This window comes from Chiloscyllium plagiosum, chromosome 16 (genome assembly GCF_004010195.1).
Source record: "Chiloscyllium plagiosum isolate BGI_BamShark_2017 chromosome 16, ASM401019v2, whole genome shotgun sequence".
Taxonomy (NCBI): Eukaryota; Metazoa; Chordata; class Chondrichthyes; order Orectolobiformes; family Hemiscylliidae; genus Chiloscyllium; species Chiloscyllium plagiosum.
In genome coordinates this window covers 35,392,466-35,464,554 of record NC_057725.1, presented here as the reverse complement: position 1 = coordinate 35,464,554, position 72,089 = coordinate 35,392,466, and the positions used below count along the sequence as shown (strand labels likewise).

Below are 72,089 nucleotides of genomic sequence, written 5' to 3'. Positions count from 1 at the left end.
CAAACAGTGCACTTCTGTGTTGGCAAAAAATGTCAAAATGTTTCATAAGGAACAAATGGAGAATTGAAGTTGATTACGAATAAGAATGGTTGAACAAAGGTAAAACAAAAAGCCATGTAAATGGGTTGGGTAGGAGAATGTCAAAACTGAGGAGATCTTCAGTTAAAAGTAGAGCTGCAGGTTAGCACCACAAAATAGAATGTCTTTTTGTTAGTGTGGACACAGTTCTAAAGCAGCTGTATACAAATTATTTAATGCTGTTGGCTTTTTTAAAAATAAAATCATTTTTGGCGAAAGCATGAAGCCATAGAAAGAAATCCCATTTAGGAATAAAAATCTCATTCATGATTAAATGCTCCTTGTTTCTGGCAATTGTTTGAATTTAAGCTGTTTAATTTGGTGATGCTGCATAAGCAAGCAATACAAGCAGTTATTCCAACATTCCGTAATTGATTGAGAAGACTGATTTGAGGGTCAAGTTTTTGTGCAGAACAAAAGGCAAAACACAGACAAGGCACAATAGTGGATAAATGACAGCAAATGACATTTTTGCACAAAAATCTAAATTGGACTAGATAGAATATATAGAATCAAAACTGACTTCCTACTGTTTTTCATCAGAACTCCTTTCATTGCGCAGCTCTTCCTGTAGGTAGCCTGTAGTTGTCTTCACCTTGTCTAAGAATCTCTCAAGTGCTTTCTTTTCTCTATCCATGTTGCAGCAGGTAGCAACAGCAGTTCTTCGGGTAATTCTCAGTAACTGGGCATTTCGTTTTTCCTCTCCTCGATTTACAACTCTGGCCCAGTGAAGATTGTTGGTGTCCTCTACCTTTCTTATGCTGATATTTTTCCATTTGTTTGGGTTCATTCTCATCAAGAATCTCAAGGCAATAATTTAAAATGCACTATAATTTTATCTGATGAGGAAACTTTTTTTTCCTCCCCTGGTATGTGTAGATACTTCATATGATCTCCCACTGCATCACTGCACTGTTCACAGTTAATAATTAACAAGTGCTCTCTCAAGGCTGAACACTCACATTGTTCCCCTACTGTGCCATCCTTTTAGGAAGTTAATGTTAAGTATAGCTTATCATTAACATAAAACCACTGACTTGAATTTTAATCATGCTTGATTCAGATTGTATTTGTGTGGAAGTTAGTTTAATGAGTTGTGCTTGTTTGAGTGGTGGAAGAGTCAACTTATGTAGACAAAGTAGGCACTCCAATAAGCTTCATTAACCTTTCAGCAGTAAACCAGTTTATTGTAGTGATTAGAAGTTATTGTGATGTGAATTTTAAACATTACTCTGCCAACTGGTCTTTCATTAAAGTTCTTGTTATAGTCCAAGGTTTGCGAAAAAGGTACATGTTTGAATGTTTTTGCAAGTTATTAAGAATCCTATAACCTTACAGCACAGGCAGAGGCTATTTGGTCCATTCTATCTGTACTCTCTTTTTGAAAAAGCAGTTGTGCTTAGTCTCACATTCCCGCTTTTTGTTCTTAACCCTGTAAATTTCCAATTTCAGACACTTATCCAATTCCCTTTTAACATTGTTTATATCAAACTTTCAGACAGAATTATCGATATCCTGACAACTCTCTGTATAAAAAAGAAAATCTTTATCTCCCCACTAGATTATTTGCTAAAAATTTAAAATCTTACATTTTTGGCTAGCGATCTACTCATGAGAGAGAATAATTTGGCTTTATTTACTCAATCAAATCTTTTCATCACCTTGAAAACCTCTAAAATCTCTTAACTTTCCCTGTGATAAGTTACACCTTTTCCAACTTCTAATAACTGGTGTCCCTGATTTCTATGGTAAATTTCCTCAGCATCCCTTTCTAAAACCTTTACATCTTTCTTGAATTGTGATCCAGAGATTATCCAATAAAGGCTTAAGCAATGACTTTTAAAGTTCCAAGATGATCTGTGTGTTTTCATGTTCTATTTATCTATTTACAAACCCATATGCTTTTTTTAATCACCTCATCAGTTTGCCCAACACTGTTAAGACTTTCTGTAAGGTCGTTTTACTCATTTACAGTTTCCAAAATTGTGCCATTTATGGAACACTGCCTTTTCATGTTGGTGCTTCCAAACTGCATCAAGTTGCACTTCTCCATATTGGATTCCATCTGTTATACTTCAGCCCATTCTGTCAATGTCATCTGAAGCTTGTAAATATCCATCATGATCACTATTTTCCCAAATTTGAAATCATCATCAATCTTTATCTTGCTGCTTCTACACCCAAGGCTAGGTCTTTTTGCAGTGTTCATTTTATTTCCTTTTCTGTAGTTTTCCTGTTTTGACTAGAGTAGAAGACCACCAGAATTTATTACATTCTGGTACCTCACCTACATACACAATGTAACATGGGTGAGGTAAAGGAATGATATTTTCGTGATGAATTGTAAAAGTGAATTCTAAGGGGACCAGTACTTCATTAACAGCAGTTTGCTACTCTGTTCCTCCTGGAGAATGTGGTGGTTGATCCCCTTCATAAAAGACTATTGGGGAATGTAGGAATGTAGAGTTAAGTTTATAATCAGATCAGCCACAATCTCATTGAGTGGCAGAGAAGGCTCAAAGGGTTGAATGGTCTACTCTTGTTCCAAATGTATGTGTGTTGCTGAACTGTTGCAATTCCTGTGATCTGGAGATTCTGCTGAGTGAGGTGTTCAAGTCCAAAGACATTCTCCTCCTGGTAGGTTGTAAAGCTGCCATCAGTCATTAATGGAATGCCTGGATCCTGACTGCTGAGGAAGTCAGCTCAGCTCAGCTGACTATCAGCAAACATGGGTGCAGTGCAGAAAGTGTTCTAGTGGCTTCTGCACTTGGCCAAGGTGAGTAAGATATCATTATTTGGAGTTTGGTATTGCTGCATGCAACATGCCAGGCTTTGGGTGGACATAAGGTTCATGATGTTGAGAAATGCTGTGGGAGAATGTGCCAGGTCAACATCACAGGGAATACTGTGACTGATAAAATATGCCAATGATGGGATCTTTCTGGATACTTCTTGAAGGATTCTCTCCTCCCCATGCCTTCCTTAGTCACCACATTAGTTTTCCTTCTTGTTCTTTTGGGCGAAGAGGGTAAAAAACACCCAAGAGCTCAAGACGCCTATGGGTGGGATCTCTCATTAGAGCTGTGAAGGATGAGGGAAAATACATTAAAAGTTGTCAGAATATATAGGAATAGCCAGTTTCCCTTTCCTATGTTCACAAGACTATGGTTTTGATATTGGGATGAATATGCTTCTAGGAGTCCATTCATAGATTGCTCAGGAGGAAAAAGATTGGGGAAGTCAAGGTTGGGGTAAGAGGAAAAGCAGATGTATTTGTAAAGATTGGGACAAAGATGCTGAAGGGAGACACACAAGGTATATATGGGGTATGTGCAACAGTGTAAATGGGCTGCAAATAGACTGTTGGTGTAGTGCGCAGCAAAGAGGAACATAAGACTCTGAGGAGAAACTCAGTAATCAAGTGGGACCCAGTGCTGGCGGTACCCCTTGTGAGCTGCTGTCCCTGTCTTCACTTTCTGTTCTCTAGATGTGAAATGCAACTAGAAAGTGCCAAGGATAACACCCTGGGTGGGCAGAGGCAGTGTCATGTTGATGGGCAAAAGCAGCTGGTGGGAAGTTGGTCATTGTTGCTGCCTTCCGAAGAAGGCAAAGGTGGACCAGAGCTGACAGCAAATCCAGGAACAGCGGCAGCAACAGCAGAGCAGCTGGCTTGGAGAATGAAGAACACCCAGCTCAGAGAGAGACTGCTGTTGCAGAGCCCTTCAGGATTCATTGGACCTGGAGGATACCCAGCATTTTCAGTCCAATACCATTTTCTGGGGATGAACCAAGCACAGAGCTGATCTCCTCTGTCCCAGGACATGGTCACAGAAATTTGTCAGATGTTAGAGTGGGACCTGAGGGCTGCAGGAGTGGGAGGCCAGTGGCTGTGAAGGTGAAAGCCACCTTGAACAGCTATGTGACTGGCTCCTTTCGGAGAATGACGAGAGATATGTGTGGGATCTCTCAGCCATACACCCAAGATACATCAGGACAGTGACTAATGTAATCTGTACAAGATCACACTGGTTCATTTTGTTTCCCCATGATGATGTCAGTGCTGTAGCCCAGGCAGTGGGATTTCAAAATGATGCTGGCTTCTCCTGGTGTAGGATGCTATCAAATGTACACACATGGCACTGAGAGGGCTCTATCACATGCTGTGGGATTCATCAACAGGAAGGAGTTCCATTTGCTCAATCTGTGATCACCGTCACCACTTCCTGAAGGTATGTATCTGCTTCTATGACAGCTGCTGTGATGCAACAGCCTGGAGCAGTCTCATGTACCTGGTTTATTTGAGGGTCCAGGTGCCCCAAGGCTGGTTACTGGTGGGAGCAAGGGCTACCTCCTACAATCATGGCTCATGACACTATTGCACAACCTCTGATTGATCAGGGATACAAACAGAATGCTGCCCATACTGTGACCAGGGCTGGGTTGGAGCAGGCAGTTTGGACTGGTCTTGTGGTGCTCTCCAACATTGCTCGGACACAATGTGCTGCATCATCTTGGATGCTGTGTTCTGCCCTATCGGAGCAGGCAATAAATCAATGTGCTGGCTGCTGAGGAACAGGGTCATGGGAGCAGAGGAGATAAGGACATTGAGAAAAGGAAACTGTCTTTGTCCATGTCAGAGCTTAATATGTCAGGGAATACAAGCTAGGCCAGAGCTGATTGATGCCCAATTCCAGTGGATAAGAATGGGTGTCGCAGACAATAGCGGAATATAAAATAATTATCTATTATCAGGCCAACATTTTCTTTGCATTGTAGACTTCAGCTTCTGCTGGTTTTGTTTCTATTCCCTGTAAATAAAAGATCATGTTTGTCCAATTACTTGCCTGGATGTGATGTTCCGAGACCGGAAAATGACAAACCGCGAGCCTGTATTGGGCACTGGGAACAGGCTAGTGCTGACTTAGAGAGTTGTTCACATGGGCTACAGTAAGCACAGGTCAAGTTTGAGATGCAGTCCTTAAATGGCAAGGAGAGTGAGAGAATGAAGATATATATGTTACAGAGAGTCAGCCTTGTTGACTGTATCATGAACAGTTTGGTTTTGTGTCTGCCATACCATTATGTTGCTAGTGAGGGGTAATTCCAGATTGCCAACACTTGTCTGGGTGCACAGTGGCCTTTCAAAGATGGCTGGAGTGCAAGGGCTGCTGGTCTTTCAATGACTATCCACTGAGTGGTGTGTTATTTCCCAGAGCAGTGTGTGTTCAGGCATGACGGATGGCAAAGAGCAGGATAGATAGTTAATGAGATGTGTTTGATAAGATACAGTGAGAAATCTTGCTCAGCTTTGTGGCAAAAAGCCCTTCAAAAAACTCAAAATAACTCAGACTTAGCCAAAAGACAACATTTCCACTCTGGTATTGCTTATGCACATCAAGCAAAATGTTGTACTACTAGCAAATGGTATAAAGCTTGTAAAAAAAAAAATCAACCGCTTCTTTCATGTTTGTCACTTGACTAGAAACCTCCAAAGATTCACAAACCTCTGAGTGGATAAATTTCTCTTCATCTCAGACCTGTAATCTTAAGAATATGATCCCTAGTCCTAGACTCTCCACCCAGGGGTAACAGCTCTTAGCATCTAAACATTCAAGCTCCCTGAGAAATATATATATTTCAATGAAATCAGCATTCATTTTTCTGAACTCCAGGGAATATAAGCCCTTTCCACATAACCTTTCCTGATAGAATAACACTTTCATCCCAAGAATCAATCTAGTGAGCCATCATTGCACCCCTGCTAAGTCAAGTATACACTTCTTTAGGTAGAGAAGCCAAATCAGGAGCAGTACTTCAGGTGTAGTCTCACCAGAGCTCTGTATAATTACAGCAAGGCTGCCTCACTGTTTCACTCTAACCTTGTTGCAATAAAAGCTAACCCATGTCTGCCAGAATTTTCAGCACTTGCCCTTTTTAAGAATTGCTAATATACATTCATTTTAATGAAATGGATCAATTCATGTTGAGTAAGTAAATCTCTTTAATATAAAGTCACCCTTTTGATCAGCTATCTGTTCAGATTGGTGTTCCTATTGCTGGCAATTAGAACAAGTGGAAAATTTTGCATTTGCATTCAGAAGATGCAGGTTATCCTGAGGGTTGTTAATTAGAAGTGCATAAAGTATCATATTTAGCATTAATGTAGATAGGATTAAACTTGACTTGAATTTCACCAAAGTCTGATAGTTGTTATGCAGCATCTCTATTAGTTTAGCTATCATATTTATGTTCTATCCATCTCTAGGAATCAAAAAGAAACTTTACAAATATTATTTCTACATATTATATTTTGGTATAAATGGAGGTCTTGTTTTAGATGCTGTTGTTTCAGATAAATGCTAAGTTAAGACTGTTTAACATACACTCAACATCTTATTACACATTATTAAAATGTTATTGGTAGATCCAAGGATGAATTCTGCTGCAAATCACTGACAGGTGTATCAGGTAGAGGTACAGAATTAAGCAATTAAAAATGTACATAGTTGAATTATTTACAAATGTCATTAACCTTTTGGGCACTGACTGATTCTTAAACATGGAAATTATGCTGTATAATATAATCACATGAGAACAAATGAATTAAATTTTCAATTAGAATAGTAGTTGGAAGAATTTAATATGAACAGGCTAAGAATTAATACAATAATATTTAAGAATATAATTCCTTTTCTTTAGTTTTATTGTCCCTTTTACCATTGTATTTATCTTTGTTGAAAATGCTGATATTGGCCAATATTATGTTGTTCCAAGGTAGCTAAAGTATACTGATGCTATATATTATAACTCAAACTTTGATAAAATTTAGGACAGATTTACTCCTATCTATAGTAATGTTAAACACGACGCTCAATGCATATCTATTTAATAACCATTAAGTTAACCTGCAGCTTCTGAAGGTAAATGCAAAATCGAGTAATTTTACATGTGTAAGTTCAACATAGAAGCCAACAAATTCAACTCAGTTGACATGACAGAAGTTGAAGGACCTCTGAGCAGTGACTGCTACATTTCTGGCTGCTTCCACTGTAGCCTGCGTGGCTGCCAAAGCTGGGACTGGCTCTCGTACAGGCACATCATTCACATATTCACACTGGCATGTGAGTAAATGCTGACACAAGCATGTTGTCCATATGCTCCTCAACTGACCAGATCATGTCATCACACAACCACTCTGACTGATCAGATGGTTGATTTATATATTGAACCATTTTGTAACAACTTCATTTGACAATATTTGCAATGATACAGTATTCAAATATTCACTTTTGTACTTTCCCTCAGAACATGTCTTTCTGATGTCATTGCCCAGCCTCATGCTCCTCTTCAGTGTTACCTAAGTTAACATCAGGTGGAGAAGCTGATGGCCTTCAGGAAAACCAAAGATAGCTCTAGATTTTGCAGTCTCATCCTTGGACTGCACCACTTTGGTTTGATATGCAGCAGTTAAGGCTGGCTGGCTGAGAGACAACAGCAAGAGCATTGAAAAGAGAGCATAAGTGCAGCTATCCCGAGAAAGGACAGCAGGTTTATGCTCCACAGAGCTACTGCCAATCCCCATCAGCAATCCTATTGAAATGCTGGAGTGCTGTGACACACTGCAGGCTGCTTTGAGCACTTGTACTTGCAGCTGGTCTGCGAGTGCATAGGACCAAGCTGTTGCCATTTTGAATGGCAACAATCACAACTCAACCTGAACGTCTCCTGCAGCACTCAGATGTTGGATGACTTGTGCCTGTGTTGCAATGAAAGCTGAAACTTGAATTTCCTGCATAATAATTGGCCCTGCAAGTGCTGTCATGCAGTTTCTCCACATTTCCAGGCTATAAAGAATGGGCTCCAAATTCTGTGTTAAACTATATGCCAAGTTGGAGCTGGATTCTTCCATGCTCTGTGGAGGTTCTGCCATGCACCATACATCAGAACATAAGAACTAGGAGCAGGAGTAGGCCACCTGGCTCCTCAAGCCTGCTCCACCCTTCAATGAGATCATGGCTGGTCTTTTTGTGGACTCAGGTCCACTTACCACCTGCTCACCATTGCCCTTAATTCCTTTACTGTTGAAAAATCTATCCATCTTGGCCTTAAAAACATCCAACGAGGTAGCTTGAATGCTTCAATTCTAGGGCATTCCATACATTCACAGCCTTTTGGGAGAACAAGTTTTTCCTCAACTTAGTCCGAAATCTATTTCTCTTATTTTGAGGATATGCCCCTCGTTCTAGTTTCAACTGCCAGTGGAAACAATCTCCCTATTTCTATTTTATTTATTTCCTAGTATAGATAAACATTTTGTTGGCATTATCAATAGCTTTTTCTTGTCAGTCTCATTATTAAAGTTCTGCTCTGCGTCCTTTAGAACAGAACCTATTAATGATATTTCCATCTGGGCATCTGCGAGTGTTATTCCTTCCACCACTCCATGCCTTGCTGCCGCCCACTGATATTAGTGACTCTGCACATGATGATTCCACCTCTTATACTACTGTCTAAAGAATAGGCAATACAAGTGTGTGAGCTATGAGTGCCATATCAAAAGATTCGACAAATACATAAAGGGCAAAAGAGTAATTAGGGAACAAATAGGTCCCCTTAAAAGTCAACTAGGAGAAAGTGAGGACTGCAGATGCTGGAGGTCAGAGTTGAGACTGTGGTGCTGGAAAAGCACAGCAGGTCAGGCAGCATCTGAGGAGCAGGAGAAATGACATTTTGGGCAAGAGCCCTTCATCAGAAATCAGCCCTTCCTGATGAAGGGCTCTTGCTCAAAACGTTGACTCTATTGCTCCTTGGATGCTGCCTGACCTGCTGGGTTTTTCCAGCACCATGCTCTCACGCCTTAAAAAATCAACAAAGCCACCTTTATGTGGAACTGCAGGAGATGGGCATTTTTAAAAGATCATTCACAAGACGAGGACATCACTGGCCAAGCCAGCATTTATTGCCTTTGCTTAATTGCCCAGAGAGCAGCTAAGAGTCAACCACATTGCTGTGGGTCAAGAAACACATGTAAGTAGAATGGGTAAGGATGGCAGATTCCTTCTCTAAAGTATATTAGTGAACCAGATTTTTTTTTCTAACAATTGACAATGGGTTCACGGTCATCATTAGACTTTTACTTCCAGATTTTACTGAGTTTAAATTATACCATCTGCCATGCTGGGATTCAAACCCAGGTCCCCAGAACATTACCTGGGTCTCTGAATTAACAGTCTAGCAATAATACCACTAGGCCATTGCTTCACCTTAATATGCAATGCGATACTAAATGAGTATTTCAAGTTAGTATTTACTGTGGAGAAGGATATGGCAGCTAGAAAATGTGGGGAAATAAACATTGATATCTTGAAAAATGTCCATATTACAGAAGAAGGTGTTGGACAACTTAAAACAGTGTAACGGTGGATAAATCCACAGGAACTGATCAGGTGTGTCTTAGAACTTTGTGGGAAGCTAGGTAAGTGATTGCTGGGCCCCCAGCTGAGATACTTGCATCATTATTAGCTACAAGTGAGTTGGTGGAAGACTGGAGGGTGGTTAATATGGTGGCATTATTTAAGAAAGGTGGAGAGAAAAAGCAGGGAACTATAGACTGCTGAGCCTGACATCAATGTTGGGTAAGTTGTTGGATGGGATTTTGAGGACAGGATTTGCATGTATTTGCTAAGGCAAGGTCTGATTAGAGATAGTCAACATGGCTTTGTGTATGGGAGATCATGTCTCACTAACTTGATTGAGTTTTTTTGAAGAAGTGACAATGAAAATTGATGAAGGCAAAATGGTGGATGTTGTCTATGTGGACTTCAGCAAGGCTTTCGACAAAGTTCTGCATCAACTGTTTAGATACGTTAGATCACGTTGAGGCAAGTACAATTATAACATTTAAAAGGCCTCTGGAGGGGTACATGAATAGCAAAAGTTTAGAAGGATATGGGCCAAATGCTGTGAAATAGGACTAAATTAATTTAAGATATCTGGTTGGCATGGACAAGTTTGACCAAAGGGTCTGTTTCTGTGTTTTACAACTTTATGACTCAATGACGTTGTGATTCGAAGTTCCAATATTTATTCATGAGATGCTTGGTCTGTCTTTTTCTCAGCATCATCAGTCTGCATTCGCTCACCAGTTGGCAGTTCTTCAGAATCTAAAAGCATAAAGCAAGAGGAGAGTCTGGGTGAGGAAAATGAGTTCTCCATGGTCACAGCATCTTCAGTTGTACATCACACCGCACGACAAACTGAGGGATTTGAAAAGCTTCATTATGCAAAGAATGTACAATCATCCAGGATGAATTCATCAATGAGGGTTGGAGATAGTCAAAACAAATGTTATAATTGTACTTGCCTCCACAACTTCTTCTAGCAGTTCATCTGTACATGCACTCTTTGTGAAAAGGTTGCCCCGTTAGATCCCTTTTGAATCTTTCTCCCCTCAACTTAAGCTTATGCGCTCTTGTTTTGGATTCCCCTAGCCTGGGGTAAAGACTATGGCTATTTACCCAATCCATGATCCTCACATTGCATACTTCAAAAGTATTAGAAGATAAACTGCTAGTTCATTGCTGTGCTTTTATGTTAGCTGCAAGAAAGTGAAAAGAATGCCTGTGAGTGTGCCTCAAAATACCTGGGTGATGTGCCTGTCAGCTGAAAAAGGACTGAAAGTACAAGGAAGTTATGATTAGATTACTCAGTGTGGAAACAGGCCCTTTGGCCCAACAAGTCCACACTGACCCTCCGAAGAGCAACCTACCCAGACCCATTCCCCTATGTTTACCCCTTCACCTAACACTACAGACAATTTAGCATGGCCAATTCATCTAATCTGCACTCTTTTGGACTGTGGGAGGAAAACAGAGCACCCTGAGGAAACCCACGCAGACAAGGGAGAACGTGCAAACTCCACACAGACAGTTGCCTGAGCTGGGAATTGAACCCAGGTCTCTGTGAATGTGAGGTGAAGCATATGTAAGCTAAACATCAGTTCTGAAGAGCTTTTGCTCAAAACATCAATTTTCCTGCTCATTGGATGCTGCCTGACTAACTGTGCTTTTCCAGCACACACTCTCGACTCTAATCTCCAGCATCTGCAGTCCTCACTTTCGCCGTCAGTTCTGATTTACAGGGATTGAAGATGGGAGAATGGAAGAAAGATGATAAGTTAAACATTGCATGAGGTTGAAAGTACGAAGGGTAGGAAGGGACATTTTAAATTGCTTCCACTAACCACGACCACTTTTGTGAGGTAATTGAACATTTATGGCATTGCTGCTGGATTTTAAGGCATCAGTCCTTGAACTAGTCTCTGTTGCTATCTGCTCCCATGTCCTTCAATATTCATTTATGAATATGAAGGGTTCACTTCACCCCTGAGGAAATATGATCCTTTTAATACCATTATTCAGGCCCTCGACACTGCCTTGATGAACCTGAGGATCATTTCTCTCGTTTGATCCTTATTCTTCTGCATAAGAAACACAAGCAGAAACCCTTCCTGTCTGCTGTAACCGAACTACGCTTCCACTTTAAGAGGTGCAGGCTGGCTTTAAGAAATGTAAGGTTGGCCTTGCATTAACCTGGGTTCCCTGCTGAAATGGTAACCAGCCAGCAACACATTTAGTGCTGGCCTTCATGGCACAGGGTCCACATTGAGAAAGCAGACAGCACAGCATGTGTGGCACACTAGTTTGGATGCAGGGTGATTTCATTTTATATTCCCACACCCACAAATGAGCGTCATTCAGTGTTCAATGCCCTCCACCTTCAACTCACCATCTTGGATTTTCATTCTGAGTCACAGAGATGATCAAACCTCTGACACAAAGGTGGGTGAGACTGAGTGCTCAATTGCCGATAATATACTAAGTATTTGAGAAATCTTGTCAGAACTGAATCTAGGTGGGGAGTGGTGGGCTACTGAGTTCCTTTAGAGGAATTCTGAACATAATGAGCCAATGTCTAGTCATGCAAACAATAGGTAGCTGCCTGGGTTAATAGGATCACGAAGAAACATCTAAAGAGGGAAAGAAAATGTTTCATAATTAAGGCAGATTCACTGCTGAAAGGCAACCTCAGAATGTAAAAAAACCCAGTGAATCAGAATAAGAAAGAGTTTTGAATTTAATAGGACAGGAGAAGTAAAGTTTAATCATAGAAGGATGTTTGGTCAAAATCAGCAAGATGAGCAATGGTGGACTCAGATGGGGGTAGAACAACTGAAAAATGAACTTGTTATCATGGAGGAGACAGTGACTTATTTGAATTTGATAGAGAACTAGGTGGTTTACAGGAATAAGTTGTAAGACTATTTACAGTGCTGCCAGCATGGTTGCCAAACAGCTGTGCAAACAGAAGGTGAGTAAATCTCAAGGGCTGGATAAAATGCATCTGATGATTCTTAAGGAATAAGGGGAGAAAATTGCAGGAACTCTAGCACAAATTTCTGAGATATCACTGAATACTGGAGAGATGCCTGGGGATTTGGGAAAGGCAGATGTTCTTTCTATTTTTAAATAAGGTAGCGACTGTGATCCAAGGAAGAACAGTTCAGTGAGCTTGATGTCCCGGACAAATTTATGGGGAATCTTGTTAAAAGTAAGATCATGGTTTGAAATTTGTGTAGAAATAACAGGTAATGAATACATGTTCATGAAGGGATGGCCTTGCCAACTTAACCTTCTAATTTCCTTTCAGGTGTGAAAAGTAGCATGGTAGAGGTCAAAGAGATCGTAGGAAGAGACACATCACTGAAGAAAACTCTGGAAATTAGATGCTGTTGAGCCAGAAAGTCAGTGGAAAAGGTGTCAGCCTTATTTTATGTTGAAAGAAAAATGTAATTGAATTTTGAAAAACCATAATACCAAAATGGTCTTGAACTTCCATGGCCTATGACCCTAATAATGCACAAATCTGAATCTGTTTATCCCTTTGATTACTGAATTAGACTTTGTTAAAGAAAATAGCCACTTGCTTTCTAAATTTACAGAAAATATTTTCTGATCACTTCCACTCTGAAACATTGTTAAACGGGAACAGGCAGAAATTCACAATGTTTTAAAATTTGCAGAATATGTATAGAATGCATTTTCCCCATGCAAATGCTTAAAGCTGAAAGATAAGTGAAAGTCTAATGACAAGTGCGGAAGTTGACATAGAAATCATCTCGATGTTTGTGTAGAATTTGTATAGACATCGGAGTATATTTTGTAGAAAAGTGTGCATAGATTACTGTTGAAGTCTTTCAAGAACTTGTATAAAATCTGTGTGCAGGGCAACCACAGTTTTCCGCATGACATGGATGGGGAGCATTTTGTTCGGATAATCAAATGTTTGGATAACCAAGTTCGGATAACACAATTTAACTAAGCATCGATAACTTGAGATCTTGTTCGGAATATCTGAAATTTGGATAATCGATGTTTGGATAACCGAGGTTGTTCTGCATGTGCAAATATACGAATTAGAAGCACCAGAAGTAGCCATGTGGCCCTTCAGGTCCACTCCTCCAGTCCATAAGATGGTTGCTGATCTGATTAAAACATATTCCGGCCCTTTTTCAATAACTTTTCATTCCCTTACATATCAAGAATCTAGCTGCCGCTGCCTTAAAAATATTCAAGGACTCTGCTTACATCACTTTTGAGGAAATAGGTTCCAAAGACTTGCAACGTATTGTGGCAAAAAAAATCCTTCCTCATGTCCGTCTCAAATGGGCATCACTTGTTTTGAAATAATAATTCCAAGTGCTAGCTTTTCCCACTAGAGGAGAACCTTTCCACATGTATCTTATCAAGACCTTTCTTGTTCTTGCTTTTCTTAGAGTCAACAGAAAAGTTAAAGATTTTTCAATGTTTGCAGAATTTCCAATTAACCTGTATTTTAGACACAGGCTTCTGTGTTTAACAAGAATCACTACTTATTACAAATAAGTGGACTCTAGCTACAGGTAAATAGTCATGAACCATCAATGTGTAACTCCACCAGTTAAGAAAATAATGGCGTTGGATGCAGGTTTGCTCGCTGAGCTGGAAGGATTGTTTCCAGATGTTTCGTCACCCTACTAGGTAACATCTTTAGTGGGCCTCAGGCAAAGCGCTGCTGATAATTCCTGCTTTCTATTTATATGTTTGTGTTTCTTTGGGTTGGTGATGTCATTTCCTGTGGTGAAGTCACTTCCTGTTCCTTTTCCCAGGGAATGGTAGGTGGGGTCTAACTCTATGTTTGTTGATAGAGTTCCGGTTGGAATGCCATGCTTCTAGGAATTCTCATGTGTGTCTTTGTTTGGCTTGTCCTAGGATGGATGTGTTGTACCAGGTGAAGTGGTGTCCTTCCTCATCCGTATGGAAGGAAAGTAGTGAGAGAGGGTCATGTCTTTTTGTGGCTAGTTGGTGTTCATATATCCTGGTGGCTAGTTTTCTGCCTGTTGTCCAATGTAGCGTTTGTTACAGTGCTTGCATGGTATTTTGTAAATGACATTAGTTTTGCTTGTTGCCTGGCAGTCATTACTCAGACCCCTTGGCATCATGGTAGCCCACAAACCCACCAACACAGTAAAACAGCAGCTAATGAACTTGAAAGACCCTAAAATAGACGCTATCACTGCATCAGTTGGGGTTTCAAATAGGTGTTAATCTAAATCTGTTTTTTTTTTGCTCATGTTTCATTCAGTGGTGTGTAAATACATTGTGCTGTACTTGAAGCCAAGTAATTCAACCAGCTGCATCACTCCTGGGATATCCATCTTAGCGCTGCCTCAAACAATGAGAAAAGTTGCGGGCTAGGCTACCTTCTTAAAACATTTGAGGGGGCCTGGCCTAGTCCACAACATTAACTGGTCACTAGTCTACAGACCAAGCAGTTACTTGTTGACAGCCCTTGGCTCCAGTCTATCTGCAACCAGGCTTCTATTGCTAGAATAAGCAGCTGTGTAACCAGTGCTTACAATGACAATCAAATTGATTGCTTCTAAACAGTGCAATAGTCCTTCAGCAATTCTTTGTTTTTAAAAGTAGAAATTTTCAAGTTTGAGTCTACAATACAGAAAATAAAGGGATATCACCTTTAAAAATGTTTCTGAGTAATACACAGAGAGATCTGGGCATGCTTTGTTTTCAACTTCGATAGAAATCTGTTTTAATTTATCAGTTGTTCAGAGAAATCTAAAAATCAAAGTAGAGGCAATATTTATTTACTTTCAATCACTGCAAGTAAGCATATAGGTGCGGCACATGCTGAAGAAGGCAAATGGAACATTGGCCTTCATATGAGAGGATTCAAGTACAGAATCCTTTTCATGGCTTTAGCCAGACACTCCTGGAGAATTGGGTGCAGTTTTGGTCTCCTTATCCAAGAAAGGATGTTGATCATATTCATTCTTGGCAAGGATATTCTCAATGAAAGGGGAGTCCAAACCAGGGGTTACAATCTAAGGATACTGGGGTAAGCCTTTTAAGAAATTTTTTCCTCCAGACAGTGGGACCCGAAGAAATTTTCTGCCACAGAAAGTGCTTGAGGCTAAAACATTAAATATTTTCAAGAAGGAGTTAGATGTTGTTCCAAAGAGATCTATGGAAATGAGGAGAAAGTGAGAATGGGATATTGAAGTGGATCTTCAGTCATGATCATACTGAGTGGTGGGGAAGGATCAAATGGGCTGAATTGTCTATTATGTCTTCTATTTTCTACATGTCCATGTTTCTATCTTTGCAGCTACCTGTGTGGAATTTGTTTTGAATGTACATTGTGCACCTCATCAGGTAAAGCAAAGCTATCTGAACACTTTGCTCCAGGATATGGTCCCGCCCCTCAGATTCAGCCAATCGAATTTGGTCTGTGATCAGGCACATAAAGGTTTGGCAGTGAGTGAAGCAACTTGGGGAACCCAGTGGTAGTGTTTAATGTGCCTTGACTCCTGCAACTGTCCAACAGTTGCAAGATACTGTAGGGAGGATGAGCGAACTGACCATAGCCCTGTCGGACAGGGAGTGATTTAAGTGGATGGAGGAAATTGGCACATAATAGGGGACTATAAATAGGGGGAGATACTGCTCTCTGGAAGCACCAGTCGCAAAGGCCATGGTTTTTGCCCAGGGTCAGTGTTAAGATCACCTCCTCAGGATTGCAGAGGAACTTGGAGTGAGAGGAGAGGGATCCAACATAGGGCCCTTCAAGGATGAGACTGGGAAAATAATATTGGGGAATCAGGAAATGCTAGGGGAGTTGAATAAATATTTTGCTCTAGTCTTCTGGATGGAAGACATCAACAGCATTTAAAAATTGCTAAATATTCAAGGGACTAAAGGGGGACAGGAAATGAAAATAACAACTGTCCCGAGAGAAAACGTACTGGGAAAACCAATGTGATTAAAAGCCACCTAACCTGATGGGTTGAATCCTAGATTATTAATGGAAATATTTACAGAAATAATAGATGTTTGGTAGTAACCTTCCAAGAATCTTTACATTCTGAAAAAGTCCCAGAGAGATGGAAAACTGAATAACACCCTGATTCAAAAAGGGAAGGAGATGAAAAACAGTATGCCAGTTATCTAAAAAGGAGTATTGGGAAGAAGTTAGTTTATTAAATCTAATATCTGTAGTTATGGCACAGCATTTAGAAATGCACAATATAATTAGTGTCAGGCATGACTTCATGAAGGCGAATTCATGCCTGACGCATTTATTATAATCATTTGAGGAAATAATAAGCAGGATAAATAATGGGGAATAAGCAACTGTAATATGTTTGGATTTCCTTCAGGTACTCCAGTTCTTTATAAGACAAGGTCTCATGGTATATTAGCGAGGATTGAGTTGGTTAACTAATAGAAGACAAACAGGACATTTTCAGGATATCTACCTATATCTAGTGGTATGCCACAGGGATCAATTCTAAGGTCACGTACAATCTACATCAGTGATTTACATGAGTGACAAGAATGTACTATTGATAAGTTTGTTGACAAAAAGATAAATAGGAAGCCAAGTGATGAGGATTACACAGAGTCTACAGTGAGTTACAGAGAGATTAACCAAATGGGAAAAGTCTTGGCAGGTGGAATATAATGTGCGAAAATTTGAGGGTATATGTATGCACATTGTTAGGAAGAATAGAGAAGTTCAATATTGTTTAGATGGAGAAAGGTGCAGCACAGAGGGATCTGGGGTTCTCATGTGTAAATCACAAAAAGCTGGTTTTACAAGTTCAACTGTTAATAGGGAAAACAAATGAATGTTGGCCTTTATTTCAAAGGAAATAATGTAAAGAAGTAGGGACATCCTGCTAAAAGTGTACAAGGTATTAATAAGACCGTACCTAGAATACAACAGCTAGCTTAACGACTTGCTAAAAAAAATCCAGCACTTTGATGGAATTCTGTAATAATCTTGAAACGTGATTTGGTTATTGAATTCACGTAACTACATTTCAAGGGTGGAAACGAATCTCTCCCTCATTAAACTTGTAACAGGCTGAGTCAATGTAATTGAATTCTATCCACAATTTGTGTTGAAATTTGTGTTCTTTTTGTGCAGAATTCTGTGAAAAACTTGGACAGGATCTGCGTAAGGTTTGTGAATTGCCTCCGTATAATTTGAATAATTTGAGTCTCTGTAGAAGTTGAATATTTGCTTTTTGTAAATTTGTAAAGTCATTTCTGTTTAAATTATATTAAAGTCTGGCAGAGTTTGTATATGCTTCTGTGTGAAACAGCATTCAATATAATTTTTAAGTAAACCTATGTATAATTTGTATTGGAGTCTACTTGGAGCACTTCTTTACTAACTAGCTCTTTCCCTTTTCTGGCTTTCAGAGATGGGTTAAATGATATATTCTGTGCAATTGATGTAACAATATTCCAATCAAATTATAAGTTTAGACATGTTGTTCATGTAGCCTTCATAGAATTGATTACAGTGGAAAAATCATCATAGAGTTATGGAGTTTTACATATGGAGACAGACTAACTCTTCTGCACCGACCAGATATCCTAAATTAATCTATTCCCATTTTGTTACATTTGGCTCAATCTCTCTCAACCCTTCCTATTCATCTACCCATCAGATGCCTTTTAAATGTTGTAATTGTACCCTCTAGCAGCTCATTCCGTACACACACCACCCTCTGCATGAAAAAGTTGCCCCTCAGATCCCTTTTAAATCTTTCTTCTCCCACCCCAAACCTAGGCCTTCTAGTTCTGGACTTTGTTGAAATAACCCTTAAATGAGTGCAATAGAGATCTATCTCAAATGCAATAATATTCATTTCGCAGTATTGCATTTAAAGACAGATGCCAAAATGATTTCTGGTCCATTGGTAGTAGTGACTTGGGAATGTGTGTATATTGGAGAATTATTGGTTTAGCCTTTAGGTTATGCCGCAGGGTGTGCAGTGACATCTGCTGGATTTTTCCATTAGTGGAGGAATTAATGGTGAATGGAACATAACTAGTTGCCATTCACTCTCTAAAACATCTGCACTTGTCAAACCTTTTGATAATTTTAAAATCCACCCAGGACATTTTCTTAAGCAAGTTACACTGCACTGTTGAAGAATTGCATGAAATCTTTATTCATTTAGTGAAATTGAATTTAACTAAAAATATACATGAGCTGCCTATCCAACCCAAATTTAAAGTCATAATTTACGTAGGGAATAACCAGATTTTCCAGTGCATCATGCTGCATTGTTTGCTAATTATATCATAAAAGATAATAATGGCCTTTGCTCTTTCTACTACATAACACAAGCTGAAATTATGTCCATCCATAACTGCTCTTTCAAGGCTGTTAGTACACGTTAAGTTGAATTATGTTCTGGCAATTTTCAGTGTAACCTTTTGAGCTTGAAGTTTTATCAATGTTCTGTCATAAATCTGTGATCAATGCATTCATGAAACTCCAATCCAATATTTAACGTGGTAAACCTCTATCCTGGCATTCTGATCAATTGAGTTCATTTTGTATTTTTCCTTTAATTGCCATTATTTTCAAGAAATTCAACAAGGATTTAAAATTGATTTTTTTTATATAAGGGTAAGATCAGTGTCAAGATTGAAGTTTCTCTCAATAACATTCTCTTTTGCTAAGAATGAAGCTAAGTTGAAAGACCAATAACTTGTATTTTTAAATACCTTATCTTCTCTTCAGATATCCCAAAGCAAGCAGTGATTGAAGCATTGCATATCATTCCGAATTATCACTTATTCCCTGATTTGTCAAGATTTTCACAAAAATCTCTTCATAAAAAATGGCAGAAAAATACTTTGGAGCCAGTTGGTGCAAACTTCAAACTGATTACACAGTTTACATTGGAGTCAGCAATTATAACATATGGCACAGCCATTATTTTGTTGGTAATTACTGTCATGCTATAGTCTTAAACATTTTAGTTGCTTCTGTCTTATATTTGAGATCAGAGTAAATGCTAAACAATTTAATTTCATATTTAGTTTCGTAAATAAAATGTAGATTCACATAGATTCTTTCTCTTTCACTTTCTGCTAAACTGAATTGTTCACGAATAAGGTTACCTCAGAGTACAACAGGACCTTGATCAGATGGGCCAATGGGCCGAGGAGTGACAAATGGAGCTTAATTTAGATAAATGTAAGGTACTGCATTTTGGAAAGGCAAATCAGGGCAGGACTTACACACTTAATGGTAATGCCCTGGGAGTGGTGTGAACAAAGAGAACTTGAAGTACAAGTTCATAGTTCCTTGAAGCTGGGGGTCACACATAGATAGGATAGTGAAGAAGGTGTTTGGTGTGCTTGCCTTTATTGGTCAGAGCATTGCATATTGGAGTTGGGAGGTCATGTTGTGGCTATACAGGACATTGGTTAGGCCATTTTCGGAATACTGTGTGCGGTTCTAGTCTCCCTCCTATTGGAAGGATGTTGTGAAATTTGAAAGGGTTCAGAAAAGATTTATAAGGATATTGCCAAGGTTGGAGGATTTGAGCTATAGGGAGAGGCTGAATAGGCTAGGGCTGTTTTGCTTGGCGTCTCAAAGGCTGAGGGGTGACCTTATAGACGTTTGTAAAATCGTAAGGGGCATGGATAGGATAAATAGACAAGGCATTTTCCCTGGGGTGGGCGAGCCCAGAACTAGAGGGCATAGGTTTATGGTGAGAGGGGAAAGATTTAAAAGGGGGTGGTATGTGTATGGCATAAGCTGCCAGAGGAAGTGGTGGAGGCTGGTACAATTACAGCATTTGAATAGCATTTAGATGGGTATATGAATAGGAAGGGTTTAGAGGGATATAGATCAAGTGCTGGCAAATGGGACTAGTTTAGGTTAGGATATCTGGTGTCAGCATGGACAGGTTGGAGTAAAGGGTCTGTTTCCATGCTGTACATCTGTGACTCTATGACATGTCTGATGTTCAGATCAATACCTGTACTTCACTCACTCCAGATCCAGTATATTCACAAGTTTGATGAGATATTCTTGTCTGAATGAGTGCCATCTAAACAACACTCAAGAACTCAACACCATCCTGTAGCAGCGAACTTGATTGTTACCGATCTACCATTTTAAATATCCACTCCCTCCACCATTACACACCAAGGCTACAATATGTCTGGTCATCAAGATGTAATGCGAGAATTTGTCATGCCTTCTTCATGGCATGTTCCCATCTGCAGCTCTCCACCTTCTTGAAGAACAAGGATAGCAAACATATGGGAACACTAGAACTTGTGAGTCATATACCACCCTGACTCAGAAATATACCACTGTACTTTTCATTGTCACTGGAGAAAAATCCTGGAAACCGGTTACCTTAGAATATGGAAGTAACTTCACCATAGACTGCAGAGATTCAAGAAGATGACTCACACTATCTTCTCAAGGACAATTAGGAGTGAATAGTAGCATGGCTCATGAAAACTCACATTCTGTGAACACATTTAAAATAATCATTGGTTTGAGTGGTTCCATTCATATTTCTCATTGTGGCAGGATTATACAGAGTGAGACTCGAACTGCTTTGTTGTCTTAACCATTTACAGGGCACCTCTGTTCCAATTCCCACTCTCCCCCCTAGAGAGGATGGTTAAGGACTTTAAACTATAACATCTAGGTCATGGATCACGTAGCACTTCTTCACTACTATTCTTAAATGTCCACTGCTATGTATGTCCATGCCCTGAAGTAGGACATACATTCACCATCTGGTGATTCAGTGGCAAGGATATGATCAATTAATCATGGATGAAGTGCCACATCAAAAGATCAGTCTGTTTCCTCGCTAAAGGTTATCTGGAGAGTGAAACAGGCAGACATTTAGTTTAGCCTATAGCTGCCTGTTCAGGTAGCTGTAAAAGATTCCAAGACTTTATTTAAAAGGAGTATGATGCTCCAAGTATCATGATACCTCTGAACAAAAACATAATAAATAGTAATTCACTGAGATTTAATCAGAAATGTTCATGATTCCATTATCTCCCATTGTAGTCAGCTACAGGAGAAGCCTCATCTGATAATATGCATAGAACAACAAAATGCAGTTGTGGCTTTTCAGCATTGATCTAATTCGCTGCTTGTGAAACATTGCTGTGTGCAAATTAGCTACTTTGCTGCATGAAAATATTATTTTAACTTCTTAAAGACCACATCAAGATTCTGCATGAATGTGCTATTTTGTTCTCTGTCCAAACAGATCATGCACTGTGTTTTCTGTGCTGCAATGTGGTTGCTAAGTTAGTCCACTAGATGGAGTTCACTCTGTTCTAATTTCCTGTTTTGAAGGAAGTTTTAAAGTGCAATTTCAGTCCAAAAATCACTAAGAAATATCTAACAGACAAGGTGACTATGGAATTTTAAAAAGGTTTATCTTTTTCTTGTACTGAATTCTGTTGTGTAGTGTATAACATTGAATTATAGGAAAGAGTGTCTCAGAGAATTGTATATGGTTGCAATGAAGGAAGTATGTTAAAGTACTCATGTTGTAAATTATATTGTTAGTTTTTTTCTATAGTTTTACTGTTTGCTAGTAGCTCTGAAGTAATTTCAGATTTGCAATTGGCTTTAACTAATACATTAGTATTTGAATGAAATGGCTATCGTTTAGATTGCAGTTGATTCTGACAGAGAAATGTCTTTTCTCTTCTTTAATTCAACTGAATAGTTTTAAATTAAAAAAAACTCACCCTCTTATTAGACTGACCTTCAGTTGTTTACCAATAATACACAGCTACCTGTTGGCAATGTGTTTGTTCAGCTATAACTATTTTGTGGAAATATTCATATTTATACCCACAAACGCAAAATAGAATAATTGTACCAAATACAACAGAAATTTGGATGTGAGTTATTGTTCTCTTGCCAGTTATTTAATGGAATATTACAACTTTATTATTAATCTGTGATGTCTTGACGTTACTTCTAAAAGAAGTGCTGTTACTTGTGGAAAGTTTGTAAATGCATTGACAGTAATTGAATATTGCAGTTCAGTTGGCAATTAGGTGAAATCATCCAATTTCAATGCATAGAACACTAATCATCATCAGAGAGATGTTCAATTCTCAATGTTACAGAGCTGGATGAGAATCAAGTTTCCAGTGTTGAAAGGTCACTGATTTATTATGACACTCTAGTATTGTACAACCTCTGTCAAATTGAACAATTTGTTAGTATTGAAATTTATTCAACTTTTGTTTCCTGTAATATTGTAGAAACAGAAGTATTTCAACAAGGCAGAGTGACAGCTTGTGACTAAACATCTAACAAGTCCATTACAGGTAGTTCTTCCATAACTCGATGGTCGTGTTCTTGTGCAACCCTGTGTTAGAGAAAAATTATGCTTTAGAAACAGCACGTAAAGTGTTGGCCATGTAATTGCGTTACAGCCATCACATGTTTTAAAAGCTCGCATTTTAGAAAGAGCGCCTCCAATTCGTCAATCGCATTACAGCAAATTTGTGTTAACGAAACATGCGTTAGCGCAGAACGACCTGTATTCGATTTTGCATTGGAGTATTGCATGCATGAAACTGACTTCCTATTTACCAGACATGAGTACATCAGTTCAGAATCTTGTTAAATTGCCAATTAGTAATTGTTCTTCTAATGACATTGACAGATTTCTTTTCAGCCCTCACCATAACTTTGTGAGTAAATGATATGAGTTCCCCATTTTCAACCACTCTGCAACTTACCTGTCATGACTTGAGATAGTCTCCTCTCTCTGAGCCTTCTCCAGTTTGCAGTAAATCCAAAATGGTCACCTGACCCAACTTGACATATTCATACAATATGGAGTTATATATTTGTCATGGAGGCCTAGATTCTTTCCATCTGGTTCCAAATAATCTTGCAAGTTGCTGCTCAAATGCGTAGCATGTTCATTCCACGATACACAGGATAGAAATTTACCAGTATTCTGTTTATTTTCGCTGGTGAAACACTAGTAGTATTTCTATGAAAACGTAATATTCCCAAAAATGTGACATCTGCCAACATGCACTGAAATCTTTAGGCTTAGGTAAGTTGAGTGTATAGCTATTAAATGTACATATCATACAAGTTGGAATTTTTTACATGAATTACATAGTATTTTTAAACTAGCTGCAAGTGTATATAGGTTTCTGCACATTATCAGACACTTCAATTACCCCCAAAAAGCTATTTTTACATTCTGTGTTTAAATTCAAGTTCTAAATTGAAAGTTTTAAGTTCAAACTCAAGTTCAGAAACAGAACTTGCCTGCTCATATTTATGAGGTGCTCATTCTTGTAATCAAATCATCTTAATCAATGCCAGTAATGCCATGAAAAAATATGCACGGATTTCTGCACCTTACTATGCTATAAGCCTGTAACATTTTGACTGGTTTTCCATAAATCATGAAGAAATTGTGCAAAGATGTCAGCTGAGATCAATGAACACCAGCAACAGGAATTATTCTCTGAATTATCTTTAGCAAATCTCTTGTGCTATTCAAATGGAATGATTTAATTGTTGTTCTTCATGGGTTGGCATGTTCATTGAAAAAGAAAGACAGGAATTTCATCCCAATACATAATCAAATGCAATGATAGGAGATCTTTGAGTTCTTTATTGCAAGCTTTTTAATTATAGTTGATATAGCATGTTTGTTTTTATTTATGATAATTTTGGTTGAAGATCTCCAACAAGCTCTTGAGTGGGGGAGCAAAAACTGTCCCCACCCCCATATTCATCTAACTACACATTAACTGTCACTGTACTGTGACCTCATTACTGAAGTGATTAATATATCCTGTGATTTGTATTAGAGTGGTAAATCTTTATATTATAGTTTGGCAGTGTTGTTCTTTGCTTAGTATGTATTACAAATTATACTAATGGCCTGAGAGAGCTATCTACACAAGTTTTTTAAACTCTCATCTTCATTTATTGGATGTGGGGAGAAATATTACTCTTAATAACTTAATTTGTGATTTTCTTTAATTTGCTGCAGAAATTTCTTTTCAGACAAAAATAGATTACATTTAGTTAATTATGCTGATGTAAACATGCACTCTAGATGAACATAACCAATGTAGTGGAAGTATTAAATGAATATAATTTGCTTTTAATTTTCTGTATTTAAAATGATAGTACAGTAATGTTTATAATATGAGTAATTCCAACAATCTCCTGAGAGATTAAAATCATTGATTAGCATTGGGCAGTCATGAATGAATCTTACCTGTAGTTACATATCTTCAGAAATGAAAGCTGTTTCACATGATAGTCTTATCTGCTATGACAGCAATTTCTTTGAAATATATTTGCATTCAAATAAAATGTGGAATTATTATGCATATTGATTTCTGTCTTGTTAATAGGCTCCCACATTCCCATAACTCAGTTGTTAAGTGCTCTGCCTAGTATACTGAACTGAACTAGGAATATCAGGGAATCTGTGGTCTTTGGTAATTTAGTTGATCTTGCAGTCATTCACCTAAATGGTGTACTGATCAATATGTATGAATGTCAGATGAGGACCATAGCAATAGGATAAAAGGGGCAATGACTGCATAGATGCAGTATTTTCTCAGTTTAAACAACAATGACAAAGGGACAAATCACATATTTGTTTTGATCTTTTTTCTCAAACTGGGATGAGGTATATAGTTTCCCAGGATTCGTAGGATTTGGTACAAAACCACTGCTGTTCTTGAAATAAATCTTAGACTTGAGTCATTTTTGAAGTTTGCATATGAGAGAACATTTGGAAGTTTGATAAACAGTGCTATGACTATTCCTTAAATAGTCTCAATCATAGAATGGAATATTCAATAGTCCATTAAAATTCAATAGCCCATATTTATCACTATTGTAACAGTGCTATGGAAGGTTTTTCTCTGTGAGTTCTAACAAATTATCTCACACAGTTCTCTGCAGCTCACCTCACTGTGTGTGCACCAAAATGCTATGGTCCTATGTTCCTGTGTCTTGCCTTCAGCAGTCAAGGAAGGATTTGCCGATGCTGGGATCTAACAGGTTCATTCTGCCAGCACCGTAGTTACATCCCAGCCATGCACCAAGTCAGTCACTGAAAGCTTGGCACTGCCATTCACAACGTGTTATTGAATAATTCTAAAGGACATGACTAAAAATCAGAAGTTACATCCCACTTCTTGCTGACCTGCTGGATGGGATGGTGGGCGGGAGAATTGCCCTCTTTGCTCAGGAATACCGGAGGAGTCCTCTAGATACGATCTGCCAGGTCTATATTTGCCACCAGATTGATGTCTTGTCAATGATCTGAGGAATGCCCAGAAGTGTAGCAAGAAAGTTAATGACCTTATGCACTCTGCAAGGATAAGTACCACCATCTTCTGTTTATTACCTCACATTCTGACCCTACCACCACACCCACCTCCTACCAAGTCTCATGGTCTACTGCTTTCACAGTTACATGCAGAATTTTTCTTTAATCATACTCATCTACCCCATCACCCCAAGATTACTAATGCTGCATGCAACCTGTACTTCTTACTCACTCATTCAGGACAGTTCACCACCTTTCCCTGCCTGCACTAGCACTAACAGCTGTGCCAGCTGAGCCCTTTTTGCCTCTTTCCATGAGAAGAAAAATGCCTATATTAGGGGATAGAAAGGCAAGATGGGTAGTAAGATGCCTTTGCCTTAGCAGGAGAGGACAGTGATCACTTGTGATGCCAAGACTTCCATGTCTCAATCCATGATCCATGTCCACCTATACTTTTCGCTGCCTCGGAAAGGCAGCCAACTTAATCAAATATCTCTCCCACCCTGATTATAATCTCTTCCAACTTCTTCCATCAGGCAGAAAATACAAAAGCTTAAACATCCGTACCAATGGATTCAACAGATTCTGCTAGCGGAAGTGGTTGAGGCAGGTACATTAGCGACATTTAAAAGGCATTTGGACAAATACCTGGATAGGAAAGGTTGACAAGGATATTGGCCAAGTGCAGGGAAATTGGGTTAGAATGGATGGACATTTTGGTTGGCATCGACCATTTTGGGCTGAAGTGCCTATCTCCATGTTGGAGGACTCTATGACACTAAGAACAGCAGCTTCTTCCCCAATGTTATCAGACTTCTGAATGGACCTCTCAAATTTTAAAATTAATATTGATCTCACTTTTCATGCACCTTCTCTGCAACTGTAATATTACATTCTTCGCTCTGTTCTTTTACCCTAATGCACTTTGTATGATATGATCTGCCTGTACTGCGCACAAAGCAAAACTTTTCACTGTACTTAGGTACATGTGACAATAATGAATCAAATCAAATCAAATCAGTAACCAAAGGTTCATTGTGAAGAGTTATGCTGCTCCCCCATTACCAGCACGGTGAGCATATTCTTAACATGTCTGAACTTCTACCCTTATTGTGCAATTCATTCTCTGTTGTCTCCTATCAGCATGGGCAGGATCTATGCGTCTCATGCCTGAAGAGACCAGCCCCGCAGATTGAGCTTCCTCAATCTCTGAAGAAGAAGGCGCAGACCCCTCGGAAGAAGCAATGGCAAGGCAGTCTCCTGCACCTTGCACCAGCTCAAGTACTCATACCTCCATGGGTACTTTATCCACATTTTGATTTGAGAGCACATTCTGGTGCACACATAACTTTCATAACTCTGCATGTATAGATGCTTGATGTTGCACCTTTGTGAAATTTACTCATGGTTTCCGGGTAATAAAATTGCTCTTTCTTTCACTCGCGAAAACCCTGTACTTATAACCTTACTGGAACAATAAATATTGGGTAACATTTTTATTAAAGAGAGGGGTATAGCTTTGAACTATGAAGGACATAAGATCTTTGATGTGGCAATCTGGGGAAATTGAAAAGAAGGGAGTCAATTCACCCCTCCTCACCTAGTCACAGCATTATGAATTTCAATGCTAATTGTTGGCCATGGTTGTTTAATTGACATCTTATATCTTCAGGACTAGTGAATATTTCCATTGTCTTTTAAGTTGTCGGTGCTCTGATGTTTCATTTTAGTTTGCTGTCACTGGACACTTTTGTTTTTGGTCTTGAGGGATTGTACAATTGAACAAAATGTTTGTTATAAGGCTTTATTTAGTTGAAGGAATGTAAATGTAGTAAATGTGTCTTATGATTCAGTGTTTTTCTTCAATATGTCAAAATCTCCAATAGGCATTTCAAACATTATTTATTAAAACTTCAGTTTATCTCGTGTCTTTTTGGTCCTTACATCTGTCCATGTTGGATACCAGGCAAGTTGGTCTGGAAGGAGTAAGGACAAAGAATGGGGGCATAGCTTCTCAAACATTGGCATGGACAGAGCATGGGGGATGTTGCAGAGTGTGAGAAGGATGAGGGTTGGAAGGTTGTTTCATGTTTTATTCTTTATGTTTAAACATTGGCAGCATGCTGGGTCCCTGAGGCAGGTCTGGCATTCAGCCATTTCCATGACAGGCAGCCTCCTCAGTTCTTCCGGAGTTCCCTCTCTTGGCTGCTAACACAGCCCATCCCAGACAGAAAATCTGATGTCCAGACAGTCAATTTTATAGGTTGGATTCGTGGAGCCAGGAATTATCCCAGCTTTGCAAACTTGATCCAGAAGCAAAAAATGGTTCAGATCTTTGTTTTAGTCCTCTTCTTATGCACTTCATGAATATTTATTAAACCTATAACTGACATTTTCTGTCATGTTAGCAAACCAATGGGATATTAGGACTGACTAACCTTTCACACCAGATTCCAGAATTGTATGATTTTGCCACACAGGAGCACGTTAGAAATTCCTCTCCCTGGCACACAATGAGAAGCATCTGTTCAAACACTGAGCCTTTGTGCTGATGTGCAATGAACAAGACTAAGCCTTGGCATTAAGTCTTCACATCCTGTAATTAACTGTTTAAAATATCTGCTTTTAATCCCTCTGTTATAGCAAGACATCAGTGCAGATTAATGGATATCTTGAATACCCATCTTAATGTTCCTCTCTATAAATTTTGAAAAAAATCAAATTATCCTTAAGTTCATTTCTTTCCATGCCTCATGTTACTTATTCCCCTTTCTCTTTTATTTAGCCTGTCTGTGATCTGCACAGGCAAACTTTGACTGTGAAAGTCAACAAAATATTATACTGTATGGGATATTCCAGCCATGTCCATTCATATCCTTCTGATCTTTGCACATGCATGTTTTCAGCAGGGGTTGCAAGATAATGAAGAGAGGTGGAAGCCATAGATCATTGTTATTTCAGAAGTGTTGTTCCCTATTGTCACACTACTATTTTTAATCCGGCTGAAACTAGGTAAACAAAGTAGATTGTGGATAAAATGTAGGAGTTGCTTGACCTGCATGGACCATACATGCACTGGATAGGGTCAGCCCAGGGGATTTCAGGTTATGTTTGACACACAAACTTGATTGGTGGGGAGCTGAGTAATTTGAGGAAGATAAGGTAAGTAGTTTGTTACAGAAATGATCACATTAAGCTGACCAGATCATATGAACAGTTGGTGAATTGAGCCTGAAGTTGTTTCGGTAGGTGATGCTTAATCTTTACACTTTATAATTAGTTAAATTAATTAAACAAATAATCAACAGATTATTCATTTTTTTCTGGCATGAAAATAAAAATATTATACTTAAATTATAAACAAAATGTTTAGAGATGTTAACTTGACTGTTTTAACAGTTTGACTTTCTCGCACTGACTTTGGCTAGTATTGCCTGAGTTAATGTTAAATCTTGGTACTGAAATCTGCTGGAATGAAGAGACTGGGGGTTGGTATGGTGGTAGCTGGTGATCAATTGATTCTAATACATTTTCAGTTATGAGAATGTTCTATAATTTCAGGATCAAGCATTTGCTTTACTGAAGGAACTTATGATTTTAAATTAAAGTAATCGAGTTACCTGATTGCATTAAGTAACATTAGATTCACTATAACATGTTTTTATTGAAGGAACTTTGAATGATTTCTTTCAAAACATACATTCATGTATTTTTCAGTGATAGAACAGTTAATGATTACCAGAATGTGAAGTCTAGCAATAATTGATGTTGCCAGAAAAAAACAAGACATACTTTAATGCAATGTGAATGGCTGCTAGGTCTTTTTGGAGTGGTTACCAGAGCATGTGATTTTTGGGAAGAAGGATTTTGTTCCTCGTTTCTACTTTTCTTCTACATTCTGCAACAAATTCTTCCCAAAACAAAATGAATCAACAATTGTGCTGTTGAATGAGCCACTTAAAAGTGTAGGATTGGTTGTCCTTTCTGCAGGCTGGTCTTTATCAGTTCTATTCTTGACTTGATATGAAGGAATAGTTAAGAAGCAATGATTTGTGGTTCACTGAGACTATTTAATTAAATTTTTTGATAAGATAACTATGCGTGTAAATGATAGTGCAGTTGATGCAGTCTGCACTGACTTCAGTAAGGTTTTTGACAAGGTGTTGTATGATAAGCTAGTTAAGAAACAAAGAACTGCTAGAATCCAGCACAATTTGGCAAGTTGAATCCAAAATTGCCTTAGAGGCAGGAATCAGAGGGTGATAGTCAAGCAGTGTTTTTGTGACTGGAAATATTTGTCCACTGGTGTACCACAGGGTTTGGTGTTGGGTCCCTTACTGAAAGTAGGAGGTGTGATCAGTAAGTTCGCAAATGACACAAAATTTGGTGGCATGGTAAATAGCAAGAAAGAAAGCACTAGACTACAAGATGACATTCACAAACTGGTCAATGGGCTGAACAGTAACAAATAGGATTTAATCCTGAAAAGTATGAGGTGTTACATTTTCGAATAGAGTACATGTTGAGTGGTAGGACCCCAGTAGGTACACAGGACCAGAGGGACCTTGGTGTGCATGTCCATAGACCCTTGAAGGCAGCAGGCCAGGTGGATAAGGTAATTAATAAGGTACATGGGATATTTGCCTTTATTGGTAAAGGCATTGAATACAAGAGCAAAAAGGTTATGATGGACCTGTATGAAATGTTAGTTAGGCCACAGCTAGACTACTGTGTGCATTTCTGGTCACCACACTATACAAAGATAGGTACAGAAGAGATTCACCAGGATATTTTGTGATCTAGAGCAATTCAACTGTGAAGAGAGATGAGAGTTTTGTGGTGTTTTCCTTAGAGCAGCGAAGACTGAGGGGTGATCTGATCGAGGTGTACAAAGTTCTGAAGGGTGTAGGTAGGTTGAATGGAGAAATATTTTTTCCTTTTTGTCGGGGGTCAATAACTATAGGCTCAGTTTTAAGGTAAGGAAGTGGGAGTTTTAGAGGGGGTTTGATGAAAAGAAAATTCATCAAAATGGTTGAGGGCATCTGGAACCCACTGCCTAAAAGGGTCATGAGGCAGAAACCCTCAAGGTTTTTAAGAACTATTTAGATAAACATTTAAACCATCATTGCATAAAAGGCTATGGGCCAAGTGCTAGAAATAGGATTAGACTAGATGGATGTTTGTGACTGGTGTGAACATATTGGGCTGAAGGACCTCATTCCATGCTGTAAATACTTTATGACCACTCAGTTCCAGACCTCATGACATCCCTGATCCAAGCATAAAACATGGACAAATGAGTTCAGTTACAGATGTGAGGTAATAGTGACTTTAAGGAGCCTTAGCAAAATTGATGTTAGTTGGAATTAGTGGGTAATTGTTTCCATTATTTGGAATCATGCTTAGCACAAAGGAAAATAATTGTGGTTGTTGGTGGCAATCATATCAGCTAAAAGACATTGTTAGAGGAGCTTTTTAGCATAGTGTCTGGGCCAGTTATCTTCAGCTGCTTCATCAATGATTTTCCTTTCAAAATAAGCTCAAAAGTTAGAATGTGCAATCATCAGCAAACTATGTTCAGTATCCTTCGAAACTGAAGCTGTCCGTGCCTGTACACAACAAGATCTTGGCAACATTCAGATATTGCTTAATAAATGCTAACGCTGGAATCTATTACTAAGGGAATAGGAGGAGAACATTTAGAAAATCATAATATAATTAGAAATCACACACACCAGGTTATAGTCCAACAGGTTTATTTGGAAGCACTAGCTTTCTGAGTGCTGCTCCTTCAGGTGGTTATGAAGGAGCTACCCGATGAACGAGCAGAGCTCCGAAAGCTAGTGCTTCCAAATAAACCTGTTCGACTATAACCTGATGTTGTGTGATTTCTAATTATATTATGATTTTATGAAATTATGATAAACTGATTGGACTATAACTTGGTATTGTGTGATTTTTAACTCCAGTCCAACACCGGCACCTACAAATTATAATACAATTAGTCAGGGTTCAAAATGGATTTGTTTTTTTTTAAGAGTTCTCTGAAGATGTAAAACATTGGGTGGTTAGAAGACAACCAACATAATCAGTGTATCTAGATTTCAAAAGGCATGAAACTAGGTGCCTCAGAAAAAGTTATTGTACAAGGCATGAGTTCATGCTACTGTGAGTACTATTCCATAAATAGATGGAATGTTGGCTAACTAACAAGAAACAAAGAGTCAGTAAAATTAGGTTATTTTCAAATTGGCAAACTGTAACAAGTGGGGTATCACTGGAACCACTGCTGGCATCTCAATTATTTACAATGCTAATGACCTGGATGGTGGGAGACAGTATATTTACTGATGATAAAAAAAAGGGAGGAAAGCAAGTTGAAAGGTATACTTAAAGAGCCAGATTTCATGGCAGAAGCAGGAAATAGGGTTACCCAGCCATCACAATTCCTTGTCTATCTCAACCACTGCCCACAAATGAGACCTTCCATGAAAGATGGCCATAATTTGTCTGGAGGCAGAACTGTTATCAAAAGCAGCGGTAACATGGTGGCTCAGTGGTTAACACTGCTGCCTCACAGCACCAGGTACCCAGGTTCAATTCCAGCCTCTGGCAACTGTGGAGTTTGCACATTCTCCCCTGGTTTGTGTTTCCTCCGGGTGCTCCAGTTTCCTCCCACAATCTGAAGATGTGGAAGTTAGGTGATTTGGCCATGCTAAATTACCCATAGTGTTCAGGGATATGTAGGTTAGGTGCAATAGTCAGGTGTAAATGTAGGGTAATAGGGTGGGGGGAATGGGTCTGGGTGGGTTACTGTTCAGAGGGTCGGTATGGACTTGTTGGGCCAGATGACCCGTTTCCACACTAGGGATTCTATGAGAAAAGAGGCAGCTGATTTCAGAGTGAACTAGTTAAACGATCTACCTCCATTCCAATAAGGCCTCATCCGTCTGCTTCCAGTGCAACTAACAGCTCATTGGCAGGCATATCTACATCTCATTCCTAACTATTTAAAACCCCAATCCCCTCATGTTTCTCATTTCTACCCTCCTCAGCTACCTCACCACGTCAAACACTGTCAAATGTTTTGTCAGGTTGATTACGGGTAAGAGACCATAAAACTCTGAGTTTGTTTTGCAACCAAATAGAATTTACAACCAAATCTCAACAGAAATGTAGATAGAACATGTAAAAGTAATGGAAAAAGATTAAATATTTCCATGCGGATATTATACAAGGCTACCCATTCAATGGTGTAGAATGTGTGGTACTTTACTATCTACTTCAGTTGTAGTTACCTTAACAATAACAGAAACATAATGATGGGATTGGAAACAGTGTTAAAGGCCCCAATCTTTTCTTCTGAAGCACCTTCTGGGTGTGGAAATGAAGTTAGGAATGAGAAACAAGGAAATATTGGTTTTCAAGAAACTGCAGGATATATTTTCTTTCCTGGAGGATTCCAATCCAAAGCTACCATGATAAATAGGCTGACTGATTGATAAATGGGAAAATATGTAAAACAAATTTAGCTTGAGAGTGAGCACTTTATGATGGCCAGGTAGGTGTATGTTTAGAGTTTTGATAAGTTTTGTGGGGGGGACTGCACACAGGTGTGTGGGTGGGGTGGGAGTGGATGGGAAGTGGGAAATGGGAAGGAATCAGGGGATGATCAGAGGACACCAGCCATGGATATACTGGTAATTTCTTGAGCTTGAAACATATACTCCTACTTATCCATACCATCATTATTGCCCCTTCCGCAGATGTGTTTTCTGAGATCAGAAAAACTCAGATGAGGGGAATGAAAAATTGAGTCACTGTTAAAATGAAGGGCCACAGTCTCATTTTAATATCTAAATTACCAAACTATCTCTTGAGAGCAAATAGGTCACACCACAAAATCCTGCTTGCAATGAAACTAGACATAGGATCTTGGGAAATGGTCCTTTTTCCAGATTTTTATTATTCCTCATGTTACAAAGCCCAATCTTTTAGAGAAGTTACTATTATCCATAATGATGGAAGTAGATATCCTTTCGCCAGAATGTGTGAAAGCCAGAGCTGAATGTAACAGACTTTAAGCAAATGCAGAAGCAATGAATGGGGGAACAATGAACTAAAACAAAGGGGGGGGGGCTGTAATAAAATTAAAAAAGGGATGATGGTGCAAGGCAATAACTGCTAGAAACCTTAAATTCACCAACTCAATACCGGCTTGATCTTTCCTGATTTATATGGTCAATATGATGTTCAATGGTGCATTTGTTCATTATGTCTCAGTACAGCTAATTGGTACTTCAGCCTTTTATTTTCATGGATTCTAAGGTCAAATTGATTGTATCGTACCTCAATTTTGAAACATTCCAGTACATTTTCCTGGTAAGTCTCACAGAATCTAATTTCAACCTTTAATCTGGCACTGATGTGCAAATAGCCAGGTTCATTTGTAAGTTATAATGTCAAGGCCCTCATTACTGTTTAATTTGTGATCTTAAATTGCAAATGTTGAACATTAAACCTCTGTTAACACTTAAATGAAGACCTGTATCATTGCTATTTAAATATTTACATCAACAGAAAATACACGAGATAATAGATTAGTGGCAGAGAACTACAAAATAATGGATTTAGTAAGATCACAAATTCATTTTCATCAAATTTCCAAACAAGTTCATGCTCTCACACAATCATAGAGATGTACAGCAAGGAAGAGTGAGCCATTCAGCCAAATTTCAATTTATTCTGCTGTTGCAATAGAAGCTGCAATATTGACCAGCAGAGTCTGCATCGTGGCGAAAGTGGGTACTGCAGATGCTGGAGATTAGAGTCAATATTAGAGTGGTGCTGAAAAAGCACAGCAGGTCAGGCAGCCCTTCCTGATGAAGGGCTTTTGCCCAAAATGTCAACTTTCCTGTTTCTCGGATGCTGCCTTACCTGCTGTGCTTTTCCAGCCCCACTCTAATCTAGAGTCTGAATCATGGTTAGGTTCATAAATGTGCTTATGGAATTGTTCATCTTTCATGCTGCAGAGGATGGACTTCCCAATTTGCAGCAAGTTTTGTGAAGTAGGAGCCAGATCCCTTGCTGAACTTTTGCATTGAATGTGGACTTTGCTTCAGATTTTCCAATGCAGCAAGAGTTTTGTTTCTATGCCTGTTAACATTCTGGTTGCTGCAGCAGAATTCATGCATGATCTATACCTCCATTAAGATACACTTTAACTTCCTTAACATGTTCTCTGGCTGCAGAGTGTGTGTGTGAATTCAAGAGATGTTATGTCTTCATTAGCACCAATGTCCTTCTGGTCTTCATCAATGGCTAAGCAGGTTTGTACTTGTTGAGTATCTCAAAGGCACAAGGAGGTACATTCATGTTGATAGAGAAGTGAGGCATCATCTGCACCCTGTATGTTAGAGCAGATCATGAAGTCAGGAAGAAATTAGATTCAAGACAACATGAAGTTACTTTCATCTTCACTGAATTCAGACTTGCGATTTAATTGCTACAAGTCTTCCTTTTCCTGGCTCCACAAGAAAATGAAGAAAAGAAATGGCAATAATTTCCCTTTTAAAGTTAAAAATCACTCAAAACCAGGTTATAGTCCAACAGATTTAATTGGAAGCACTAGCTTTCGGAGTTCTGCTCCTTCATCAGATTGTAAGACACAGAATCTGTAAATCTGTATCTTACAATCGTGTACTCCACAACCACCTGATGAAGGAACTGCGCTCTGAAAGCTAGTGCTTCCAATTAAACCTGTTTGACTATAACCTGGTGTTGTATGATTTTTAACTTTGTACACCTCAGTCCAACACCAGCATCTCCAAATCATATTTCCCTTTAAGAGATTCTTTGGCACCGATCCAGTTCAGCATTGTGCTGGCCTGACAGGAAACTGGCTATTTGCTTCCTTCTCAGGCCTCCAAGTAAATATTGCAATGAGGTCTGATTTACATCACCAGGACTGATTCGCTGACAAGGACCCTGCCAGTTTTGAGCAATTGGGTTCCCTACTGAAGTGAGTAAGTTAAATTTTAACCTATCACATCCTGGCAACTTCAGGGCATGTCAGTAACTTTATGGATTTTAAGCTCCCACATTCAGCCAGGCAGCTAGAGTTAATTTGTGTTTATTTCAACATTAACTGTGCCTGTGTGCATTATGCTGTGGATTTTTATATGGTTTATTGCTATTTCTGTTTGGGTGGTGTTATTCATGTTATTCCTTTCCATTATGGTGACAAATCAGAACCAAAGTACAATCAAAATGTTTAACTTATAACTCCAAAATGTATTCTTTTAAATGTGAACAGCAACAGACAAGAAAACATACGCTTATTGTATGTAAGCATAGAATCTCACAGCTGTAGAATATCAGGAAAACAGCAAACAAAGAGAGCGAGAGAGATTGAAGAGGAAGAGATAACAGGGAAGCTGATTATCTTCCTCCCGTTCAGCAGCAAGCCATCTCTTGCAAATGTATTTGTGTGTTTTTTTTCCCTAATAGGAATATAAACAAAAAAAAGGTTTAAAACCAACTGCAGCCCTAGTCATTGTGTGCTTGTGAAGGAAAATGTGCCAGCAAACTTAAGTTTGTGTGTACTAGCCTTGGTTCAAGCTGTGTGTGTACTGTGAAGATCACAAACAAAGAGCCACCATCACCTTTGTATTGCAGGTAAAATTATTTACTTGCTCTGAATGTGAGAAGCCAGCTAAGTCAGTCAAAAGGAAACAAGACTTGCTCTAAGTACTGCCAACCAATCACCAACCAAAGGAAGCAGGACAAAAGGATTTCAGCAGACTTCTGTAAGCCACTGGAATTCTGGAATCAACTGTTCAATTATCAATGTTCCACGATGTACTCTTCATAAATTGTCCAAAGAGACTGATCCATATTTTGTTTAATTGTATCTGTTTTTTGAAGAAGTTAAAAAAAAAGACTGGAGGATAGAAAATGTTGTTCCCTTGTTCAAGAAGTGAAGTGGAGACAATCCTAGAAATTATAGACCTGTGAGCCTTACTTCGGTTGTGGGAAGTTAAAAATCACACAACACCAGGTTATAGTCCAACACGTTTACTTGGAAGCACTAGCTATCGGTGTGCCGCTCCTTCATCAGATGGTTGTCTCTTCTTGGAGATCCTCTCCACTTTGAGCCAGCTGTTAGTGGTGTCGATGGTAGTCATGATTTGGTGATGCTGGTGTTGGACTGAGGTGTACAAAGTTGAAAAACACACACCAGGTTATAGTCCAACAGGTTTATTTGGAAGCACTAGCTTCATCAGGACAACCACTTGCTGAAGGAGCAGCGCTCCGGAAGCTAGTGCTTCCAAATAACACCAGGTTATAGTCCAACAGGTTTGTGTGATTTTTGGTTATGGGAAAAGCATGGAAAGAGTTATAAGAGATAGGATTTATAATCATCTAGAGAGGAATACATTGATTAGGGATAGTCAGCATGGTTTTGTGAAGGCTAGGATGTGCCTTACAAATCTTATTGAGTTCTTTGAGAAGGTGATCAAACAGGTGCTTGAGGGGAAAGTAGTTGATGTGGTGCATATGAATTTCAGTAAGGCAATTGATAAGGTTCCCCACCGTAGGCTATTGCGGAGGCATGGGATTGAGGGTGATTTGGCTGTTTGTATCAGAAATTGACTACCTGAAAGAAGACAGAGGGTAGAGGGAAATATTCATCCTGGAATTCAATTACTAGTGGGGTGCTGCAAGGATCTGTTTTGGGTCCACTGTTATTTGTTATTTATATAAATGACCTGAATGAGGGCAAAGAAGGATTGGTTAGTAAATTTGCAGATGACACTAAGGTCGGTTGGGTTGTGGATAGTGACAAAGAATGTTGTAGATTACAGAGAGACATAGATAAGCTGCAGAGCTGGGCTGAGATGTGACAAATGGAGTTTAATGTGAAAAAGTGTGAGGTGATTCACTTTGAAAGGAGTAATAGGAATGCAGAGTACTGGGCTAATGGTAAGATTCTTGTTAGTGTAGATGAGCAAAGACATTTCGGTGTCCAGGTACATAGATCCTTGAAAGTTGCCACCCAAGTTCAGAGGGTTGTTTAGAAGGCATACTGTGTGCTAGCTTCTATTGGTAGAGGAATTGAGTTTCAGAACCATGAGATTACGCTACAGCTGAACCAAACTCTGGTGCAGCCACATTTGGAGTATTGCATACAGTCTGGACACCACATTATAGGAAGGATGTGGAAGCTTTGAAAAGGGTTCAGAGGAGATTTATGATGATGTTGCCTGGTATGGAAGGAAGGTCTTACAAGAAAAAGCTGAGGGACTTGAGGCTATTTTTGTTAGAGAGAAGAAAGTTGAGAGGCGACTTAATTGAGACATGTAAGATAATCAATGGGTTAGATAGGTTGGATAGCGAGAGCCTTTTTCCTTGGATCGTGATGGCTAGCATGAGGGACATAGCTTTAAACTGAGAGGTGATAGATATAGGACAGGCGTAAGAGGTAATTTCTTTACTCAGAGCATAGTAAGGGCATGGAAGGCACTGCCTGCAACAGTAGCAGACTCACCAACCTTTAGTGCATCTAAGTGGTCATTGGATAAGCATATGGATGAGAATGGAATAGTGTAGTGTAGACAGGCTTCAAATTGGTTCCACAGATCGACGCAACATTGAGGGTCGAAGGGCCTGTACTCCGCTGTAATGTTCAATGCTCTATGTTCTAATTGAAGAGGGCAGAGTGGGAGATGTGATCTATATGGACTTCAGTAAGGCGTTCGACAAAGTTCCTCATGGGAGACTGGTTAGCAAGGTTAGATCTCATGGACTACAGTGAGAACTAGCCATTTGGACACAGAACTGGCTCAAAGGTACAAGGGTGGTAGTGGAGGGTTGTTTTGCAGACTGGAGGCCTGTGACCAGTCATGTGTCACAAGGATCGGTTCTGTATCCACTACTTTTCATCATTTATATAAATGATTTGGGGGAACATAGGAGGTATAGTTAGTAAGTTTGCAGATGACATCAAATTTGGAGGTGTAGTGGACAGTGAAGAACGTTACCTCAGATTACAATGGGATCTTGATCAGATAGGCCAAATGGGCTGAGGAGTGGCAGTGGACTTTAATTTAGATAAATGGGAGGTGCTGCATTTTGGGAAAGCAAATCTTAGCAGGACCTATACACTTAATGGTAAAGTCCTAGTGAGTGTTGCTGAACAAAGAGACCTTTGGAGTGCAGTTTCATAGTTTGTTGAAAGTAGAGTGAGACCTTTGGAGTGCAGTTTCATAGTTTGTTGAAAGTAGAGTTGCAGGTAGATAGGATAGTGAAGAAGGCATGTGATATACTTTCCTTTATTGGTCAGAACATTGAGTATAGTAGTTGGGAGGTCATGTTGCAGCTGTACAGGATGTTGGTTCAGCCACTTTCAGAAATATTGCATGCAATTCTGATCTCCTTCCTATTGGAAGGATGTTGTGAAACTTGAAAGGGTTCAGAAAAGATTTTCATAGATGTTGCCAGAATTGGAGGATTTGAGCTAGAGGCTGAATCAACTGTGGCTGTTTTCCCTGGAGCACGGTGGCCCAGTGGTTAGCACTGCTGCCTCACAGCGCCTGTAGACCCGGGTTCAATTCCCGACTCAGGCGACTGACTGTGTGGAGTTTGCACATTCTCCCCGTGTCTGCGTGGGTTTCCTCCGGGTGCTCCGGTTTCCTCCCACAGTCCAAAGATGTGCGGGTCAGGTGAATTGGCCATGCTAAATTGCCCGTAGTGTTAGGTTAAAGGGGTAGATGTAGGGGTATGGGTGGGTTGCGCTTCGGCGGGTCGGTGTGGACTTGTTGGGCCGAAGGGCCTGTTTCCACACTGTAAGTAATCTAATCTAATCATTGGAGGCTGAGGAGTGACCTTATCGAGGTTTATAAAATCATGAGGGCATGGTTAGGATAAACAGACAAGGTCTTTTTCCCTGGGGTGGGGGAGTCCAGAACTAGAGGGCATAGGTTTAGGGTGAGAGGGGAAATATTTAAATGGAACCTAAGGGGCAACTTTTTCACACAGAGGGTGGTACATGTATAGAATGAGCTGCCAGTGGTAGTGGTAGATGCTGGTACAGCATTTAAAAGGCATGTGGATGGGTATATCATTAGGAAGGGCTTAGATGGACATGGGCCAAGTGCTGGCAAATGGGACTAGATTAGGTTAGGGTAATTGGTCAGTATGGATGAGTTTGACTGAAGGGTCTGTTTCCCTGCTGTACATCTCTATGACTCTGTTTTTGTGCTCAATCCTTATTGTGTAAATCTGTGCATATGTGTTGTCCAAAACAGAAACATCAATAAGCTGGTGTGAGTTGAAAACAAACTAATTGTTTCGTCTTTAGATTTAAAAATAAAGATTCCTTTTCAAGGTGTTTAAATGTTGGCATATTCTTCAAAGTATTACCATGCATTCAGTTTAAATACAGTATTGCAGTGTGGTTCTACAAACATCTTGCATTGGAGTGAAACCAAATTTACAGTCTTTGAACCCGGCCCTTGGTAAAACCGTTAGGCTTATATATTTTGCTTCAACTACCCTGTTCTTTTAGATGCCAGTAAAGTTTTCAACCCATAAAAAAAGACACTGTGGTCTTTGTCAGTATATATTGGAGGTATTAACAAAATGGTATTGAAAGGCTGGGGGGAGGGAAAAAAAAATCAGCAAAATATTTCTAAAATGCTCCAGCTTCCTCTCAGGTGCAAGCAGATGCTGAGCAAGCTTTGTATTATTTTCACTCATGGCTACTTTTTTATGTAAATCGTTTTAAAAATATGGAATAGTGGATGCTGAATAAAGGCAGTATTGTGTTCTGTGGGTTTTCTTCAATGTGTTTGGCACTTGGCCCCAATAAAACAGCTGAATGAGCTGAGTTCCCTTTTTAGGAAGTCACCAGAGAGGTATCCCTTTCGTGGGCCACCCCCAAGCTGATTTGGCCAGGCATTTAGCTGTCTGTCACTGATGCCGCAAAATGGTTCAGTTAAAAGGGTATCCAGACTGGGTACGGCTGGCTCTGTGAGAATTGGACAAAGCACAAATTTCAATATTCTGCAAATTTATATCAGAAAGTAGTTATATACTTAGTGTCTGCATGGCAGCAATACAATCCTGCCCACTTTTCACTTTATTTTCTGTTTTGTTGTGGAATGAAACCATCTAAAGTTGGAAACTAGGCAGGCAGTATGATACACAGCATAGTTTCAATACTGAGATTTCCTTGGCTATTAAACAAAATTCCCCAACTTTTAAACCAATTCCAAACTAATTGTGAGATCCTGAAGTAAGAGTGGCAATGGGTCAGTATCATTAATATGCTTCCTGTTAACATTTTAGAAAGTTTTTGGTAGTAGAACAGTTGGCTGATCAACAGCTAGATAAGTGACAGCCATAAATTAAGTATTTTCAAAAAATACCCATGTTACGTTCTGAATGCCAACTTCATATCACGATCAGCTTTTCCATTCACCTCACTTGCAATTACTCAGAATTACCAGGCTGAATCCCATAGCAATCATATGAGGGTTAATAACCAATCCGTTCAGTCAGGATAAAGCTCTGAACATATAGAATTATAGAAAATAAGAAAGAAAGAAAGCTTTTTATATTGCACCTTTCATGAATGCACGTCCTCCCATAGCACTTTACTACCAATGACTTGTCACAGTTCAGCACAAGCTCTAATCTCGTACTTTTACTTTATTGTTAGAAGGTGGTTTGGAGTACTTTCCTTTCTTTAAGCTTAGAAAGATGGAACAGAAAGTGATAAGGTGGCCAGGATGTGTGCTCGACTACCTGAATATGTTTTTAACCTATATTTTATGCCGCTATCTCTCATTGATTGGTTTTATTCTGGTACCAAACTGGTGTCATTTATATTTCAAAGAAATTAAATATTTTGGATTGCCATATTGTGGGTCTGCCCACAGCACATGGGCTATAATGATGCAAGAACGCAGCTCACTACCACCTTCTCAAGGGTAACTAATATCGTGCCCAGTTAGTGATGCTCCAAAACAATGACAGGATTAAAATATAATATATACATATATCTCTCATTCTAACTGCAACATGGCTTAAACTTGTTGGTCAATTAAATTAAATGTCTAATTATTATTAGCTGTGAGGTGTTAGCTATAATCAGGGCAATAATATGAAGAAGCACTGTATTGAGCATATTTAAATAGTGAGTGCATTTTGATTTAACTTCTTTAAAACAATTATATAAGGAAGCATATAAAAACTCTTTTATTAGAACATAGTAATCTAAAATAATAACCAGGACCATCACTTTCCATCTAATTTTCTCACTGTAGATTAAATTTTGATGATCTTAAAGGTAAAGATAGCATCTGAAAACAGATTTGGAGATGCCGGTGTTGGAGTGGGATGTACAAAGTTAAAAATCATACAACACCAGGTTATAGTCCAACAGGTTTAATTGGAAGCACTAGCTTTCAGAGCGCTGCTCCTTCATCAGGTGGTTGATGATGAAGGAGCAGTGCTCCCAGTTAAACCTGTTGGACTATAATCTGGTGTTGTGTGATTTGTAACTCTGAAAACAGAAATTGCCTGGTATTTCAGTCAGCATTTGGTGGACAGTGGTAGATTTTTAATTTAAAAAAAAATTAATTCACAGGTTGTAGGCATCACTGGCTAGGCCAGCATTTAGTGCCCAGAAGGCAGTTAAGAGTCAACTGTATTGCTGTGGGTCTGGAGTCACACTTAGACAAGATAAGGTAAAGATGGCAGTTTTCTTCTCTAAAGGATATCAGTGAGTTCGACATTCTTTTTCCGCTGAGAATTAACAATGGTTTCATGGTCAACTTTAGCCTCTTAATTCCAGACTTTTAAATAAATTGAATTCAAATTTTACCATCTGCCTTGGCAGGACTCAATCCCGTGTCCCAGAACATTTCTTGGGTCTCTAGGTTAATAGTTCTTTTCAGTGCGAATACCACAAAGCCATTGATTCCCTCAGTAAGTTCTTGTGAGGCCCTCAGTGTGAATTTCAGATCTCCTGCCAGTCTTTATGCAGTTTCTTTCAGCTTTCCAGTTTCAGACTGAAACTATCAAGAGACTATTTACTGGCTCAGCATTGTTGTATGTTGGCCTCTCATTCCATTAGCCGAAAGTGTGATACAACCAGTAATGTTAAATAGCTGAAATTTACTTGAAATTGAAGAAGTATCAAATTTGGGGAATTATTTGGAGGGTTTCACCTGTGAGCTCTAACGGGTGCTGTTCTCTGCAGCTTGTCTCATTAACTATGTACCATGCCACTATAGTTCCCAACTACTTTGCTGTATGGCACTGTGTTATCTTGTGGTGGGAGTATATGGACTACTGTCACATTTTTAAATCACAGCTGTGCACCAGGTCAAGTACTGTCATTCTAGAGTTTCCCTTCACAGTTCCTGTGTGAGATGAATTGCTCTGGAGATGACGAGAAAGGGAAGTTAGCTCCCTGTTTCACCAACAAGACCCTGTAAGTCCTGGTGAATAGGGTGATGCAAAGGAGGGCCATTCTCTTCCTTCAAGTCTACCAGAGGACAGCATAGCATTAAATCTTACCAATCCAAAGTGGGCACCTGGGTCAGTGCAGTGCAATGGTCTGGAGAAATGGTCAGCAATGTTGAAGAGGGTTAAAGAATTTATGCATTCCAGAGTGTTAGTGCCATCATCTTCATTCTGAATGTCGCACTCACTTGATTTCTGCTACAGCACTCATGTCCCATCAAGTCTCATGGTTTACCAGTGTCACTACTGGACACAACATCTTCCATCATTTAATCTCACTCACCACACTGTATCCATCACCCCACACACACACACACATGTACACACCCCCTATATACATCTCTACACACAAACACAGACACACCTACACACACACACATACTGCACACCCCGCACATATGTTACAGAAACACAACCCTACATACACACTTGGACACACATCCCACACAGAGCCTACACACAACACATGCTACACAAGCATACCCTACACATACACACACACACACTCACGCACATGCACCTCCTATACAAATAAATCCCTGCACACATACAACCTACATGCGCGCGCACACATACCAACACACACACACTCATACATCCACACTCACAAGTACACACCTCTACTCATACACACACAAGTTACTATACCTGCTCTAGTTGCCTGCTTACTCACTTAGGACACCTCATTATCTTTCTCTAACCCGCACAGGCAGTGACAGCTGTTCCATCCACTTTCATCTCACTCAATTCCCTCCGCCTTTTCTCTCATTCCAAGAGAAAATGGTCTGCATAGGATGGAGAGAACCAAGATGCTCAACATGCTTCTCCTTACCCACTAAGAGCATAGAGTCATAGAGATGTACATGTAGCATGGAAACAGACCCTTCGGTCCAACCTGTCTATGCTGACCAGATATCCCAACCCAATCTAGTCCCACCTGCCAGCACCCGGCCCATATCCCTCCAAACCCTTCCTATTCATATACCCATCCAAATGCCTCCACCACATCCTCTGGCAGCTCATTTCATATACATACCATCCTCTGTGTGAAACAGTTGCCCCTTAGGTCTCTTTTATATCTTTCTGCTCTCACCCTAAACCTATGCCCTCTAGTTCTGGACTCCCCGACCCCAGGAAAAGGCTTTGTCTACTTATCCTATCCATGCTCCTCATAATTTTGTAAACCTCTCTAAGGTCACCCCTCAGCCTCCGACGGTCCAGGGAAAACAGCCCCAGCCTGTTCAGCCTCTCCCTGTAGCTCAAATCCTCCAACCCTGGTAACATCCTTGTAAATCTTTTCTGAACCCTTTCAAATTTCACAACATCTTTTCAATAGGAGGACAGAGACAGCTTAGGAGGTGATTTCGAGACCTCCTTGCGCAGGCAAACATATAAGGTTCATTGTCCATTGCTGTCACTGAGAATGTATTCTTAACACGCCTGAATATCTACCCCTGTTTTGCAACTTCTGTAGGTACTAGTGTCGGCTGCAAAGACTCTGTCCTCAAGACAGTGACCTCACATGACATCTTCTCCTCCTCCACCTCAAAGGATTTTTCCTCCATTCTCCACCAGCTCAAATCTGACACCTTAATTAGATTGGTCATTTTGGTCTGCATATCATTGGTATATTTCTGTAGCTGGTCAAGCAAGAAATTCCCAGGATGCTGGTATTTAGGGGACTGTTTGAGACCATGCACCTGCTCAGTCCCTGGTAGGAATGGGCCCCATAATGTCAACAATTAATAACATCAAACTGGCAGATACAGGAACAGGCAGGTTTATTAGAGTCATTGGGCTAGAAGACCAAAGGTTGGAGGATATCATCAATGATATTTGTACCATGCTGCCTCAGGTGTGCAAGTGACTGACTGTCTCAATGGACAAGTCGGCAACTTTCATGGAAAGCTATGTCCAGCCCATTCAGTGCCTGACAGATATGCACACAGGCTTGGACTCCATCACTCTAGCCATTGGTGATCAACACCAATGAGAAGCAATAGTGGGACAAGAGACCTTGACCTCATTCCAGGTGCCTCATCCTCACAACGAGACAGGGCTAGTGCTTGTAGGCATCCAGTCAGAGGTGGACCCACATACAGACCAGCCAGGAGTTTACTGTAGGGACACTGCAGAGTTGGCCAGGCCCTCCATCTCCAACCTTTTCAATTCTATTTCAGTTCAAGCCAAGGGGGGAGAACCTGCATCTGGGCAGACGCACTCAGCATGCCAGGGCCCTCCAACCATTAATGCTCCTGGGGTGCACACCCTGAGGTCCAAAGCCAACAGCTTCCTTCTCTCAACAGTAGATTTGGACAGCAGTTAGACATGGAGGGAGGGAAAGGAAGAAAATAATCTGATGGTAGCAGATAGGTGGCACATTGAGCGTTTGTTTTAAATACACATGTGTAAATTTCTGTTCACTTTTCTTCATCACCTGTGTGAGAGAAAGTCATTTTAACTACAGCTGCAAGAATGAAGGTCAAGAGAGTAACCATCTTTAGCATCACACAATGTTCTAACTCTGTCTGAACAACAGCTGTCCTTTCCAATACACTACTGTGAGCATGACATTTTGTCAGGATTGAACAAGGGAGTATCGAATGTGGTATTGATACCGACCTGACAGGATGCCACTTGGTCCTCGGACTCTCTGCTCCAAACAACAAGAGGGTACAACAGGGCGATGGGATGGGGATCAGTGAGAGCTGCAGTATTGTTCTGAGTAAGGAAACGAGGGCATTCTTCAGATAGAACAGCACCTTCAGCACTATCAGCCGAAGCCATACAAGCAGAACCTCTCTGTGACCATCATTCAATGAATTGAGTTGCGTGAATTGACCTTTCAGTGACTGTAAATGTTTTAAAGCTGCTGGAGCCAGCATCCCTGGTATAACCTTAACAGCAAGTGCAGCTTAACAGTTTGATAATTCAATACAGTTCCTTCTGTTGAATAAGATTAGATTAGATTAGATTACTTAGTGTGGAAACAGGCCCTTTGGCCCAACAAGTCCACACCAATCTGCCGAAGTATAGTTACAAATGATCTTTGCGCAGCTCCATGAATGACTAACTGAAAATCCCTGGAATGGTTGAAGTGGCACTGCTGACTATGTCTAAGCCTCTGGAATGATATTTGAATATGTCCTGGACTTAGTGAACTGATTCCCTCTGACTGAAGGTATCTCCTTTGACCTGATTCGGGACTACTCCCAATAGACTGTGACATGGCCATTTGATTGTGTCTTTGCCGCACAAGCTAATGGTACATGGTATAGGCGTAACATTGATGTAGAATGCTGCCACACAGCAACACGTCTACTCCTTGACTGATCACTCTTAACAGCTATGTCAAGCTGCCGGGCTTTGTATATGCACTAAACAGCAAGGCAAGACAGAAGTACTGTGAGCCTTTAAATTCTGATACAAAAACACAAAGGAAAGGCAGAGAATGCTCTGAGCATCCAAGTAGCCATGATGTGAGTGATTGATAAGAGATCAAGCAATGCTTGCTGCAAAGTGTCCTGCCAGCAGTGTTGTAATGAAAGATACCGACGTGCAGCATTGAAATGGAGAAGTGTATTGTAGGCATATTAAAGATACGCCATGAAATGTGGAGGTAAGCAGGAGGCTAGAAGAACACACCAAACCAGGCAGCATCAGGAGGTAGAGATGTGAACGTTTTAGGTGTAACCCTTCTTGAGGGTCCTAAAGAAGGATTACACCTGAAACGTTGACTTCTCCAACTCCTGATGCTGCCTGGCTTGCTGTACTCTCCCAGCCTCCTGCTTGTCTACCTCAGATTCCAGCATCTGTAGTTTTTTTGTCTCCAATGAAATGTGGAGAGGCTGGTATGTGTCTGATACCACCTCATGTGAATGGAGGTTATGGGTAGTCAATGCCTGTGGAGCATAACCTGAGATGGAGACAAGTGTACAAATGTACACAAATTAACCTCGGCTCACTAGTGAGACTCCTGCCTTGCCATTCAAAACCTGGTTGCAGAACTTGGCATTTCTCGTGACCTTGAGAATCTTATCTTTTTCAGATCTTGCAAAATTTTCCCAATTGACATGCCATCACACTCATTATTTGGGAGCAGAAAAGATTCCATCCTAAAGGGTTTCTGACCTGATTATTTTTTAAAAGAGTACTTCCTGCCAGTTCCAAAATACTTATTGACATTATTTTGAAATAGCTGAAATGCAAAAAAATTCAACAAAATCTAACATTCTGCTTTGCTTTCAGATGCTGTAAAGTAATAGGCTTACCATTTAAAATAAAACTTATTTTATGCTCTTTTTTTTTAGATCAGATTACTTACAGTGTGGAAACAGGCCCTTTGGCCCAACAAGTCCACACCGACTCGCCGAAGCGCAACCCACCCAGACCCATTCCCCTACATTTACCCCTGCATTCTCTGTTTCAGATCATTTTGCAACTGGTCTGTAATGGTAAAATGTCATCTTTTTTGTTAAAGACGTTTGACCTATAATCTGTCACCTACAAGAGCTCCATCCATTGGTGATTGGGCCCAGTAGTATTGGTGTTCCAAATGATCTTCTCCATCTAACTCTATCAGCTTAAACTTCCATTCCTTTGCTACTTATGCTATTTGTGCTATTCACCTCAATTATCCCTTATGGTAACACATTTCATGTTCTATCCACGCTTTAAGTAAAGATGTTTCTTTTGAATTCCTTATGGATTTATTAGTGATTATTTTATGACAGAAATATGGAGAAAGTGAGGATCGCAAATACTCGAGAGTCAGAGTCAAAAAGTGTGGAGCTGAAAAAGCACAGCAGGACAGCTGGCATCCGAGGAGCAGGAGAGTCGATGTTTCGGGCATGAGCCTTTCATCAGAACATTTCTGATGCAGGGCTTATGCCCGAAACATCGATTCTCTTGTTCTTCGGATGTTGCCTGACCTGCTCTGCTTTTCCAGTGCCACACTTTTTTGACTTATAACAGGATTATGTCTAAGAATTGGGGAGGTTTATGCTGAGGCTAAACCACTCTATATGGATTTCAGATTTTATTATCAATTACCCAATGGCCCTATTATTTAGGGTAAGAAGGTGGAAGAGAGATGTACAATCTCTCATGGAAAATCTATGCAGAAGTTGGGAAGGGGTTCAAATTTGGGAAACTTTTGGCCGGTTAGCCTAACCTCAGTCAGTAAGATTTTAGCATCCATTATTAAGGATGAGACTGAGGAATACTTGGAAATGCATTGTAAGATAGGGCTGAGTCAGCATGGCTCTGCCAAGTGGAGACCATGCCTAACCAATCTGTTAGAGCTTGTTGAGGAAGTACAGGCAAATTAGATGAAAGAGAGCCAGTGGACATGATCTATTTGGATTTTCAAAAAGACCTTTGACAATGTGCCACACAGGAGAATGCTAAATAAGACAAGAGCCCATGATGCTATGGGCAAGATACTGGCAAGCATAGAAGATTAGCTAACTGGCAGAAGGCAGAGGGTAGGGATAAAGGTATCTTTTCAGAATGGCACTGGTGACGAATGGAGTTCCATAGGGGTCAGTATTGGAACCACAACTCTTCACATTATACACTAATGATCTGGTTGAAGAAACTGAGGGCATTGTTGCTAAGTTTGCAGGTGACACAAAGATAGATGGAGGGACAGATTGTGTTGAGGAAGTAGGGAGGCTGCAGGAGGAACTGGACACGTTAGGAAAATGGGCAAAACAAAAGAGAGATGGAACACAATGAGCGAAAGTGTGAGGTTACACACATTAGTAAGAAGAATAGAGGTATAGGCTATTTTCTAAATGAGAAAAGGCTTTGGAAATCTGAAGCACAAAGAAATTTAGGAGTCCTAGTTCAAGATTCACTTAAGGTTAACATGCAGGTTCAGTTGGCAGTTAGGATGGCAAATGCAATGTTACCATTTATTTTGAGAGGACTGGAATATAAGAGCGGTAATGTAATTGTGAGGCTGTATAAGGCTCTGGTCAGACCACACTTGGAAAATTGTCAGCAATTTTGAACCCCATATCTAAGAAAGGATGTACTGGCATTGGAAAGAATCTAGAGGAGATTTACAAGAATAATCCCGGGGATGAAGAGTTTGTCATTTAAGGAATGATTAAGGACTTTGGGTCTGTTGTCAATGGAGTTCAGAAGGATGGGGGGGCGCAGAGGGGAGGGACGGAGGGGAGGGGGTTGATCCAGTTGAAACTCATAGAATACTGAGAGCCCTTGAAAGTGGTGGTGTGGAGAAAACATTTCCACTAGTAGGAGAGACTAAGACCTGAGGGCACAGCCTCACAGTGAAGGGATGACCCTTTAGAACTGAGATGAGGAATTTCTTCAGCTAGCGGTGGTGAATCTGTAGAACTCATTGTCACAGAAGGCTGTAGCGGCTAAGTCATTAAATGTCTTTGAGACAGAGACAGATAAGTACTTGAGTAGTAAGGGGATCAAAGGTGACAGGGAGAAGTCTGGAGAATGGGTACGAGAAACACAGCAGCCGTGATTGAAAGGTGGAGCAGACTTGATGGGCTGAACCTGCTTGTTCTGCTCCTCTATCTTATGGTCGAAGTTAGAACCAGGCCAGATAGACTTGAGGTGGGGTTGGGGTGACTTAGGTATATCAGTTAGGCTGATAGACTGGTGAAGGGGGGCTGAAGTGCTGTTTGGAAGATCTTGTTTAGCTTGACAGCAAGATCACAAGAAATGGGAAGCAGATTAACAATGCGATGGTGGGGGAGGGGGAAGCAGCATTGCGGGAAAGCAGGTAAATGGCTGATGGATTCATGAATTCTTGCCTCACGTCAGCTGCTAGGTTTCTCAGGACTTGGAAAATATGACCCACATGGATTACATTTGAAACACAGTTAACATTTGAGCAAAGCAGCCCCAAAATCACATCTAAGTCAGGGGGCAGCCTCTGAAGAGCTGGTTAGCTGCTTGACCCCCAGCCAAACTCTCTTAAAACCAGAAGCGTTGGGAAGGAAGTTTTAACCACCAGCAACAGCACCACTCTCCCACCCTTCCTATTCCGCATGTGGCCTCCCATTCCACCCCTTTGCCCTTGTTTGTTGTCATTGGGAAGGGGAGATGTGGGTTAAAGAGGCAAGTTAAATCTTCCCTCTATTCTTCAATAAACCAGCCTTGCTGAGCACTAATTCTTTGTTGCCCACACAGACAGTTTACCTTGGCACTGATGGCTGCTGCCAGTGCAAAAATAGGTTCTAAATTTCTCAAACTTCCACATAAAGTTGAAATGAGTAGATATTATAAATAATAACTGGGAGTGATTTCAAGACTGTAATATTTTCTCAGGGTTTGAATGATGGTTTTAAACCTCCCAAGCTACAATGTTGCATTATATTATGTCTACTTTCCATTTCTCTGCATTTACACTTTCTTCCATTGTGTTTTCCCATTACCGTGCATTACAGTAAAAATACGCTTCTGATTTCAAGCCAGTCTCTTAACATTCTCTACAATGTATACTCGGTCATGGTTAGTTTTACAACTGAAATTTACATTTTATTTTTCACTTTGTGCATTGACAAAAATATTACATCGATAATTCAAGGGAGTGAAGAAAGGAAATGTAACTTTCATTAAATTTGTATAGGAGTGCTTTACTGTTAAGCTTAATGTATCAGTATGCAAGTGTTATAATCAGTTCTTTGAACCTGACACACACTAGGTAAAGCAAGATTTAATTACAGGAGATATCAGCATCTGCACAACAGTATCCATTTTAGCCAAAAGCAAGTGCAAGGTAATGCATGTTTCTAATAATTATTTTTAAAATAAAGTAAGATTTATTTCCTGCTGTTTGTCAATGGAATGTAAAGTTTAAATTACAAATATGAAAACACTTTAATTCCAAAAGTACATTTGCAAACGTATAACTTATTTAAAATACAAATAAAAATGTTGTAAAGATTAACATTTCTGTGTTTAAGCCTGTATTAAACTGAGAAAAGAACAAAAATTGTTTACTTACAACTATAATCAGGAGCATGGTCCTTTCCTATTTAAATGTAGCTGTGTCTTTTAACTGATATACCTATGTGCTTATGTTTTCTCCATTTGCTGAGTTACAAATGTGAGCATCTGTCTGATATATCCAATTTCTTTTCAAATTTGTAGAGCCATAATGCCTTTGTTCTCAACATGTTTGCAAGTAATTGCAATATTTTTTGAGATGCTTATAAACAGGCCAAAATTACTGAGGTAAGTACTCATTTTGTTTTTTAAATGAAACATCATTTTGTGATCCAGACTGTATTGCTAAGCTTTATCCACAAGAGGGTGAATGGCCTCTATGCATTAAGCCTGCACAAAAATATTATACTCTAAATTACATCTGTCTTCTGTATTAAATTATTTGACCTTGAAATTGTGCAGTATTAGCATTTGAATGCTTAAACTGTTTGTATAAAATGCTTTGTCCTCTATTTTAATGGAGCTGTTATCCCACTTAAATAACTGGATTGACATCTACACAAAAATCATAAGCAAAGCAATTAAACTTTTCATATTCTAATATGATTAGTATAGCTTCAGGTCTTGTACTAAGCATGTTATTTTGTTTCATATTTACCTTTTGTAGTGCTTTTAGCACATTCTTGAATTATATTTTGAATTTAGAACTGAAAGATTTCTTCAGGCATTGTCAAGTTCAAATCCTTGGGACACAGACATTGTGGTTGCGGATAATTATCTCTGAAACATGCCTTTGCATGGTTACCCTCTATAATGCCGCCAAGCAAGACAAGTACAAGGTTTAGTTAGCATGTTATAATTGGTTACAATGCTCTTAAGCTATTGAGGAAGAAAAACACTAACTGGAGTTCAGAGGTGCTCATTCTATTGTGTGTTTGTGATGTAAGGATAAAGACAAGTTCAACTGTAATATTCCTCAAAGTTCAAACAGCCATTTGACACTCACCATCTTATGTCTACGTGAAGAATGGGTGTTTGGTGAGCAGAAAAGTTAAGCCAGTACCTTGGGAACCCAAGCCCCTAACATCAGACATTGGCCCAACAGAGAAGAAGAGAAAGGTACAGAATAAAGAAAAAGGAGTCCAGCATTTTCTGTAAGAAACATTTGAGAGATTTTGATTAAGTTTGTGGCTGTAATGGTGAGGAGGAGTATCAAGAAGACTGGTGGGAATCTTTTAGCAGAAAAGGTGGTTGTATAATCTTATGGGAGTGATGGAGAGAGAAAAGAAACATTGGGTGGAATTTTCTGAGTTCAGTGGATGTCTTACGCCTTGTGGCAGGTTGTGGGGAGCCATGAGAGTTTGAAGCAAGGGTATGGGAAAAACTCTCAGAGATCATCTCAATTGTTCATCCCTTTGATTATGCACAAAGTAGTGCAGAACTAGGGTTCCTCAATCCCTATCTCACAGCTTCATGCATCTTGCTCAGTTTAACCAATCATGCAGGTTGCATGTCGGCTTACCTGCCTGAAGCTGTGAGAATTGCATCTGAGATGGGAAGACACACTAAAGCATCAGGTATTGATCCTGAGGATAACTAACCTCATTTTAAGCTTCTACTTCAACTCCTGTAGGCCGAGCAGATTCTGCCCATGGTGTGGAGACAGCGTAGATATCAACACAGATTTAAAGGGAAATTAGAACTTTGAAATTTTCAACTGGTCTGAACAGTTTAATGCCAATGGTGTGCATTCAGATCAAAGCTCATCAAACATTCCCCTCCTCTGGCTGATTAATAGAGCATTTTGTCTTTGCATCTGTTTGTCATCTGACAAAAATACATTCAAAAATCATATGAGGGTGCAAGCAGAGATTGCATAGGATTCCATAAAGATATCTATTTATAGTATCAAGTATAATGTTCCTTCTGAGCTTTCACAGCTTTACCCTCTTAAATTCCTTTGATAATAAGGACAAAAGGGGAACTGTTTGCCAATGAATGCACATTGTTCAGCACCATTCTTGACTCCTAAGATACTGAACCAGTCCATGTTCAAATGCAGCAAGACCTGGGAAATATCCAGACTTGGGCTTAAAAGTAATATTCACGTCATTCAAATGCCAGACAATGACTATCTGCAATAAGAGACAATCTAATCATCATCTCTTGATTTTCAATGGTGTTATCATCTATGAATTCCAGACTATCAACCTCATGGGAGTTATCATTGACAAAAAACTGAACTGGACTTGCCATGTAAATACAATGGCTACAAGTGCAAATCAATCCTGCGTAACTCCTGTTGACTCCCCAAAGTCTGTCCACCATCTACAAATACATGTTAGGAGTGTGATGGAATAATTCCCATTTGCTTAGATAAGTCTAGCTCCAAGTTAGACGTCACCCAGGACAAATCTTGATTGGCACCACATCCACAAATATTGAGTCACTCCATCACCAACACTCAGTAGCATTCGTGCATACCACCTACAGGATGCATAGCAGAAATTCACCAAGACTCCTAAGATAGAACCTTCCTAACCTAAGAGGACAAGGGTGGCAGATATATGGGAATGTCACCTCTCCAAGGGTTAAGTTCCCCTCCAAGCCCCTCACCATCCTGACTTGGAAATTGTTGACTTGTTCAACCTTAAACAAGTTAGATAACTCCTAGAAAGTTATGAATGAATTTGCACAGGTGTCACACAATACCAATGCGGTCAAATCAATATGAACTCAGGCTGGTACCAAAGAAAAACAGTCCCAACTTTGTTAGGAATGAAGTTACAATAACCTTTATTACTAAACATACTATGTCTAATCCTATTTGGTCCCTTGAGTTTACAATGCTTCCTGAGCCTGTTGTAGACTAACATAGTCACTCTCTCTCTGGCTTTGCCTTTGGGTCTATGAAGTTGCTTTCTTCCTCTCTCTCTTTGGATGGTCAGCTGGTCTGTGCTGTTGCCATGCTGGTCTTCTCAGAAGGCCTCAGATTATTCCAGAGCGGTTCCAAGAGCGAGGTTTGCAGATACACCCTGTTTTTATATCTTTTTAGGTGGTTTTCTGGAACTTTCTATAGTTCTGACCAATCAGGGAGATATTATTTAATAGTTTGAAACAAAGTCAATCATTTGGGTGGAATGCTACTGTTATTTTCTTTGTGTAGTGGGACCCAGTGCCCTTCGGTCTGGGCTGGTTGGTGGATATGTTATTGGGGTAAGTCTGCCCAGGATAATTGTTAACCTTTTACATTATACTAGTGTCATTAGCATCTGGCTGATGTGTTTGCATTGTGTCTGGTGTGTGTTTTTTGTTTATGTCAGCATTTTACTTGGCCAATGTAACCAGCATCCCTTGCTGTTTAGCCAAGTTAACAATCTCTGTGTCTTAACTGCCAGGAGGCTGCTACAAAATGTATCGCCATTCCTTCACTATTGCTGGATCCCGATCCTGGAATTCCCCCTCCTATGGCATTGTGGGTCTACCTGCAGCACATGGACTGCAGCAGTTCAAGAAGGCAGCTCACCACCACCTTCTCAAGGGCAACTAGTTACAGGCAATTCCTGCTGGCCCAGCCATGAGTGAATACAAAAGAAATGCTTATCTATTTATTCAGTAATCTAAATATGTCAGCAAGACTAAAGTTTTAATAATCTGTAATTATCCACACTGTTTCTTCTGTCCTGGAAAACAGTCTGCCAGTGGCCTTTCATTGAATAAAACCACTAAACCTTTTTAATATGAGTTACATTTGTAGAATTGTGATAAATGGAAGTAACAACAGCACTATTGATCCAGAATCAATTTTTCCTTTTCAAAAGCAGCTGTATGAAACATTGTCTTGCAGGAGATCATGTGCTGATTTCGATTTTTTTGACGGAGAGCACATGTTGTAAAACAAGTAGTGTGTCATACAATGCCTCCCAGTATAAGCCAAATAAAACATGTCTATCATGCATTGGCATTTGGTCACTGAAGGAAAGTTGTTTGTAGTCACAATATTGAGAGTCTAAAAATATTATTGTGGTCTATTTGATGCTTTTTAGAAGATTGGCCTGATTAGGCAGGCAACAGTTAGTTTCAATTCACTGATATTCTTAATAATTGATGAATCTGTCATAAATTGAAAGCACTTTTTATTAAAACTCTCCCATAACATCTCACCCTTTCACTCCTCCTTTATAAAATGTCTTAGATTCTATTTCTTTGACCGTTCTTTAGTCTCTTGTTTAAAGATCACTGAGTCTAAGTGTCAGATGTTCTCAAATAATGCTTCTGGATAAGTGATTTGGAATGCTAACTGCATTCAATGCTCTTGATAAATGTTGTTGTTAATTTTTCTTCAAATGTTCTTGTCTGCCTACCAAAATATACGGACTAGCACTGGGGTACTTTTCCAATGCTGTTGAATGCTCAGTGCGATTTTACCCAAACGTTTATTTTTCTGACATGAACCTCGACAAGTAACTTTTACCAGAGAGGAGATCAAAGTACATCTGTTTTACATATGCATGCTTTCTATGAAGGCATGAGCTAATGGTAATGAGCAGAAATCTTGTCTGATTTCTGTTTCCCCGCCCCTCCACTCCACCCTCCTCCCAGCCTGGAATGCTGGTCAAATCATTTAACTTGGCCAAGGATATAGACAGACATCTTCCTGTTTTGTAAGGGTTTTCTTAAAAAAAAACAAACAGTGCATGTGCCATCTAATCAACCTGTCCAGCATGGAAGGAGAGTAACACTGAATCTAGCTGGAATGAAATCCTGGTTGGACTGGCATTAACACAGTGCAGTAAAGAGAAATGATGGACAGAGCTGAGCTTCAGAAACTGTGAACAAAGCATAAAACTGCACATTTGAATTTTTGACGAATGGAACAAACTGTCACTGGCAAGAAGTCTTTGGAAAAAATGCACATCATGAGGAAGTGGAACATTACCACAGAAATTCTCAAACAAGTGAAAGCTGACGTATTCTCAACAATTATGAATCATTCTTCTCTGCAAATTAGTCACCCAAATCCTCAAGTATAACATTAGACTGTATTTACTTGAGTTAACTAATGGATTTTAAAAAACTATTATCCAGATTCTGCATTCGCATCTTGTTCTTGATAGACCAGTGTAAATAGCTTAAAAATGTGTTGCTGGAAAAGCGCAGCAGGTCAGGCAGCATCAAAGGAACAGGAGAATCGATGTTTCGGGCATAAGCCCTTCTTCAGGAAAGAAGAATATTTACCAGTGTAAATATTCAACATAAAATCTAATTGGTTTGATGTTTCCACACAAGTTAGTCAACTGCTTGTTAGGTCAGACTTGGTTTTGTTTCAAGTCTTTATTATTGTGACAGTGCAGTCTTGTTCATTAAAGTTTCACAATCCATTTTCATTAGAGTGAAGCTGATCCCTTAAATGAACAGTTGCTCTGAAAAACATCCAACCTTTGCAGCCATCACAGGGGAGGTACAAAGTCTGTATTAATTATCAGGAATGTGGTGTCGATCGAAAATGTTAATTGCCCTGATGGTTAGTTATTTGGGGAATTGCCATGCATTTCATGCAGGGATAATAAAAATGAATTTTTAAACAAAGGGATCCTAAAATAATGTCTAATCTGGAGAGAATATTGACATCAAAGGTTTTTCTCAGAGCTTTGAATTTTATCTCTCTGGTAAGAAATGTTAAGGACGGACTGAGCAACATTTCAGTTAGTTCACCATTTCGTATGTGGAAGAAACACAAACCAAGAGTTAATTAACTGTTATTACAACCCTTTTCAACTTTAATTTGACTTTCAAATATTAGCATTTATCTGTGAACTGTGCTGCTGGGTTTGACAAATTAGCTGTCACGTAACTACCTTAATTAGTCTTCATTTTGCTTTTATGTGTGTTCATCCAGATCCAGACAATGAAAGGATTAGCTTATTACAATTAGATTCATATATAAAAATAATACTTGGAAACAATTATGTGGAGACACTTATACAATCATGCTGGCCAATATTACCAAATATTAGGAAGGACACTGAATTCAGGTTTGATTTAAATCAATGTAATTTTCAATGTCCTTCTAAGTATTTTTTTTACTAAGATTTAAAGTGGTGACATTTCACACTTGGATGTGGAGTAGCAGTACCATGGGATTTTGGGAGGGTGAGATGAAGGCCTGGGACTGTGTTTGGAGTAGGAGTAACAGAACTTTCAATTTCCACAATGTCTTTCTGCGACTAACATAGTTGCTTTGACTGGTGACCCAAACATGTCCTCTCCATTGTTCAGAGACTGACCAGTCTGAAAGATGGATTGGGGGAGAACTTTAATAATTAGGATGAAAGTATTGTGGATGCTGGAAATTTGAAATGAAAATAAAAATAACTGGAGAAACCCAATAGGTCTGGCAGCATCTGTGGAGAGAAAACCAGAGTTAATCTTTTGTGTCTATTAAGACCCTTCTTCAGAACTCAATAATGAGAAAATACCTTAAGGTCCAGGTAGAATAATGACTGCTGCGTGCTCTGTTTCACAGACACTTGGTTTACTCCTGCCATACCTGATTGTGCCTTGTGAGGCAGCAGTGCTAACCACTGTGCCACCGTGCCGCCCACAAAGGTCCAGGTAGAATAATGACTGCTGCGTGCTCTGTTTCACAGACACTTGGTTTACTCCTGCCATACCTGATTGTGCCTTGCAAGCTGAGGCATTCTCCATACATCACACAGACTGCATGGTGTCCTCAGGTAAGGCAAAGGGCAGTGGGGTAGTCCTGAACGACACCTGGTGCTCAGACGTGGTGACCCTGGCAAGCTACTGCTCCCTGGACCTAGAAGAGCCAATTATCGTGCCTACTTCCTGCCACATCAGTTCACCTCTGCCATCCTAAAAGCAGTCTACATACCACATCAGATGGATGTAAAGAATGGCCTGGATGAAGTTTACGCGGCAACAAATGCTTTGGAAATGACATTCCCCGAGGCCTCATTCATCATGTTTGGTGACTTCAACCAGGCCAATCTCAAGAGGGTGCTACCAAAGTACCACCAACACATCTCCTGCCCCATTAGAGGATCAAACATCCTTGACCACTGCTGCACAATCATCAAAAACACCTACCGCTCCATCTCCTGCCCAGACTTCGGAAAATCACATCACAGCGCCATATTCCTCTCCCAGCTTACAAACAGAAGTTGAAACAGGAGGATCCTTCACAGAAAGAAAATCAATGCTGGTCCGAGGCAGTGAAAGACCATCTCTGGCACAGCTTGGAATTGGTGGACTGGAGACTGTGTTTGAATACTCGGCAGAAAACCTAGACAAGTATGCCACCACTGTCACAGACTTCATTAGCAAATGCATGGAGGGTTGTGTACTAAAGAAGTCAATCTGGGTGTTCCCAACCAAAAACGTTGGATGAACCAGGAAATCCATTCCCTTATGAAGACCAAGCATGCAGCATTCAAGTCTGATGACCCACACCTAGACAGAAAATCCAGATATGACCTCCACAAAACCATCAGGGATGCCAAGGGGTGGTACTGGACCAAGTCAGAAGCCCAAACCAACAATATGACTTCCCCTACCTGTGGCAAGGCCTAAACAACATTGTAGGATACAAAATAAGGCATCCCTCCCTGATGTGCTCCATCCTTTCTATGCTCAGTTTGAGCAGAAAGCCAACAGCATGGTATCTTCTGCTGTGACAGCCTGAACATATCTGTGCCCACTGCCATAGCTGCAGATATCAGATTGGGCTTCCTGGGAGTCAACCCAAAGAAGGCAATGGGCCCTAACGGAGTCCCCAGCTGTGCACTTAGATCCTGTGTGGACCAACTGGCAGAGGTATTCACCGCCATCTTCAATCTCTCCCTCCTATAAGCTGAAATCCGTACCTGCTTCAAGAAGACCACCATCAACCCAGTACCTAAGAAAACACTTCCGCCCAGTGACTCTGACCTCAAGTAATTATGAAGTGCTTCGAGACGTTGGTCATGGCTCACATTAACTCCAGTCTCCCAGCCTGCCTTGATCCCCTGGAATTTGCCTACTGACATAACCGGTCCACAGCGGATGCCATTTTCCTAACCCTGCACTCATTCCTGGACAACAAGGACACCCACATCAGACTCCTGCTTGTTGACTGCAGCTCTGCCTTCAACACTGTTATCCCCTCCTGACTGATCTCAAATCTCCAAGACCTAGGTCTCAGCTCCACCTCCTGCAACTGGATCCTCATCTTCCTGACCCACAGAACGCAATCAGTGAAGATAGACAACTGCATCTCCTCTATGATAACACTCAAGACTGGAGACCCTCAACAATGCATTCTCAGCCCCCTACTGTACTCCCCATACACCCGCAACTGTTATTAGACTATTGAATGGACCGCTCTAACTTCAAATAATATGGATCTTGCTAATGTTGATCTTGCTTCACACACCTCCTGTGGAGTGTAGCCTGTATGCCTCACTCTGTCCAAGCACCCTATGATCTGTATGTCCTTGCTTACAATGATCTGCCTGTACTGCTCACAAACAAAGCTTTTCATTGTACTTAGGTACATATGACAATACATCAGTCAATCAATCAATCAATTAATTCAGTGGTCTGGATGAACCCATTGACAATATACTATGAAGCATTTGTTTCTGACAGAGCCACCTGGTGAATTAGTGTCAAGTTTAATGGTTTAAATGTGTCTAGATTTGCAAGGGTTTTCTTTGCAATGTTTCAGGAATCAATATAATTTGTTGGTTTGTGGAAGTTTTGAGTTTTTTGAAGAAGTAACAAAGAAGATTGATGAGGGCAGAGCAGTAGATGTGATCTATATGGACTTCAGTAAGGCGTTTGACAAGGTTCCCCATGGGAGAATGATTAGCAAGGTTAGATCTCATGGAATACAGGGAGAACTAGCCATTTGGATACAGAACTGGCTCAAAGGTAGAAGACAGAGGGTGGTGGTGGAGGGTTGTTTTTCAGACTGGAGGCACATGACCAGTGGGGTGCCACAAGGATCAGTGCTGGGCCCTCTACTTTTTGTCATTTACATAAATGATTTGGATGCGAGCATAAGAGGTACAGCTAGTAAGTTTGCAGATGACACCAAAATTGGTGTAGAGGACAGCGAAGAGGGTTACCTCAGATTACAACAGGATCTGGACCAGATGGGCCAATGGGCTGAGAAGTGGCAGATGGAGTTTAATTCAGACAAATGGGAGGTACTGCATTTTGGGAAAGCAAATCTTAGCAGGACTTATACACTTAATGGTAAGGTCCTAGGGAGTGTTGCTGCACAAAGAGACCTTGGTTCATAGTTCCTTGAAAGTGGAGTTGCAGGTAGATAGGATAGTGAAGAAGGCGTTTGGTATGCTTTCCTTTATTGGTCAGAGTATTGAGTACAGGAGTTGGGAGGTCATGTTGCGGCTGTACAGGACATTGGTTAGGCCACTGTTGGAATATTGCGTGCAATTCTGGTCTCCTTCCTATCGGAAAGATGCTGTGAAACTTGAAAGGGTTCAGAAAAGATTTACAAGGATGTTACCAGGGTTGGAGGATTTGAGCTACAGGGAGAGGCTGAACAGGCTGGGGCTGTTTTCCCTGGAGTGTCGGAGGCTGAGGGGTGACCTTATAGAGGTTTACAAAATTATGAGGAGTATGGATAGGATAAATAGGCAAAGTCTTTTCCCTGGGGTCGGGGACTCCAGAACTAGAGGGCATAGGTTTAGGGTGAGAGCAGAAAGATACAAGAGAGACCTAAGGGGCAACTTTTTTATGCAGAGGTGGTACGTGTATGGAATGAGCTGCCAGAAGATGTGGTGGAGGCTGGTACAATTGCAACATTCAAGAGGCATTTGGATGGGTATATGAATAGGGAGGGTTTGGAGGGATATGGGCCGGGTGCTGGCAGGTGGGACTAGATTGGGTTGGGCTATCTGGTTGGCATGGACTAGTTGGACCGAAGGGTCTGTTTCCATGCTGTATGACTCTATGACTCTAATTCCAAATAATATTTTGTTTTTCTTGCTTCAGCACTGCAATATGAAATAAGAACATTAGGTTTTGACCTTCATGATGAAACTCTGACTTTACTCATACCACTGCGGGGAACCAAAATGGAGATAGGAGAGGGCACACCGAAAAGGGCACTGAAAACCTCTGGAACCAAAATTTCAACTCGTTATTTAACTAAGGACCTTTCATTAGTTATATAGAAATAGTTCTGTCTCCTAACTACCTTTCTCCTCAAACATGACTTGTTCTTTGAGGATCTGTGTTTCCATTTATGAACACGTGGTAATTGAGAGGACAGCAAACAGCAAGGACTCCAATATTGAAAAGCTTTCTGCAGTGAGGTAGCTCTTAATAGAGGGGCGAAGAGCAGTAAATATGCTGGCAGCCATTTGTGATAGATAGTTAAGCAGGTTGTCCAAATTATGAATCCACCTCTCAGTAAAGTAAGACAAATTAAGGTATCAAGGCATAAAATCTGTGCATCATTGTCCTTAATTTTTACAAAACGCTGTTGTCCTATTATGCCACTTGTGGCACTTTGGGATTAATTTTATTCTTTTAAAATCCTTTTTCATGGAATGTGGGCATCACTGGCTGGGCCAGTATTTACTGCCAATCCCTAATTGCCAGTGATGATGGTGGAGCTGCCTTTTTGAACTGCTGCAGTCCATGTGGCATTGGTATATTCCCAAGCCTGTTAGCAAGGGAGTTCCAGGATTCTGACCCAGTGACACTGAAGGAGCAGAGATATAGCTCCAAGTCAGGATGGTGTGTCACTCAGAGGGAAACTTGTAGGTGATGGTGTTCCCATGCATCTGCTGCCTTTGTCCTTCTAGGCGGTGCATTTGGAAAATGCTTTTGAAGAAACTTTGGTGAGTTACTGCAGTGCATACTGCAAATGTTTAATGTATAGAAGCAGATGGATTTGGGAATGAGTTAAAGCAAGACAATTAACAGTGAGTCAAGAATACTTTCTCTCAGCTGTGTGGCAGTTTGGAAGTTTTTATGCGGGTCATGCAAAGGTGGGATCTTTACTGTCCGTGTGCAGCTGCTTAAACAAACTGAAAGGGACCCCATGCTTCAATGAATCCACCACACTCTGCAAAAAGAATGAGAGAGCATGTTATACTGCTCAAGGTACATGCTAGATGGCCAGAGTCTAAGGATCCAGGGTAGGCCACTTAGGAGAAATTTCTTCACCTGGAATGTGGTGAGTCTGTGGAATTTTCTACCACAGAAAGTAGTTGAGACAAAAACATTGAATGTTTTCAAGGAAGAGTTATGTATAGTCCTCAGAGCTAAAGGGATCCAAGGGTATGGGAGAAAGCAGGAATAAGGTGCTGAGTTAGATGATTAGCCACAATCATACTAAATGGCAGAGCAGGCTTGGAGGGCTGAATGGCCTACTCCTGCTCTAAGTTTCCATGTTTCTATGTTTCCAAGCTGCTAACTTCTGTTTTTAATGACATGGAATTAGACTGAGTGTGAGCAACTCTCTCAGGAAAAGTGAGTTGTCAATTTTAATATGTGAATCATTCAATGAAAGGAATATTAAAGATGGCTTTTGGTACTTAACAGTTGATGCAGTATTTATCCATGTTTTCTGGAACTTGCTCATGGATACAAAGCAAGAGGACAGCTAGATTTGAGGAAGGATCAAGATGTGACATGGAAATAAAGCACCAAGTATGTCAACTTTGAAAATGCTTTCTTATCTACAGTATGTCACATTTTCATACATTGCCAGGGTTGGAGGATTTGAGCTATAGGGAGAGGCTGAGGGGACTGTTCTCCCTGGAGCGTTGGAGGCTGAGGGGTGACCTTACAGAGGTTTACAAAATTATAAGAGGCATGGATAGGATAAATAGACAAAGTCTTTTCCCTGGGGTGGGGGAGTCCAGAACTAGAGGGCATAGGTTTAGGGTGAGAGGGGAAAGATATAAAAGAGATCTAAGGGGCAACGTTTTCATGCAGAGGGTGGTACATGTATGGAACGAGCTGTCAAAGGAAGTGGTGGAGGCTGATACAATTGCACCATTTAAGAGGCATTTGGATGGGTATATGAATAGGAAGCATTTGGAGGGATATGGGCTGGGTGCTGGCAGGTGGGACTAGATTGGGTTGGGATATCTGGTCAGCATGGATGGGTTGGACTGAAGGGTCTGTTTCCATGCTGTACATCTCTATGACTCTGTGGTACTGGAGTTGAGAGGCCCATTTAACAACCTTGGAGGTGTGTAAATCTGACCTCCACATTCAAGTTCTGACCTATCAGCTCAGTATGAGTATACTGATGCTCCTTTATTTTCAACCTCCAATGAAAACCGAGATGAATAAGTAGCATCAGCCAAGAACAGCAACAGCCCGATCCTCATAGACCTGCAGCTCCAAAGCTTAGGATCAACAGTGCAGTGCAGCTTGTATGAAGACTTCCCAAATCGTGAAGTATATAACCACAGATAAGCTTCTTCAAATTGCCTGAATACCAATGTTTTTGGGGACTTGGTCTTATTTCATGTGGTGGCAGATATTTGCAGTATCTGGAAGACCAGCTTCCAAGTGGACCTGATGGCCACTCTTCACTAGTGGATATCAAAGTACACCAGTACCCTCAACCATTTTGCCTCTGGTTTCTTCTTGGGCTCAGCTGAAGGTATTTACAGGAAATCATATTTGACCCACAAATCCTTTAGCAGCTGACTAATGACTGGTTGACCAGGACAGGCAGATACAACAGCTTTGATTGTGCTGAAGCCCTTCAGAATGAGTTGATGTTTAACTTAGCAGCAGTGCCCAGCTTCCCATAGGTGCAGGAGTTATCAACTGCTTGCAATTAAAGAACACAAAGAATTAATTGACCACAAAGATTTCCAGTCATCAATTCGCAGCTGGCATACCACCCTGGTGAAATGTTTATGCAGGCAAGTGCCTATGATATTTTCAACTTGAACCAATCTGTCTTCTCTGATTTCTTTACAGCATTTAAAGTTGACTCATTGACTTGCTGCTTGGAAACAAGGAATTCCAACTTAAAATGTTACTGAGGTCACCCATGATGTGTCCAACCAATGAAGGCAGTAATATATTGAAAGACAACAACCAAATAAATCACTGGACCAGTCACTAGCAATGCTCAACCTTCAGTATGCATGAGTCTGTCTCCCCAGAGTGGTTGTGGTTTGCGGCTATCAGCACAACATTGCCTAGCTTAAGGTTCAAACAAGGTGCAGAACACACAGCATCTTCATATAATTCCAGTGAGAAGGAGGCAGGACATAGCATGATCAAGACAGGGTACTGTTATTATTATGAGGCTCACTTAAGTTCCAACAATCACCCATCTGTCAGGCCCATGCAAAAGCCAAATTCCACTCCTCTTTCTTCTAACACAACCGTTTTGCAAACAACCCCTTTCACAGCTTCATCCCATTGCTCAATGTCAATTCTTAAGTTAGCATTTAAGACAAGTGAAATCACCACTTTACAAATAGTAACCAAAAAAGTGGGAAATATGAGTAAGTGGTAGAAATGAGTAATTTTTATGGACCTCAAAGATAAACAGAAACTAAGTAATCCATTTTTTAGTGAGCATGCATTTAAGTACTGTAGAGCAGCCACACATGTTTAATCTTAATTCTCCTACCTCCACAAAGTTATGGCTTCAGGTGAAGAAGAGATGAACTACTTGAAGTCTCCTTGAGATACATTTGACAGGTATTATCTGGATCCTGAAACCCACTCTTTCTATGAGGAAAACTATCATTACAAAGGCCTACAAGGTTGCTTTATTTAGGCTTGAGACAACTTCCTCCAATTTCTCTGGAATTGGGCTGAGTGTGACTGGAATACCTGCACATTCTTTTATGCTTCTTCATTGCTAGGCTCCAGTGTACATTATCTATGTCCAGTTGAAGAAAGTTTGAAGTCTCAAGTGCACACCATCATGGACTCTGATGTTGTCATCCCTATTTCCACCATCTACCAGGTGCGATCATGAGTCTCCAACTGCCTTATCAGACACACAGATGGGTGCATCTGACCTGCTGCATATTCTGCATGAGTCCAGTGATGGTGTACTCTCAGAATGAATGAGCTTCTCTGAGCAGCAATCACCATTCTTTTGTGTCACTGCCTGCAAGATGCTCATAGGCCCTTTAAGTGATGAAAGATGTGCACTTTGCCTGTAAAGTAAGAATGTTTTCAGTGATCATTATATACATGATTATATTTCACATCCAGTCAACATGAGTGGGTGTTGTATGCAATCTAGTTGACTGACAGTGGGTGTACCTACATGGTTGCTAGGAGTAACGTGCTAGAATATGCAACTGAGAGTGTTGAACTGATATATACATCAGGCTATTGTCAAATGTGTCATTGTATTCGCGTTTCCTGCTCTGCTTAGGTCTTAAGCCACCTTTTGTATTGAATCCTTAAGAATGAGAATGGATTCAACTCTGCTTCTGTCCTCATAGACAACCTTGGTCCATTTTTAGTTTCACTGGCTGGTTTCCTTCTCCTGTCAGTATAGAACAGTTTATTTCTTTGTGTTCTTCACAGTCCCCAGCATCACATCCCAGGGGGTATCATCAAAAGGACACAAAATGTTTGAGTGCATGCATTAAATTTTGTCAGTTTGTTCAGTGCTGTACCCAATTATGAGATCCAGAAATACCATGATAAAACTGTGGCTGTGTTAAAGAGCCACGAACTGATATTCTATACTGAATTCCTGGTTTCCGCTAAATTGGACCTCCTACTCCCAAACCCCTGAACTGTCAGGAATTGGAAAATCAGACCTTTGTCTTAGCTATGTCAATTAACATAAATAGTCAGGCAATGTGCATTGCACATCTTCTGTGATAGTTTTAAAATATTTACTTTTACTGTGTTCAAACTGAATTTTTGAGAAGTTTTCAAAATTGTGGAAGCTTCTTTAGCATTTTTGAATCCAATAGTTTTGAATAGTAGCCAGATTAGAATTTAATGAAGTAACAACTGAATTGTTCAAGAACCCTGGATGAAAAAAATGTAAGAAAGTGCAACATTTTGTCTGCACTTAAGACATTGGTAGTTGAAGGAAAATAGACTTATTAATTTAATTATCAATATTGAACATGGTAATTAAAGTTATTTCACAATCACATTCATGCTTGAAATCTTGTTATGAAATGATTGATACATTTTCTTATGATTAAACTTTAAAATTATACAAAGAAATATCAAGTATTTTTAAAATAATGCAGTATACTGTAGCTAATTATACATTTATATGCATTTTAAAATCTTGATCTTGACTTTGTAATGAGTATGATAATACTTAGGAATCATGCATGTACTTTAACTGTAACTTTGGAGGTTAATGTTTCCTTCAGCTGCAGTGCTAAACTGTAGGCCTATCTGTCTTTTACAAAGATCCAGCAGGATATTAAAGATCTAACATTACTATTTATTCCCCAGGTACTTTGGTTAGCATTTTTTCCCCTAAATGACATCAACCAAAAATAAAATTACTAGATTACTGCTGTTGTGGTCTCGTCTTGCATGCACAATGGCTAAAGCTACCGTCTTCATAATGACAGTCGTTATGCTTTTAACTATAATTCTTTGGAGGTGAAATAGTTTGGAGTGTCTCTGAAAGTAAAGCATTTTTCAATTGAAAATCTCATTGTTTCAAACTATGAAAATGATAGACCGAAAATCTCTTAGCTTCTACATTGCTGCAATGTGGCGGTGAAGCATTGCAGTAATGTGGTTATCTGTCAAATGGTCATTTATTACTGCAGTAATAGATTAAAGACTACTTGATTAAAATAATAATCAGATTCAAATGGATTCCTTAGGTGACACAATCTAAATACGACAAGGATGTATTAACAAGTTGTGTGTAATAGTTCAGACTAGTATTGCTGTGTGATATTAAATTCCATTAAAAGCCTGTGAATCTTTTCTCCATGCGACAGGCTTAGATTTTCTTTTATATCTTTACCATATGGATAGCTCAAGTCCAGAAAACTCAAAGATTCCCTGCAAGGCACACATCATTCTGCTTGGCCAAATACCACTCTTCCTTCATTGATACTGGAGTAATATCCTGGAATTCTTTCCTTAATTTCAAAATTCAAGGACCCATCACTATCTTTACAGACTGACTATGGGTGGTCAATACATTCCACGATCACCAACACATGTATCTAGAGTCACAAATGCTGCCTGTTGAACGATCCTGAATGAGAAAACTCAGCATTATGTGTGATGGTAGTTGAACATCTGTAGGTTTTTAATACTGAATAATTTAATTTAACATGGCTTTTTAAAATATTTTAATGTACTTACCAAATATCATGGTTGGAGATGTGAAATTTGGGCAAGATTGCTCAAGGTCTTGGGGCTGGCATAGCTGAAGGCAAGGCCATCAATGTGTGCACTGAGATTCAAGCCTCATCAGATCAGAATGAGTCAAGCACCAATTTCTCAGAGGATTGTATGGCTTGAAGAGGCAACAGAAAAAATGGAGTCAGGCCATGGAGGGATTTGATATCAGAAATAGGAATTTTTAATTTAAGATGATTCTGAACTTGGAGACAATGGAGTCAAAGGTCAGGGAGTGCTAGGGTTATAAATGAATGGGAGTTGGTGTTAGAATACTGGGGGAAAAAAAGCATTTTGAATGAACTTACATTTACTGTATATTGCAGTCCCACAACACCAGGTTAAAATAGGTTTGTTTGAAATCACTACCTTTCAGAGCATAGCTCCTTCGTCAGGTGAAGCACCCCAATCCAATACCAGCACCTCCACGTTAGAGTGACTTCTATACCTGGGAGTCAGTCCATTGCAATCCTATGCTAGTTATTGTTATTAGCTCAGCATTTTATAAAAGTGAAGAGACAAAGATAATTTTCGGAAAGTTGTGTAAAAAAAAAACTTTTAAAAGGGCTTTGCTAATTTGACTGTGAAATTCTATAAGGTAACATTGCGCAGTTCTATCAATATGTTGCCTGTTTCATTTCTTGACCAAATGCTTGTTAAAGTATTCTGAAAGACATTTATGGCAGAATACGTTTCATGTTGACTATATATGTCCTGACTTTGCTACTGGGTTTTTTAATAGTTTGTACATTTGTCAACATAGGGTTGAAAAGAGCAGGAGTTGTTCACCTGCGATTTACTTCTGTATTGTTCTAATATATAGAAAACTCGTGTCAACACGCATGATCACTTTGGATTTGTTTTTCATTTGCTGACAGAATTTTAATATTTCAACATTTTGCCCACCTGGTTGCCCACAGTAGTTGATGTTGTGGCCCTAATTAAAGCAGTAATTGTTCCCAGCAGTTTGGTGATTACCATTTATCACCTAAGTGTATTTGTTAAACTATTGGGATGGACATTTCGCATAAGGGTGACTAGTGTTTGAAATTCTAATCACTGTATTACATTTTCCTACAGGACTTTTAGCTAATTGCTTCATTACAGTCAAAACAACAGTGTGTTTTGGCATTAGCCCAAATGTGATTCAGGGGTGCATCTGTGTTAGTCTGAGTGCTTTTAACTGCCTAGTGTGGATTTGCCATTATTGCTAAATTCGGCTGTCAATTTTTTTTTAACAATTCTGAGTAAGTGTTAACATTGCAGTTTGTGATTAAGGGGGAACAATGTCTCATTTGATCAACAATTAGCATCATTAGTTTCTTGCACTTTTGCAAATTTACAAGGAAATAACTCCTCTGCAAGAGTGCAACTTGTTTACTTTCCATGTTTGATTTCTTATTTTTCCTTAATTTTATTCTTTTGCTGTAAAGTCTGAGTAGAGTTTCATTTTACTTAGATAATTGATGTAGAAAGTAAACCACAAATATCTTCCTAAAGACCCTTTCAGCACCTATTAGTAGTCAGTACATTGCACCTTCATATGACACAGCAGGACTTCCCAAAATTCGGCTTTGGACTCTAATTGGGGTCATGAGCTGACATTTTGCTGTTGTGAGCTCAGAAGCCAGCATGGAGGCATGCCCTCCTCCTTTTCCCCAGTCTCAGTGGTCTTCTTTCCCTTTGCTCCCAACCCTTGTGCCTCCAGGTTTCCAAATCACCCATCCATTCCCCAATCTCTTAGTTCTTATTAAGGGTAACGTGAAATTTTCAAACCTTGAAATGGGGCACCAATAGCAAACCATTATGAAGCACTGTGATAGAGCTGAGGATTGTTCTCAATTTCAGGATGTTGCTGTTCTGTATTATCATATTAACTATCCACTATTGAATTGAAAATTGTTGAATTGAAGGTAATGAATTCTCAGCATTTGATATGCTAAGTGAATTGCTGACAGGCAAATAAAGTATAATATATTTTCAACTACACACAAAGACCTCCCTCACCCAAGTCTTTCTACATGTTGCCCTTCAAGCTGATTTAGAAAGCATTGTGTGGGCTTGTAAATTCACAGGTTTTGATTGTCTTATCTTGTTTTCACATCATTTATGAAATAATAGTCCAGTAAATTTAGATTTGACAGTTTCCACAGTTTTATATGCAATCCTTGAGTTGGCAATATGAAAGTTTGTGACATTTGTATCAAATGTATCTGTAACTCACTGCCAAACAGAAAGATCTTCCAAATAGGACAGTCAGCTCTGCTTCAAGATGGATACATAATCTAGTGCATGATACTAAGTGAAACTGAAATTGAAAAACTAACATAATTTTCTAATCACGGGCAGTTTCATTGATATTTATATCACAGGTTGTTATAAATTGTTTGAATTGCATACAGTTTTGTACAAATTTTATACTTAAATTTAAATAATGTTTACATTCTCAATTAGAAACAATTCCGCCCTATCCCAAAGACATAAGCTCATTACAAACCAGCTTTGTTTCAAAGTGCACTGAGGTAAGTAAAGAGCTGAGTTTTTTAATAAATGAATTCCATCAAGGTTAAGCTATTCATAAAGTTTACACCACACAAATATTCCTGTTAAATATTTCCTAATAGGCCTTGAGGCATTTACTTCGAGTATGCGACCACACGGAAAAAGAAAAATCTTCAGAACATCAAGCCAATTTCAGTTGAATAAGCTTAAAAATGTATTTTACTGACAAATCCATGGATTGGAAAGCACGGTGTTAATATGAACTGCAAATCCTTTTAATACAACTCACCGCTAAATGTTTGTTCTGTATTGCAGTTTGATGTTATCGTGGTGACTGTTTTTTTATAAATGGGAGCACTTCGTATATAATGTAACTGACAGCCTGAAGTGATAGCGAATAGTTTGTGCTGTAACCGAATTATATGGAAAAAAAAGCTTTTACTGTTTAAGTGTATAAATTCAGAACAAAAAGGCCCATTTAACAGCAGGCGAAAATTTCTGCTAAATATCCAAAAATTGAAATTTTATAAATCATGGAACAAAAATTTTGTTTTTTTTTTGAAGAATTTTCATTATTCCAGATTTGATTAGCACATGAATTCATCCTTTGTGAAGAAAGAGCGGGGCCAAAAGACGACATGAAGATCTAATGGGTTTTCTTCTTATTAACCTGACAAGAGTGGAATGCAATTCTCAACAACAGTGTTTTGTATTAATTTTAACCTAAGCTGCATTTAGTGCAAATTGTTTAAGGTATTAGAATAATGATAGCGTTCAGCCAGGACTAGCACCCCCGCCGCCGCAAATGCATGTTTATTATTCTTATATTTTTTTGCCATGCACCATCTTAATCCAACAGACGCTGCAAAAATGTGAAATTCCTAATTACACAAAGGTAATATGTTATTCTTAAAGGAAGACAGAAGGTCTTTTCATACACAATGTCCACAGAGACTTGTTGAAAATGCAGGACGGTATATATCTGTGGTGTCTTGGAGCAATATAATTAACTTGAATCCCAGCAGCTAGATTTTAAAGGCAGGCCTCATAATATCAAAGGTGTTTTCTGTTTTTAAAATGAAATTATTTTTATTGCCATTTGCAAAGAAGTCTCATCAAGAAAAGTTCAAATTCCTAAAGGTTTGTCCATTTTTTAATTGACATGTTAGGATTTTACATTTACACTCTTGGTTCAGCTCAAATTGAGACTCTTGGTCAGTCCCACTTTAGTGTACCTTTTTGTCAACAATGAAAGCCTTTGATTACCAAATTCCAAGGTAATTTAAGGTAAGAACTTTTAAAAGATGAAAAATTGTTGGAGTTGCCTCAGCCGGCACCAATAGAATTTCAAGTAAATAAATAAATACTTGTATCTAAGAATTGCAGTGTTTTTAAAAGAAATGACAAAAATATTTGAACTGAAAAGTTGCTTTTTAAATTTGATTTTGAAAGAATCATTGAGAGTTTTTTTTCCTTAATAACTTACCAGTGTGTTAACATTTAACAGGATTGAGATTACAGAATTGAGTTTGTTCATAAGTAATCATTTCAAAGCTCTTCTCTTTATGGATCTATAATTATCTGGATAAAATAGTGTAATGCATCTTTGACTTTGGAAACCAGCAGCTTTAAGTTTCTGGCTTGCATTGTATCAGAAAATATCATTAAGAAAAGGAAATATTCCAAAATTGTACTAAAGAACTGTAAAGATTGTGATGAACTAAAATAATTTTTTTATTTCGACTGCATGGAAGAGAAATGGAGGTGAAAATGCAGTATCTGTCAATAATTGTTCTGAATAATCCATGCCACATATATTAGAGCTTTGATCTTGTTTGTTTTCTTAAGAAGCATTTCAACAGATATTCATAATTTATTACTTTTTTCCTTGTCTGTCAAAACAAGT

The 72,089-nt window shown here is 39.6% G+C and overlaps 1 long non-coding RNA gene across 2 annotated transcripts; it reads left to right on the top strand.

The window, feature by feature from the left end:
• The first annotated feature begins 21,824 nt into the window (after positions 1 to 21,824).
• On the top strand, positions 21,825 to 62,946 carry LOC122558048. Of its 2 annotated transcripts, XR_006314023.1 has the most exons (5): positions 21,825 to 21,900; positions 22,770 to 22,835; positions 51,082 to 51,134; positions 51,509 to 51,592; positions 62,888 to 62,946. It is a non-coding gene; the product is annotated as an uncharacterized LOC122558048 (long non-coding RNA). The 2 variants fall into 2 exon arrangements; XR_006314022.1 differs by lacking the exons at positions 51,082 to 51,134; positions 51,509 to 51,592; positions 62,888 to 62,946 and adding an exon at positions 26,978 to 27,421.
• Positions 62,947 to 72,089: the final 9,143 nt, after the last annotated feature.